General features: G+C 39.3%; 2 protein-coding genes and 1 long non-coding RNA gene across 19 annotated transcripts; all 3 read left to right on the forward strand.

Annotated features, from left to right (window-relative positions):
• The first annotated feature begins 2,472 nt into the window (after nucleotides 1-2,472).
• Nucleotides 2,473-5,897, forward strand: LOC143884548 (clathrin coat assembly protein AP180-like). The gene is made up of 2 exons (XM_077388175.1): nucleotides 2,473-3,563; nucleotides 4,884-5,897. Exons 1-2 carry the CDS (start codon nucleotides 2,542-2,544, stop codon nucleotides 5,620-5,622), a joined length of 1,761 nt encoding a protein of 586 aa, XP_077244290.1. The 5' UTR covers nucleotides 2,473-2,541; the 3' UTR covers nucleotides 5,623-5,897.
• Nucleotides 5,898-12,617: 6,720 nt separating this feature from the next.
• Nucleotides 12,618-16,249, forward strand: LOC143884554 (uncharacterized). The gene is made up of 3 exons (XR_013252973.1): nucleotides 12,618-12,816; nucleotides 13,585-13,671; nucleotides 16,215-16,249. It is a non-coding gene; the product is annotated as an uncharacterized LOC143884554 (long non-coding RNA).
• A 1,170-nt stretch (nucleotides 16,250-17,419) lies between these two features.
• LOC143884549 (putative 5-epi-aristolochene synthase 4) lies at nucleotides 17,420-51,318 on the forward strand. Of its 17 annotated transcripts, none has more exons than XR_013252967.1 (7): nucleotides 17,420-17,688; nucleotides 44,232-44,335; nucleotides 45,594-45,675; nucleotides 47,022-47,090; nucleotides 48,445-48,638; nucleotides 48,750-48,868; nucleotides 48,973-49,908. XR_013252967.1 is itself a non-coding variant. In XM_077388177.1 (6 exons), the coding sequence occupies exons 1-4, from the start codon at nucleotides 17,514-17,516 to the stop codon at nucleotides 48,782-48,784; spliced, it is 405 nt and encodes a 134-aa protein (XP_077244292.1). In that variant the 5' UTR covers nucleotides 17,420-17,513; the 3' UTR covers nucleotides 48,785-48,868; nucleotides 48,973-49,090; nucleotides 50,707-51,316. The 17 variants fall into 17 exon arrangements, 12 of the variants coding, with proteins under 12 accessions (XP_077244292.1, XP_077244293.1, XP_077244294.1 ...); XR_013252970.1 differs by having other exon boundaries at nucleotides 48,486-48,638; XR_013252971.1 differs by having other exon boundaries at nucleotides 48,518-48,638.
• Nucleotides 51,319-66,947: the final 15,629 nt, after the last annotated feature.

A 66,947-nucleotide genomic window follows, 5' to 3' on the forward strand; every position in this document is an offset into this window, starting at 1 on the left:
TCTTCAAGCATGACGTTTATCCCACTTTGCTAACAAGACTGGAAAACAAGCTAGTGAAAAAAGGTAGTGCAACACCCCCCTTCACTGTGATGTGTATACCTTTCGATGTAGTTTCCCCTTGCTGATTTTTCTATACCTTCTTATGTGTTCCTTTCTGTTTCTTCTGCTGCTAGGTATCTCCTTATATGCTCGCTTGGTTTTTTTCTCCTCTTTGCAGCGTATTATCATTAGAAAAAATAAAATAAAAAATGGGTCAATTACCAATATAAAACTAGCGAGCCTCCGTGGACCTGAAGAAGTTTTAGAACAAGGTTGCCTCCTAATTGGACCAGAATAGACTTGAATCACTTGTGTGGTTCATGGCACCCGCCTCTGGTCTTGTGGATGCTAGTCAAGTCAATGGATCCATCCATGTTCTTGTGGGGCTCTTACGAAAGAAATAACTATCTACAATATTTTTAGGGCTGTGATAAATTCACTCCCGCGTCAAATTCAAAAGCAATCTCTGTTAAAAGTGGGGTGTATTATTCTTTCGAGGGGGTGAATTTATCACCACCCTATTTTTAGAGGGAAATGATATTTCCTCTCTCCTTATCCACCATCTCTGCCCACTTGTTTTTTCCTATGACAAGTCTTACAAGTAACAATATAGATTTAACTGGTTTTGAGTATGGCATTATATGAGAATTTATATGATGGCCGAAGCCCCGTCAAGGTGGTACAATTACCACCTTTGATATTTGATCCAACAGCAGCATCTTAAAATGTGCGCTGCTGTTGGATTAAATATCAAGGGCGGTACCGTTTTGATGGTACTTGACGGTCGGGCACCATATAAAAACTCGGCATTATATATAGTAAATGGTCTTTTCTCCCTTTAAATTATTCATGTTACTCCTCTCATTTTAATATTTCAAAGCTGAAGAAACTAAAATAATGATGCGCGCTCACAGGCATACGCATGCACACATTGCCCTCTTATCTATCATTCCACCAATTATTTTAATGGAATATTATTTACATGGAATATTCATATTGGATTGAATAGATGAAGCTCACTCTTTTACACGGTATTTAAAATGGTGGAATTGTGGGGTCCACCATTTTACACCTCATGTTTTGATGGGGCCAAATCGATGCTTAGGATGGAGTCTACCATTTTTTATCTCATGTCTTGATGGATGGGTGCCACGATCACCCAAACCCATGCATAACCCATGCATAGGGTGGGAATACTATTTTACACCTCAAAGTTTTGATGGGTTGGATCCCACAAACTCTACCCAAACGTATTCATAGGGCGGGGTCCACTATTTACACTTCAAATTTTGAGGCAATGGGTCCCACAATCTCCACTCAAACCCATGAATTATCAGGGCCTACAACTTTACACCTCATGTTTTGATTCGGTGAGGCCCACCATTTTAAAGCTAGAAACCTAGAGCTGTAGAAAACAAAGGATGAAGACTTACATAGCAGGGGAGGGAGACCAAAAGGACAAACAAAAATTTGAAAAAGAAGATAGAAGGTTAACAGGAGTATATAACAAGGCCGACTGGAAAGCCTGGTTGCTCATTATTCCAATCTCATTAAAGTATTTCAGTTTTTTCATTTTCCAAAAGAAGGCCTTAACCATACTACCTGTGCTAGAGTCAACACGCTATTATAAGTCCATAACTACTAGAAGATGCGACCAATAAAAAAAAAAGGTTTTGCTAACGAGTGCCGTTACTGTTAAGGTGCATTGGAGATGATATTTTCCACACGTTTTGACAAAGAAATCTTAAAATAGATGTAAAAGTCTAAAAATACGTATAAAATGATTGGAAAATATCATTTCCAAGTTTTGTTCATTTCGAACAAAACTTGGCTTCAAAACAGTTTGGAGGAAGTTCCTCCGGTGCCCTCTAATAGCAAGGGGTGTGGAAATATCAAATCCATGATTTGATATTTCCACCCCTTGCTATTACGCTATTAGCAAAGGGCCTGAGGAACTTCCTCCGGTGCCCTCTAATAGCAAGGGGTGTGGAAATATCAAATCCCCCTTGCTATTACGCTATTAGCAAAGGGCCTGAGGAACTTCCTCCTAACTGTTCTAGAGCCAAGTTTTGTTCATTTCCAAGAGGCTAGGACACTAGACCGCTAGTTAGCAAAACCCAAAAAGAAAAAATTAGGCTACTTGAAGATGCAATGAAAACTGAAAGCGACCTCTCCACCTACCCAATTCCCTTTCATGGAAAACTAACCATTTACTTCCCATGTCTTCATAATTTTTTACTGATATTAACACTGCCATGTTTTAATAAATGCACAAACTCATCTTGTCTTTTCTCTTTTAATTGGCTTGTCAGAGCTTTTTTGATAGCCATAAATAAAAACCTTTGAGAAGTATCTAAATAATAAAAGACACAGTAGAATTAGAGCAATTATTAGAACATGGTATTGCAACACCCCCCTCTTTTCCTGTGATCCACATCATTCCAACACGCAACAGCTCTAGACCCGGTCAAAAACATCCAATTCCTCTTAATTCCTCCCTCTATGTATCATCTTCCACTCTCCATCCTCTTCCCGCAAGCCAGCCGAGGAAACCGCTTCCGAACACAAATTCAACAACCCTCCCATCTTTTCCCTCTCTCAAAAAAAAAAAAAAAAAAAAAAATTGAAGAAAAATTACACAATGTAGACATCTATTTCCCTCTCTCCACTCCTCTCTTTCTCCCTAACACCATGCCCAGCAAACTCAGAAAAGCCTTGGGCTTGGTCAAAGACCAAACAAGCATATCTCTAGCCAAAATATCCTTCCAAAACTCCTCAACCCTCTCTATAGCAATCCTCAAATCCACCTCCCATGAAGAACTCCCTGTCTCCGACCGCCACATAAACCAAGTCCTCCTCCTCACCTCCTCATCTCGCCTCTACGCTTCTTCCTCCGTCCATGCCCTCTCTCGCCGTATAACCCGGACCCACAATTGGATCGTAGCACTTAAATCCATATCGCTAATCTTCCGAATACTCCAACAAGGCCACCCATACTTCCCTAATGAAATCCTACGTTCAATTAAACGTGGCTCTAATCCTCTAAACCTTTCTAATTTTTCTTCTAATAATTGGGATTTCACATCATTTGTTCGGACCTTTGCTCTTTATGTTGAAGAGCGACTCGATTGTACTCTCATGGGGAAAATCAATATTGCCCCACGAACACCTGGTTCGGATCATCGTGGCCGTTCGTTTCAGAACAATGTTGGTAAGACCAAACCTAGTGTTTTGTTGGATAGGATTGTTTACTGGGAAAGGCTTTTGGACCGGGTTCTTGCGACTCGGCCTACGGGTGCGGCTAAAAACAACCGGCTGGTTCAGATTTCTCTGTATATGGTGGTGAGGGAGAGTTTTGATCTGTACCGTGATATTTCTGATGGTTTGGCACTTGTTTTGGAGAGTTATTTTCAGCTTCAATATAAGTACTGTGTAGAAGCTTTTCATGTGTGTTCTAAGGCTTCCAAGCAGTTTGATGAGTTGGGTTCTTTTTACAATCTCTGCAAGAGCCTAGGGGTCGGAAGGTAGGGTTTGATTGATATTTTTAAATTTTTTTTTTTTTTTGTATGCCAAAGAATTAAATTAATAGAGAAAAGAAGATGGAAAAACCAAAGAAAAGGGGTCCATCAAAGAAAAACAGAACCAAAAGGTTCAAGAGTTGAGGAAGGGCCAGACTGCCAGAGTATGGGGTTGTGCTCCAGGGATCACGCGTGTCCCAAGCCTCATCAATTGCCCAAATCCAGCTCATGTATTTATTTTCTTTTGCTTTTTTTCAGTTTGTCTTCGAGGGTATCATGACCTTAGTTGTTCTGCCTTTCTCCTTGGACATTGCTCTTGTTCTTGCTATTGGATCATCTTTCTTTATACAATATACTGTCATGGGTCAACCTAACCTGCGCCAACTTACCCGGATAAAAAAGCCACTCACAGGGAGGAAATCGAAGGTTTCCAACTCCGCCCTTGAGGCACCCTCTCTAGCTAGTCTATCAGCCTCACTATTCGCCGATCTTATTACATGATGAAACGAAATGGAATCACCCTTCACTTTGACCTGGGGTGAGCTCACTTCATCAATCCAACTTGCAAACCGCCAAGAGCTGGGGTGAGCTCACCTTCAACCATTTTATCACATTCAAGAGTCAACCTCCATTGTGATCTTATCAAGAACAGTACTGGTCTAACATCCTGTTACCTTGATGGACTACTCTTATCTCTGCCTCATTGGAGTCGGCAATTCCAACAGGGCTGAGAAAGCCCATATTGTGGCAAGCTATTGTCATCTCTTAGAAGGCCACCTATTCCAGCCGGACCCGGATTCCCCACACCACTGACACCAAAGTTCAACTTTAGGAATCTGCTGCTAGGGGGCTCTCCATTCAAAATATTTTATTTTTTAAAATATAAAAATGAATTTTTCCAAAGAGTTTTTTCTGAAATGGTGTAGCCATTGTAACCTTGGGACTTATTTTCCATGGTTACCACTTTCAAAAATTAAAGTCTTTTAAGTCAAAGCCTCGGCTTGCCCTGCCTTGCCTACGTCCCATTTCTAATACTCTTTCTATATTTTCTTTGGGCAGTGATATTTCCACCCCTATGATGGATCCCCCCCCCCCAAACAGATATCGTTTTTTTTTTTTTGACGGGCGAAAAAAAGAAAGAAAGGAAAGTGGTGGAGGAGCCACCGTTAGCTCCAATAGGTTTAAAAGTTAACGATTTCTTCTTTTGTTTTTTTTTTGGGAGCGCGGGGGAGGGGGGGATATCACTGCCCTTTTCTTTGTGTTTCTTACTTTGATTGTTTACGTCTCCACCATTTGATCATTCACCGTATGAATTTGTCCCAACAGGTCGGCCGAGTACCCGTCTGTGCAGAAGATATCAGAGAAACTCCTCGATACGCTGGACGAGTTCCTTAAACAGAACCAAGAAAAGCCTTCTTTACCCGCACCGAAGTCCAAAAATAAGCCCGGTCCCGAATTGCTCCATCTTCCAGCTCCAACTCCGGAAGACCCAGACCTTAAAAACCCCAATTCGCTCTCTCCTTCCCAAGAAGGAAATAGAGATCCAGCTCCAGAGTCACGCCCTATAGAAAAAGCAGATTTGATTGACTCCAAGGAAACAAACGCGACTGCATCCTCTAACATTTCAAGTCCAAATTTGGTATTGTTCAACGGCGAATCGCCTCCTCAACAACATCAAGAACAGAGTAAAACACAAGGGTGGGAAATTGTGTTGGTGGAGAGCGCGACAAACATGTCGAAGACCATGAGTCATGAACACAGTATGGGTGGAGGGTTTGACTCAGGGCTTCTCAATAACTTATATGGGCAGGCTTCTCTTTACCAACACCACCATTATTATCACCACAACTACAGTAATCCATTTCTACCTAGCAACAACTCCTTCTCCACATTTTCTATCTCAGCTCCATCTCCCCCTACTTTCTGCGCCAACAACCCTGACCAACGTTCTACTTTGCCAGCTGAAGAAGACCCATTCTCACCTGCCTATCAAGTTCCTTCGATGAGGCAACATCTCATGGTTCATCAGCAACAATATTGGTTGCAACATCAGACCCAGAAGTAGAATCACTTAACATGAAAGGGATGTTGTTTATATTGGTGATCGAATACATTTTTAATTATAAACATACACTCACCTTCATAGAGAGAAGAGAAGAGTCCATATAAGTTAGCAGAGGGAAGAGGCAAGGTTTGGGGGGTTGGGGCATAAGATCAAATAGTAATGTTTCTTATGATCTACCCTTTTTTCAATGTTCTTTGTAATTATTTTCTTTTCTTTTTTTGAGAAATTTTTGCGTATAAATTACAATTATCTGGAAAAGTTATTTAAGATAATAATTTGTCTCCATTTCTGTCACTAAATTCACTGGATGAAATACCATATTATCAACTTCTATAGTACAGAATTAGCAAATTGCAAACTGGCATGAAAAGTCAATTATACAATTTATTTCTAAATTCTTATGATTTGAGGAGGAATTGAATGGTTTTCCTAAGTACAACTTATAATGGTGCTATGTAACATAATATCCACTTGTATTTTTCTGTCAGATGACCAAACAAATCTTACAACAAGAGATCTTTGTGTCACATTTTTAATTGTGAGATGATATTTTCACCCCTCTGCAGCACTCATTTGCCCCCTTGTAGCGTGAACAGTGGGCAACTTTAACGCTTTTTGACGTCAAATCACGTTATAAAGGGGCGAATGCGTACTGCCAGGGGGTGAAAATATCATCACCCTTTTAATTTCGTACAAAAATGATTGTCCAAATCAATAGTCTTCATCAAACATTTAAAAGTGGAAAGGGGGATTAATTGACATATAAATAGCACTCATATTGTCACAAAAGAAAGTTGAACATAATCATCTGAGGCTTGCAGAATGAATGAGATCAAGTCCGTTCAGTTGTAGCATAAGCCATTGAGCGGTATTCAGTTTGTGGACTTGTGCGAACAACATTAATATCTTCATTAAGGCTCATGAAATTTAAATTTGAGGCTAAGAGAACACAATAACCACCAGTAGAACATGTGGTAGTAGAACAATCTAGCCTAGTGCACACCTGCAAAATTTGGGCAGCTGCCTCAATCCCTTAAGCCCAAGGGCATGGGACTATGGGAGGGACCTTGGTTGTAGTCAAGAAATCTAGCAGGGCCTTGACCATACGGGAGGCACGGAGGAAATCAAGAAATGGGTGCCAGATGTGAGGGATGATCATACTTCTCTGGTTGGGGATAGGAGTAGTCTCAAAGATTTGCCGGTTGGTTGGGTTCCAACATGTACTGCGTGGATGGACTGTGTTGAGGCTAAATATATGGGAATTAGATGTGACAGCCTTTTGTCATGGGGACGCATTCGGTATTAAAAAATGGATCCTCCCTCGTCTCGTTGCGTCTTCAAAAGTAGTCGGAACATCTAGCACTCAATCGACTAAGATGCGCTTACATCACCAACTTAAGGTGAGGCAGGGTATTACATTCTTCCCCTCTTAAAAGAATTTTGTCCTCGAAATTTCACATATCAGAACAGATTTCCCTTCGGAGTGAAAATTCTTAACCTGCTGAATGTTGCACCTCTCTAAACTTGTTCCTTCCTATGTATATTGCACACCAGATGTTCCTTACAATTGAGATAGTCTTAGAACGGTAACGGAACCAACTCCATTTCGTTTCCTCTCAAGAAAAGTGAGAGAGAACTTGCAAACTCATGAGATCTTATAATGTTGTGTGTCCTTGCAGGGGCGATGCCAGAAATTTTGCACAAAGGGGGGCAAAAATTATAGTAACTTTTTATCTATCTTAAAATTAAGATAGAAAAAATTTCTATCTAAAATTTTGCACAAGGGGCAAAAATTATAGTAAATTTTGCACAAAGAAAGGAGATAAAAAAGGTAACATTAAAATTTTAAACTTATTTTCTATCTTAGGGATGATTGGAAAGGGGGGCATATTTTTTAAAAAGGGGTAAGTATAAAAAAATATTAAAAAATAAAGGTATATTTTTTTTTTTCCCAAAAAATAAGGGGGGCAATTCCCCTTTCCTTACAAGTGACATCGCCCCTGTGTCCTTGGACGTGTCGCACTTTTGGATAAAAAGTTACTTGCGGATGGCCTGTTGCATCTGACAGCAGCCATACGGCTCATTTTTCAGCAGATTTTGTCTTCATTCACTCTAGCTGCTGTCAGATGCGACAGACCATCCGTGAAATGCCTTCTGCGATGGACGCTAGCAAATCCCTTTTTATGTATATCTAATTAGTGGAATGAAACCACAAGCCTTTTGGTTTGATTTGGATGTAAGATCTCTTGTGTACGGTTAGGAATAGGACGAAATTTTAAGATTGGTTATTAATTTAAGATTCTAACCGGTTCACTTTTGGGTTAGCAAGGTTATTTGGGACTGATCAAATTTAGAGAGGCATCATAGCATTGTAATACCCTGCCCCACCTTAGGTTGGTGATGCAAGCGCATCTTACTCGATCGAGTGCTAAATGTTCCATTTATAATCGAAGTTATCGGATCATCCAGATCGTCGGCTAGAAATCTCAAGTCCATTATCGGGCCTCTGAAATTTGGGACGTTACAGTTGGTATAAGAGACACTCCAAGGTTGTTTTGAAATGAGACTAAGCCTTCTTTTATAGAAAATAAAAGGTGATGGAAGGTACCCTTTCACATGAAAATAACCTCATTTAAAATTTGAATACTAAAACGTAATTTCAATATCCAACAACAGCTGGTGAATTCCTTGGTGTCATTTGACCAATAAATGATTCATAGTGGTCCGTTGATGCCTGTGAAAAAAATGATCAGACAACCATAGGGAGTTGGCAAGTAGAAATGTCAAGCTTTATGTATAATTTCTTTTATTGGTCTGAAAATGACATATAACTCTCAAATAAGCCCTTTAATAAGATTTCCAAATAGTATTTATGTCATTAACGATAGGGCAATGATAAATTCACACCCCCCTTAAGGATAATTCGCACCTCTTTAAACATTAGAAAGCGTTAAAAGTCTTTCACATGCCTTCCTTTAATTTAAAGGGGTGCGGATAAATAATCGCCCTTTTATAGTATGCAAATAATTTTATTTGTCTTTAAAATCATGTGCATATGAGATTATATGAAACAAATTTTGAGAGAAATGTTACCTTCAAGTGGTACTAGAACATGAAGTCAATCTCACACTTCCTCGATACATAATATGATAGTTGTTACACTTGATCTGTTGGGCCCACCATCTCAATCCGAAACAGTGCATATGCTGGAGGGCCACTATTCTATGCTACAAAGGGACAACTATTTTATGATGAATAGTTGGCTTTTGCAGGGGAGAGCACAGCAATACAGGCACACTCTCATTAACTTTGTCTTATTCATTTAATTCATCATAGGTGGCTGTTGTCTCTGTCTCTCTACAAAGGGCCACTATTTTATGGCAAATTTGCCTAGCAAATCTCAAGAAACAAAATTACCCAGCATTTATACCCCAAATGTTTGAGAATATTGTTTGTCAAAAGAGAGTAGAAAAAAAATGCATCTGAATTAATAATATATCAAATATAAATATGATAATATAATTATGGGCATTCCATTTAACTAGCTCAATACAAAATTCGTAGCCGAATTCGGTCAATGGCCATCAGTTCAGTAAAGGAACCGCCCCCAACTAAAGGAAATAGATATTACTACCGCCCCTACAACAAAGTAATGGAAAGCAAAATGCAAAAATAACGAAAGACTAAATAGAATTTCTATACTATGCATTTTTCCTCTTTAAACTTTGAGAGAGTGTTACTTGCTTAATCGGCCGTAACACAAATAAACAAAAACAAAAGAGAGAAGAGGAAGAAAGAGGTTGATTCAAGGCAACCAGACCTCCTTACAGCTCAATTCGAGAGGAGCCATGACTCTCCAAAACAAAGTTTCTTTTGTGCTGTAAATTTCTTCTTCTTTTTATTTCATCGAATTGCTACTACATAAATACAAGCAAGAGGGAGTGCCACATCACAAGCACAATTACTCACTAACAAGACACATCATAAATAACTAACTCCCACTAAGCTAAGCACATTAGCCATAATTAACAACCATTACACTAAAACACATACCCACTACTACGCACTAACTAACTCCACAAACATCATAAGAAATGCACAAGACAGAGAGGTAATCTACGAGTAGTTCCCTTTTTCTAATTCGAAGCTCTAAGCTGGAGAACAAGAGTTTGAAGAGACCATCTGGAACATGTTTATTGTGATGCAGAGATCTTCCTTCCACCATACAATCTACCTGCATTTTAAGTATTTGAGACTATTAAACTAAACATTAATTATCCTTAATAATATCAACCAAGTACAATTCCAAGCTTTATACTTGGTTCTGAAACGATCGACCACGATGATCCGAACCAGGTGCTCGGGGGCGACATTGAGCTTCCCCATGAGAGTACAATCGAGTTGCTCTTCAACATAAAGAGCAAAGGTCCGAACAAATGATGTGAATTCCCAATTATTAGAGGAAAAATTAGAAAGGTTTAGAGGATTAGAGCCACGTTTAATTGAACGGAGGATTTCATTAGGGAAGTAGGGGTGGCCTTGTTGGAGTATTCAGAAGATTAGCGATAAGTATTTAAGGGCTACGATCCAATTGTGGGTCCGGGTTATCCTTAAAATTCAACAAAGTATAATTTTCTTTTTTAGATTCTAGTGGTTGTGCGTACGTGTGTAAATATAAACCCTGCTTAGCTAGTTGTTTGGGTTTTAGACAAATAACTCATAATTAAACTTTTGCATGCACATAATTTTGACAAAAAAAATGAATAATGAAATGAAGACCGAGAGTGGAACCGGTTCGTACATTTTTCTTGGCCTTTTTCCATTTAAATGGAAAACCTATCCTTCCATGCCATGTGACATGTAGGGATTTGTTCGCTTGTACTATCGGTTTCATTTTCATTCTCCTTAATAAAAACACTCTCTCCATGCAGTTTGAGTTTCTCCTATTCATGCCAACAAATCCCATCTCCATGCAGTTTGGATTTATCGTGTATTGTTCATGCCATTGCGAACACCCTTCTTTCTGAAGTCATTAATATATAAATATTGATAGCAACCCGAGACAGTGGAACATAAAGAGAGAGGGAGAGAAAGACAGAGAGAGGGAGAGAAAGACAGAGAGAGATTTTTTTGGTTGGAAGATGATTGGTGATTGGAAAAAGTGGAGCTCGGCTGAGGACGCCCTGCTCACCAAACTCGTAGAGAAACAAGGTGCAAAAGATTGGTGTTTCATAAGTTCTTGAATTCAGAGTCGATCTAACAAGTCATGCAAACAGAGGTGGTACACCAAGCTCTATCCGGTACTTCAGTACGAACCATTCTCTTCTAAGAAAGACGAGATCATCATTTCGGCCCACGCAAGTTATGGAAGCAGGTGGCCACTATCGCTAGTTTCCTCCCTGGTCGGTCGGAAGTTGCTATCAAGAACCGTTGGAACTCTACACTGTATGGCGGCATCAGCGCTAAGTTGTCTTCAGCCAAATCTGTTTGGTCATCCAATCTCAATCAGAAACAATGGTATAGCACTGTCGGGTCATCCAATCTCAATAAGAGAAAGAACGTGGAAAATTCAAGCAATCTGTTAGGCCTAAAATCGGTAATAGGTACGGCAGTGACGTCAGAGCTGAGCTAGAGGATCCTAGGAGCTGAGGTGAACGAGATAAAGATGTGAGTCCTGCGCAAGGAGCAAACGAGGTCAGAAGACCAACCCGGAGTGTTACTCCGGACAGGCCCTTCGACACTCAAGTCAGTATGAGCAAGAGTGCAGAGCTAGTTTTAAGAGTGGTGGAGGAGAGGTTATTACCCTTTTTATGAGCTTTGGAAGCCCTTTTATAGAGGAAAAACTGGGGTAGTTGGGGAGTTATTACTCCAGGACAGGTGTCGGCCAGCTATAGGTTCGAGCTCACCTACTCTGCTGTAATTACCAAACTACCCATGCTGACGCGGGGTCTGCGGTAGGCCATCCTCGGGCGACGTGTCGACAGCTAATAGGCTGCTGTTTTTATACCCCATCAGTTGCCCCCCAGTTCTCCAAGTCATTATGGTGACTTGGGGAAGTGTGGTGAGTTACATCTCTGATTGGTGGGAGTCTGTCCGGCCTATGAATCAGTCCAGAAATTTGTCAGTCCGGCCTGGGAATCCGAAAATTTGTCAGTCCGGCCTGTGAGTCAGTCCAGACATTTGTCAGTCCGGCCTATGAATCAGTCCAGAAATTTGTCAGTCCGGCCTGTGAGTCAATCCGGAAAAGGCCTATGAATCAGTCCTTAAATTTGTCAGTCCGGCCTATGAATCAGTCCGGAAATTTATCAATCCGGCCTGGAAATCAGTCCGGAAATTTGTCAGTCCGGCCTGTGAGTCAGTCCGGAAATTTGTCAGTCTGGCCTGGGAATGAGTTGAGTTGCCTTGCCAAACAAGAATTTTCCTTAAAAAATTGGTCAACGTGAAAAAACCCGACCCGAACCGACCTGAGATTTATCATGGGTAGGGCCGGGTTTGGGAATCGTGGGTTTTCCGAAAAAAAACCCGACCCGACCCGATCCAAGATATTTCTCGAGTAGGGTTGGGTTCTCCAAAACCCGACCCGTCCGACCCGAGTTGCAGCCCTACTTAAACATATGCATTGGATGAGGTCCACCATTCTATCTCATATTTTGATGGGATGGATCCGACGGTCTCCATCCAAGTTCATGCATTAGGAGGGTAGGGCCCACTATTTTACACCTTATGTTTCGACGTAGTGGGGCTCATTATTTTACACCAAGACTGTTAGCATCTCATAAAATTATTATATGGAAACCAGCAGGGTACGTTTGTCATTTACAGAGTCATCCCGGTGGCCACCTCCATCGAGGACATTTATGTCATACAAGAGCAGGATAAGGGCAGATCTGTCGATAATATGACTACATGGTGAGGGGTGTTATCGTAATTTCAAAATTCTCATATTTCCCATAAATATACATTGGCGGCACTCCTCTTTTGAAGAATCTACGCTTACGCTTTCTTCTCTCTTAAGAAAGAGGTAAAACGCGGTTTTGGCCTCTGGTTTTTTCAGAGCTTTTTCCGCCCTTTGGTTTTAGTAGAAAAGCAATGGGAATTCGATAATGCCCTAATTTCACTGTAGCAGAGATTCAAAGCAGCATTGCAGAAGGAAAATGATCTTTGGATTTTCGTGGATTTTGGCTTTGATTTCAGGTCGGAGATCTCGCCTTTGGCTTTATTTTTCTTTTCATAGTGTTTTGATGAATGCGTGAAAAATATGGTAGAATCAGCGATTTTTTACTTGTTTTTTGTAGCTTTGGTTTGAGGTTGGAGAGGTTTTGTGATGCTCTTTCAAACGAGGGTTTTGTTGACTGTCATATATTAGGGCATTGATAAATACACCATCACCCCCCTCTCATTTACCGCATTCGCCCCCTTTTACCGTCTTGACTCTCTCTATCTCTTAAATTGCCGAGAAAACTGAAAAGCTAAGGTAAAAGGGGGTTTTCTGAACATGACGAAAAGAAATGTGATCAGTAAAGTTTTATGTTTTTAGGATTTTTGCTTCCTCGAATTTCAGATATTCATTTTTTCTTTTCTGATTCTCTTTTTAAACCTGTTTTTGAAAGACGAGGCCACATTCTTTTAACGAACTGAAAGGTCGTTGAGTAGGGTTTATGGTTTTTAGGGTTTTTGAATTAGGGTTTTTATTGCCGTTCGTTATCTAGCTGAGGTGATCGTTAATGGGATTTGATTCGGATATGCTCCCAACACACGGCCTTTTTCTTTTCATCTACTAAAATGCCTTCTCTAAAAACTCCGTCCATTTCATTATCTTCATCTCATATTTGTTTGAATGGTTTTCCTCTCGTATTTCTTTTTATCTTTGTGCTCTTATTCAACGTTTTGATGAATTCCCTTTTTTTCTTTTGCTTAGCATTTTCCCCAGTAGATGATTCGTTGAATGTCTGAAAATTTCAGAGAGTCGAGGATTTTGCTTGTTTATTTGATGAATGAATGAGAAATCTTGAACATTCGAGGTTCTACTTGGTTTTGCTTCAGTTTGAGGTAGGAATCTCTCTCTCTCTCTCTCTTTCTCTCTCTCTCTCTCTCTCTCCAGTGGAAGTTTTGATGAATTCTCAAAGGCTCAGAAATTCTACTTTTTTTAAGCCTGGGTTTAAGTTAAAAATCATCCTTCGCTTTTTTCTAGTGAGAGATTCGTTGGGTGTCTGAAAATTTCAAAGAATTATGGATGTTACATGGTTCCTTAGATTTCCGGTAGAATTTCCTTTTTCCTTTTTTTTTTTCACACTTTTCATTTCATGTTTTAGTAAATTTGTGAGGAATATCATCTCTCTCATATTGGTCGTTTGATCAATGTCTGAAAATTCTCAACATTTACTTGCCTTTTTCTTTCAGTTTCAGATAGGCACTCTTAACTTTTGCCTACTTTTTTTTATGTTCTCTCTGCTTTTTTATTGGTTTTGTTTTCAAGTCTTTGATTTCATCTTTACTTTTTTTTTTTAAGTTGGAACTTTGATGAATGTCTGGAATAATCTCCACATTTTACTTTTTTCTTGCTTCAGGTTCAGGTTGGTAGCCTTATCTTTTGCATTTCTAGTGGAAATTTCGATGGATGTCTGAACAATCGTGAAAATCATTTTAATTGTATATTTGTTTTAGTTTCAATTTGGTACACTTGCCTTTTGCACTTTTTTTCAGATCAAGGAGGGTTATGGAATCTACTTTTTCTTTTCTATGATTGACTATCCTTACATGCTACTTTTTTTTATTCAGATGTTTGGAACTTCGGATAAAATCTGTAAAATCTCAAGAAACCCAGGATTTCTTTATATATATTTTTTAAGTATCAGTGGTCTTCCCTTTTGCCTTCCTCAGGGGACATTTTATTGAATGTATAGAAAATCTTTAATCGATGGCTTTACTTCGTTTTTTGCTTAAAATCTCATCTTTTGTTATTCCTGTTTTTAGTTAAAGTTTTAGTATTCTGAAAGAGTGAAATGGAATTTTCATTTTAAAAAAAAAAGAGTGCTATGGAATTTTCTGCCCTTTCTTTTATTTCACTTTTGGGTTGGAACTTTCCTTTATTGTTCTTTTCGGGGCAATTCTTGCCCATGCTTGAAGTGGTTTCACAGAATTGAGAACTTTTAGGCTTTTCACTTAAGTGTTAATTTGGAAATTTTACCCTTCAATTTCTTCAGTGAATTTTTTTCATGAATGTTTGGAAGTTTCAAAGAATTCGACTTCGACATCCTTTTTCTGGAATTCTTGAATCAGTTCTATGCTCTTAATCTCATCCTCCTCATTGAGTGGATGCTTTCTTGTAAAGATGAATACCCTTGGAGACCATTCAAAAAAAGAAAGAAAAAGAAGACAAACCCTTGGAGATGGGAGGAACAACATCTAAGGGTATCCGAGATAGAGTAAGACCAGTTGGGGTGAGCATCAGTAGCCCAATTTTTTTTTGAAAGATTCAGATGGGCCCATCAGTAGCCCAATTCACGATGGATAATTTGATACAGGTTAGAAGATGGCCAATCTTGGGTTTCTTATCTTAAAATATCATGCTATTGCGTTTGCTCCAGATTTCCAAACAATCACGAAAATAGTGACGGATCACATAATTTTACCCTTTCCCTCATATTTCCTGGACTTCCAGCAGCTGAAAATGTTACTAATAGACTCAGGAAATACCCACTCCGCTTTGAAACAGTTTAAGTGTGCTTTCAGGAACAATTTTATTTATCTCTTAGAACGAGTCAGTCGAAGAAGCTAGTGATTGAGTCCGAAGAACCATTCAAGGATCTCTTCGAAAAGTACATGGCGAGATTCAATAACTACTTACTTTTCATTTTACAAGTCATTTTTTTGGCATACAAATTTTATTTTTTTTTGAACTAGAAAAGGAGGTGAAGACATGAAAATCGATTTTTTTTATTAACTATACATTTCTTATTGAATTTCAATCCTTCTTTGAAGGAAACCAGTCGTACTTAGTTTACCTATGATACATGTTTTTCTTTTTTTAAATGTAGAATTTTAAGGATCACATGTGTAAGTGTTACACTTAGTTATTAGCGTGAAGTTGGTTTGGATCTGTTTCTTATTTATATTCCCGTTGACTGAGGATGACTAGTGATTGATGTTCCTTCCAAATAAATATGTTGTGTTTCCTCCTTAATTTAGTAACTTGTTAATATTTTAAAATTTTCTGAGTTTTTTTTTAATGGTAAAATTTTTAGGAGTTGCGACTAGAAATTATCTCTGCAATTCTTGATTGCTTGATATTACTGGGAGATTGAAATCTTGATTACATATAGGCAATGTATTTATGCAAAATATTGACACATTCACAAGATTTTATGTTTGCTTCTTGTTCTTATCTTCTTTTGTGGTTTACTGGTTCTCTTTTAAGAAGCCTTTTAAAAACAAAGACTTAGCTGATTATATCGTTGCATGAATTCTTGTTCAAAGAATTTTGCAGCATAACTATATTCTTGCACATGTATTTGTTTTGTAGGACAACATACTTGAACAGACAAGTCATTTTTTGGCTGCATGATTTACTTCTTTTGTTCATTTATTACCAGGGAGTAGGGCTGGAAACAGCTGAAGTAGTTTGAGGAATATTTTTGTCCTTCATTTTTGTGAGTCTTCTTTCAGTTCTCCTTTTGTCACTCTAATGTGGTTATATAATTCATTGGCATGAATTTGATGCATTTATCTATGTTCCCATCAGATTTCTTCCTATACATTCTTTCGAATCTTACTATGTACTGCAATTTTAGGATCTTAATCCATGAACAGTTGGAAGTTTTGATTTGCATTATCTTACCCATAACCTCTTTAAACCGTCCACAGACATCTCCTCACCACCACACAAATCCGATTATTGGCAATCAATGCATTTCAGCCATGAAGAATTTTTAACTAATCATATTTTTTTTACTTTAATCCCCTTTTGTCCACCACATTTCTACAAATCATGAACAGAAACATTTTCTTAAGTTTCTACTTTTTTACATGACATTCGATTATAATTTAAAAATATTGAAAACGCTTATCAGCTCTTTATCCGTTGACAATTTTTTTTATGGTGGTACATTTATTTTCCCTCGATCACTTGCGTTCCAACATTAATATATCTTTTGCCTGCTTTCACCTATAAATCATTCAAGTCTTATTGTTAAAAGCATGTTCTACGCAAAACTAATTATTTCCAGTTGTTTTATTTTAATCATCTAACATTTCCATTCCCACTAAAAAACCCAATGTAATGTTCATCTCACATTAGTAAAATCTGATTCTAAGAGCCCCTAATTTTTATCTAATTCTCCTCCATCTACCCTTTGTCCTTGCCATCTCCTCTTGATTTCAGTTGTTTGATCCGGCTCCATCATCAAGATAAAAGTCAGAGGCCCATTTTTTAATTTGTTAATAAAAAACGGCCTTTGAAAGAGGCCTTATTGTCGTGTTTGCAAATAAGATTAAACTAAAATAGCCCTATTTGCAAACCATTCTGACATCGAAATAGACCCTTAGGATTTCCTGACGGGCGCTAATAAATGCCTTGTTGATCAAGGTTTAGGATCATCCTATCATGATGGGTCCCACATAGCAAATATTTGTGACCCTGTTATATCAATGAATCCAATTATATACATGTGACCTAGCTTCCATCTGTATGAAATATTATGTGGTTAAGAGCAACCTCAGTTTTTAATTACAAGTATTATAGATTAGGTATCTTTCTCTTTATCTCTCTTATATGGTCCTTTTCACTGTTAAGATGTTAGCTTCAGAACCTGATTACTACGCAAAAAGAGTAGAAGAACTAAAAAGAACAAGCCAAGGGGAAATTAACTAGAGGAAATGATCCAACGGATATCATGAATCTGATAGACAACCTTCAACGGCTGGGAATTGCTTATCATTTCGAAGAGGAGATCAATGATATTTTGGATCAGTTTTCTACTATAAAAGATGACAATAACGACGAAGACCTCTTCCTCACCTCTCTTCAGTTTAGATTGCTCAGACAACATGGCTACCCTGTATTGCCTGGTATGTGATAATTTTCCCTTCCATTTTATAATATTAACTACAGTAAAAAAGGTTAATTTTTAAGGGTTACATATTTAATCCTTGAAGGTGTTCTTCTAGTAGGTAATTAAGATTACTAGTATTAAGATTAGTTTTGTACTTGGATAAATGCCAAGAGCAAGTTTTCTAGTAGATAATTAAGATTACAAGTGTAAATATTAGCTTTGTCTTTAGATAAATCACTCTAATTGGATGGCATGGACTGTTTGATCAATGTGATTTTTGCTTCATAATGCATTCACAGGAACCACTTGATGGACCATACCATAGATCTTTTATGCTCTTTTTTAAACCTAGGGGTTGTGTGGTGGTAAGAAGAAAAATTTTCAAAGATTGGTAAACTTATTTTCCATGGGCAATACTTTCCAAATTAAAATTCCCCCCTGCTTTGAAGGAAAAATGCAAAACTACTTGACCCCTGCGGCCCTGCAATTTTTCCATGGAATATTACTTTCTATGGAAAACAGGTTTTCCATAATTTTTTCCCCAAAACCACCTTATAAAGATTCCCAAATAGCTCAAAAATCTCTCAAACTAAACTTAAATCTACCATCAAGCATTTCATGCACCTGACAAATTTATTATCAAGCATTTCATGCACTTACCGATCATTTCCTTGACATTTGCCTCGCCAAATTGTCCTCAATCAGGACTTTGTGACTATACTAACCACTATAACGGTTTTTGGTTATCAAACAAACGTATTCCACAAATTCTTGGACAAGAAGGGAAAATTCAAGGAGTCCTTGAGCAGAGACGCATGGGGGATGCTAAGTTTATATGAAGCTTCATCCTTGGGTGCAACCGGGGAAGATATTGTTGGGTATATAATATAACCCATATATGTTCTAATATAAGCCCAATAAGATAATGGACCGGTGTAGTGGGCCTACACGGGTTAGAGTCCATTAACTCGTCATTAACGCGAGTGTATCTCTATATATAGGGGCTGGAGGCAACAAACTTGGTATTCCAAACTAGATACCTAAGGTGTAATGCTTCAAGTAACCTTTGCTTGACCTAATTACCTCTAACAGATATACTATCACAAGCCATGGAATTCTCCAGAATTCACCTTAAAACATTAATACAAAGTTGTGATGGTCATCTTGCTAGAGAAATTAGTCATGCCCTAGAATGTCGTCTCGGATACAATGTAGCCTAAGATACTATGTCGCCTTCGGATACAATGTCGCCTCGGATACTATGTTGCCTTCAGCGACAATGTCGCTTCGGATACTATGTTGCCTTCGGATATAATGTCGCATCGGATACAATGTAGCCTTGGATATAAGGTCGCTTTGGATACTATGTCGCCTCGGATACAATATTGCCTTGGATATAAAGTCGCCTCGGCTACAATGTTGCCCATCGGCTACAATGTCGCCTTGGATACAATGTTGCATCATATATAAAGTCGCCAGAAAAAAAATGTTGCCTTCGGCTACAATGTCGCTTGGGATAATATGTTGCCTTTAGATAAAATGTCGCCTCGGATACTATTTTGCCTTCGGATACAATGTTGCCTCGGATATAAAGTCGTCTCGAATACAATGTTGCCCTTCGGAGACTATGTTGCCTTCGAACATAATGTCGCCTCGGATACAATGTAGCCTCAGATACTATTTTACTTTCGGATACAATGTCACCATCGGATACAATGTCGCCTCGGTTATAAAGTTGTCTCGGATACAATGTAGCCTCAGGTACTATGTTACCTTCGGCTACAATGTCGCTTCAGATACTATGTTGCCTTCGGATATAATGTCGCCTTGGATACTATTTTGCTTACGGATACAAGGTTGCTTCGGATACTATGCCGCCTTTGGATACAATGCCGCCCCGAATATAAAGTCGCATCGGATACTATGTTGCCTTCGGCTACAATGTCGCTTCGGACACTATGTTGCATTCGGATATAATGTTGCCTTGGATACATTGTAGCCTCGGATACAAGGTCGCTTCGGATAAAATGTTGCCTCAGATACAATGTTGCCCTTCGGCTATAATGTCGCTTCAGATACTATGTTGCCTTAGGATATAATGTCGCCTCCGATACTATTTTGCTTTCGGATACAAGGTCGCTTCGGATACTATGTCGCCTTCGGATACAATGTAACCATCGGATACAATGTCGCCTCGGTTATAAAGTTGTCTCGGATACAATGTAGCCTCGGGTACTATGTTACCTTCGGCTACAATGTCGCTTCAGATACTATGTTGCCTTCGGATACAAGGTTGCTTCGGATACTATGTCGCCTTTGGATACAATGCCGCCTCGAATATAAAGTCGCCTCGGATACTATGTTTCCTTCGGCTACAATGTCGCTTCGGACACTATGTTGCATTCGGATATAATGTCGCCTCGGATACTATTTTGCTTTCGGTTACAAGGTCGCTTCGAATACTATGTCGCTTCGGATAAAATGTTGCCTCAGATACAATGTTGCCCTTCGGCTATAATGTCGCTTCAGATACTATGCTGCCTTAGGATATAATGTCGCCTCCGATACTATTTTGCTTTCGGATACAAGGTCGCTTCGGATACTATGTCGCCTTCAGATACACGGTCGCCTCGGATACAATGTATCCTCGGATACTATATTGCCTTCGGCTACAATGTCGCTTCGCATACTATGTTGTCTTCGGATATAATGTCGCCTCGGATACAAGGTCGCTTCGGATACTATGTCGCCTCGGATATAAAGTTGCCTCGAATATAAAGTCGCCCCTGATACAATGTAGCCTCAGATACTATGTTGCCTTCGGCTACAATATCAGTTCGCATACTATGTTGCCTTCGGATATAATGTCGCCTCGGATACAATGTACACTTAGATACTATTTTGCTTTCGGAACCAAGGTCGCTTCGGATACTAAGTCACTATCAGATACAATGTCGCCTTGGTTACATTGTTGCCTCGGATATAAGGTCGCCACGGATACAATGTAGCCTCGGATACTATGTTGCCTTCGGCTACAATGTCGCATCGGATACTATGTTACCTTTGGATATAATGTCGCCTCGGATACAATGTAGCCTCATATACTATTTTCTTTCGGATACAAGGTCGTTTCGGGTACAATGTTGCCTCGGATACAATGTTGCCTTCGGTTACAATGTCGCTTCGGATATAAAGTCTCGTCGGATACAATGTAGCCTCTGATACTATTTTACTTTCGGATACAAGGTCGCTTCGGTTACTATGTCGCTTTCGGATACAATGTCGTCTGGGATATAAAGTCTCCTCGGATACAATGTTGCCCTTCGGCTACAATGTCGCTTCAAAAAGAATGTCACCTTTGGATACAATGTCGCCTCGGATACTGTGTTGCCTTCGGCTACAATGTCGCTTCGGATACTATGTTGCCTTCGGATATAATGTCACCTCGGATATAATATTGCCTCAGATACTATGTTGCTTTCGGATACTATGTCTCCTTTAAATATATTGTCTCAGATAAAATGTTGCCTCGGATATAAAGTCGCCTCGGGTACAATATTGCCCTACGGCTATAATGTCGCTTCAGATACTATGTTGCCTTCGGATATAATGTCGCATCAGATACAATGTAGCTTCAGATACTATTTTGCTTTCGGATACAAGGTCGCTTCGGATACTATGTTGCCTCGAATATAAAGTCGGCTTGGATATTATGTTTCCTCCGGCTACAATGTCGCTTCGGATACTATGTTATTTCGGATACAATGTCGCTTGAGATAAAATGTTGCCTCGAATATAATGTCGTCTCGGATACAATGTAGCCTTTGATATTAGGTTGCCTTCGGATATAATGTCGCATCAGATACTTTTTTGCTTTCGGATACGAGGTCGCTTCGGATACATGTCGCCTCGGATAAAATGTTGCCTCGGATATAAAGTTGCCTCAGATATAATGTTGCCCTTCGGCTATAATGTTGCTTCGGATTCTATGTTGCCTTCGGATATAATGTCGCGTCAGATACAATGTAGCCTCATATACTATTTTGCTTTCGGATAAAATGTCACTTCGAATACAACGTCACCATCGGATATAATGTCGCCTCGGATACAATGTTGCCTCGGATATAAAGTCGCCTCGGATACGATGTAGCCTCGGGTACTATGTTGCCTTAGGCTACAATGTCGCTTCGGATACTATTTTGCCTTCAGATATAATGTCGCCTCGGATACAATGTAGTCTTGTATACTATTTTGCTTTCGGATACAAGGACGCTTCGGATACAATGTCGCCTCGAATATAAAGTCGTCTTGGATACAATGTTTCCCTTCTGCTACAATGTTGCTTCGGATACAATGTCGCCTTGTATATAAAGTCCTCTCAGATACTATGTTTCATTCGGCTACAAAGTCGCTTCCAATACTATGTTGCCTCAAGATATAATGTCGGCTCGGATACTATTATGCCTTCGGATACAATGTCGCCTCAGTTATAAAGTCGCCTCGGATATAATGTTGCCCTTCAACTATAATGTCGCTTTGGATACTATGTTTCCTTCGGATATAATGTCGCCTCAGATACTATTTTGCTTTCGGATATAATGTCACCATCGAATACAATGTTGCATTGATTATAAAGTCGTCTCGGATACAATGTTGCCTTTGGTTACATTGTCACTTCGGATACTATGTTGCCTTCAAATATAATGTCGCGTCGGATGCAATGTAGCCTCAGATACTATTTTGCTTTCGGATACAAGGTCGCTTCGAATAATATGTCGCCTTCGGATACAATGTCGTCTCGAATATAAAGTCGCCTCGGATACAGTAATGCCATTCGGCTATTATGTCGCTTCGGATACTATGTTGCCTTCGGATTTAATGTCGCATCAGATAAATGTAGGTTCAGATACTATTTTGCTTTCGAATACAAGGTCACTTCGGATACAATGTCAACATCGGATGCAATGTCGCCTCGGATACAATTAAGCTTCGGGTACTATGTTGCCTTATGCTACAATGTCGCTTCGGATACGATGTTGCCTTCGGATAGAATGTCGCCTCGGATACAATGTAGCCTAAGATACTATTTTGCTTTCAGATACTATGTCGCCTCTTATATAAAGTCGCCTCGGATACTATGTTGCCTTCAGCGACAATGTCGCTTCGGATACTATGTTGCCTTCGGATATATTGTCGCATTGGATACAATGTAGCCTCGGATATAAGGTCGCTTCGGATACAATATTGCCTTGGATATAAAGTCGCCTAGGCTACAATGTTGCACATCGGCTACAATGTCGCCTTGGATACAATGTTGCATCGTATCTAAAGTCGCCTCTGATATTATGTTGCCTTCGGCTATAATGTCGCTTAGGATACTATGTTGCCTTTAGATAAAATGTCACCTCAGATATAATGTCGCCTCGGATATAATGATGCCCTTCGGAGACTATGTTTGTAACGACCCGATTTCCGTCGTGTCGCTACGAGCAAAAGAAAGTAAAAATCATGGAAATATTTTTTTTTTTTTTTTTTTTTTTTTTTATACAAGCATCAACGACGATCCCGATAGAATCTTATTACAAACTCTCTGATAACACAGTCCCTTATCCCATGGTTCCTTCATTTGCAAATGCTCCACCATCTAATGCCTCAACTCCTGTGGTGGAGGAATCAACGTCAAGCAGAGTGATAGTAACCTAGCAGGTATGATAGTTCAATCTAAACAGCAGATCAAGATCCATATTTATTCAAATAACATTCAAATACTTTTCCAACATAATAATTCATAGAGATTTTCTAAACCAGAATTCAATTCAAATAAACTAAACAAATACTTTTCCAATTATAGAGATTTTCTAAACCAGAATTCAATTCAAATAAACTGAACAAATACTTTTCCAATTATAGAGATTTTCTACACCAGAATTTAATTCAAATACACTGAACAAATACTTTTTCCAATATGATAGAAGGTCCAGCCCTGATACCATGATGTGAAATCCCGATCCTACCCATGTAGATATTGTCCGCTATTATCCGGTTCTGGGTCATGCCCTTTTGGGTCACTGCCCTTTTGGGTCCACGCCCTCCCCAGTTTTAAAACACGTCTACATAGTGAGGAGAAATTTTCCATATACAGCCCAGCAACCTTTCCTACCTTTCCTCGAGATTTTCAGAATCATTTCAAATAAATACAATTTAAACTGAATCCATTTCAACATATAATATAGAATAACTTAGAAACAATGTAAATCAAATACTTCACCATTCTTGTTGGATACATTGAAAGTCGTACGAGCAAAGTTAGGTATCACCTGCCTTGTAAAGACTTCGGATGTATATATATTGGGACGGCCTCTAAGTGAGGGTGTGAGGGGCATCATCCTGAAGATAAAATCATATTCACGTTCTGTTTTGGCATAGACACTCATTTTGAGGCGCTATACTGCTGTCTCATTTTTTTATATCAAACTTCCACCAAAGATATATATACCCCAATTTGAGGGTGGTTCCACCTTGCACGTGTATGCCTCCCTACCAAGTGGGCCCAAAAATTAACAGTTATCATCAAATTCATATTTTAAGGTAGTGTCCTTTCTATCCAGGTAATGTCCATCAATGTCCAAAATAATGTTCCCTGTGGACCCCATATTATTTGTTATCAAATTCATATTTCAAGATCATGGGGCCTAGCAGACACTATTCATATGGACCCCACATGTTACTATGCATGTGGACCCCATAGGTTACCATTCATGTGGGCCTCGCATGTTACTATTCATGTGGGCCCCGCATGTTACTATTCATGTGGGCCTCGCATGTTACTATTCATGTGGGCCCCGCATGTTATTATTCATGTGGGCCACCATTCTTTGGCTACTATGCTCAGCAGTTCGCCTTTCTTCGCCTTTCTTTCCTTACAGTTTACTTTACGGTTACTATGCGAGCATTTCACCGTTCAGTATATAGGTGGTAGAACCAACCATTACTTTATCCATATAGGTGGTAAAACCAACCATTACTTCAAATAAAATATAGGTAGGTGGTAGAACCAACCATGAAAGAGATCATTAAATAATTTAGGTGGTAGAACCAACCATGAAAGAGAGACTATTATAAAAGACTTACTTGGTAGTGGATTTTCTTTTTCCTTCTTCTCTCTCTCTTCCTCTTTCTCTTTCTTCTCTTCTCTTCCTCTCTCTCTCTCTCTCTCTTCTCTTCTCTTCTCTTCTCTTCTCCTTTTCTTCTCCTCCTCCTCCTCTATTTATAGACATTTTTTTGCATAGTACTTTTTGCATAGTAAAGACTATTTACTATTTTAAATTATTATTTCTGTCGGTCAATAGTATTTTTGCATAGTACTTTTGCATAGTAAAAACTATTTACTATTTTAAATTATTATTTTCGTCGGTTAACAGTATTTTGCATAGTTAATAATATTTTTTTATTATTAATTTTGTCGGTCAATAGTATTTTTGCATTTTTTTATTATTATTTTCGTCGGTGCGATGATATTTTCGTTTCCACTAGGGATGGGTCCCGCTGGTGGTAGGACCCGCTGGTCGTGGGGCCCGCTTGTGTGGGACCTACTTGTGTGAGACCTACTTGTGTGGGACCTACTTGTGTGGGGCCCACTGATGTGGGGCCCGCTGATGTGGGACCTGCGGGTGTGGGGCCCGCTGATGTGGGACCTACTGATGGTGGGACTCGTTTGTAAATAGTACTCGGTGGGTCCTACTGTGAATAATACTTTTAAATAGTGTATCTCAATAGTGAACTTGCATAGTATTTCTGCATAGTAATCTTGCATAGTGACTATTGTGAATAGTAATTGTGAATAGTGACTATTGGAAATTTTTAACATATATATATATTTATTCCGTTTTTGTTGACATCTGGGGTGGTGGCTTAGTGGTAGGAAGCCGTTCAATCTTAGCTTAGACTTGGGTTCGAATCGTGTACGCCCCATTATGCCAGATGTCCTCATGCCCGATTAACTTGGGGAAAATGAGTAATGGCCGATGATTACCCACCTATGAGGCCATTTTTATATTTATATATATATATATTTTACCGGTTCTTACAATGTTGCCTTCGAATATAATGTCGCCTCAGATACTATGTTGCTTTTGGATACAATGTCACAATCGGATACAATGTCGCCTCGGTTACGGTTATAAAGTTGTCTCGGATACAATGTAGCCTCAGGTACTATGTTACCTTCGGCTACAATGTCGCTTCAGATACTATGTTGCCTTTGGATATAATGTCGCCTTGGATACTATTTTGCTTACGGATACAAGGTTGCTTCGGATACTATGTCGCCTTCGGATACAAAGCCGCCCCGAATATAAAGTCGCCTCGGATACAATGTAGCTTCGGATACTATGTTGCCTTCGGCTACAATGTCGCTTCGGACACTATGTTGCATTCGGATATAATGTCGCCTCAGATACATTGTAGCCTCGGATACTATTTTGCTTTCGGATACAAGGTCGCTTCGAATACTATGTCGCTTTGGATAAAATGTAGCCTCGGATACAATGTTGCCCTTCGGCTATAATGTCGCTTTAGATGCTATGTTGCCTTGGGATATAATGTCGCCTCCGATACTATTTTGCTTTCGGATACAAGGTCGCTTCGGATACAATGTTGCCTCGAATATAAAGTCGTCTTGGATACAATTCCTCGGATACTATTATTGCCTTCGGCTACAATGTCGCTTCGCATACTATGTTGTCTTCGGATTTAATGTCGCCTCGGATACTATTTTGCTTTCGGATTCAAGGTCACTTTGGATACTATGTCGCCTTCGGATATAAAGTTGCCTCGAATATAAAGGCGCCCCAGATACAATGTAGCCTCGGATACTATGTAGCCTTCGACTACAATATCACTTCACATACTATGTTGCCTTTGGATATATGTCGCATCGGATACAATGTACCCTTAGATACTATTTTGCTTTCGAAACCAAGGTCGCTTCGGATACTATGTCACTATTAGATACAATGTCGCCTTGGATACATTGTTGCCTCGAATATAAAGTCGCCACGGATACTATGTTGCCTTCGGCTATAATGTTGCATCGGTTACTATGTTACCTTTGGATATAATGTCGCCTCGGATACAATGTAGCCTCAGATACTATTTTCTTTCGGATACAAGGTCGCTTCGGGTACAATGTTGCCTTCGGTTACAATGTCGCTTCGGATATAAAGTCTCGTCGGATACAATGTAACCTCGGATACTATTTTACTTTCGGATACAAGGTCGCTTCGGTTACTATGTCGCCTGGAATACAATGTCCCTCTGGAAAGAATGTCACCTTTGGATACAATGTCGCCTCGGATACTGTGTTGCCTTCGGCTACAATGTCGCTTCGGATATAATGTCGCCTCGGATACAATATTGCATCAGATACTATTTTGCTTTCGGATACTATGTCGCCTTTAGATATAATGTCCCAGATAAAATGTTGCCTCGGATATAAAGTCGCCTCGGGTACAATACTGCCCTACGGCTATAATGTCGCTTCTGATACTATGTTGCCTTCAGATATAATGTCGCCTCGGATACAATGTAGCCTCAGATACTATTTTGCTTTCGGATACAAGGTCGCTTCGGTTACAATGTTGCCTCGAATATAAAGTCGGCTCGAATATTATGTTGCCTCCGGCTACAATGTCGCTTCGGATGTAACGTCGCCTCGGATACTATTTTATTTCGGATACAAGGTCGCTTCGGATACAATGTCGCTTCGAATATAAAGTCGCCTCGAATATAAAGTCGCCTCAGATACAATGTTGCCTTCGGATATAATGTCGCCTCAGATACTTTTTTGCTTTCGGATACTATATCGCCTTCGGATACATGTCGCCTCAGATAAAATGTTGCCCTTCGGCTATAATGTTGCTTCGGATATAATGTCGCGTCAGATATAATGTAGCCTCATATACTATTTTGCTTTCGGATACAATGTCACTTCGAATACAACGTCACCATCGGATATAATGTCACCTCGGATACAATGTTGCCTTGGATATAAAGTCGCCTCGGATACGATGTAGCCTCGGGTACTATTTTGCCTTCAGATATAATGTCGCATCGGATACAATGTAGTCTTGTATACTATTTTGCTTTCGAGTACAAGGACGCTTTTGATACAATGCCGCCTCGAATATAAAGTCGTCTTGGATACAATGTTTCCCTTCTGCTATAATGTCGCTTCGGATACACTGTCACCTTGTATATGAAGTCCTCTCGGATACAATGTAGCTTCGGATACTATGTTTCATTCGGCTACAAAGTCGCTTCCGATACTATGTTGCCTCAAGATATAATGTCGGCTCGGATACAATGTCGCTTCAGTTATAAAGTCGCCTCGGATATAATGTCGCTTCGGATATAATGTCGCCTCGGATACGATGTAGCCTCAGATACTATTTTGCTTTCGGATATAATATCACCATCGACTACAATGTTGCCTCGATTATAAAGTAGTCTCGAATACAATATTGCCTCGAGTATTATGTTGCCTTCGGTTACAATGTCACTTCGGATACTATGTTGCCTTCGAATATATGTCGCGTTGGATGCAATGTAGTCTCGGATACTATTTTGCTTTTGAGTCGCTTCGAATAATGTCGCCTTTGAATACAATGTCGTCTCGAATATAACAATAATGCCATTCGGCTATTATGTCGCTTCGGATACTATGTTGCCTTCGGATTTAATGTCGCATCGGATAAATGTAGCTTCAGATACTATTTTGCTTTCGAATACAAGGTCACTTCGGATACAATGTCAACATCAGATGCAATGTCGCCTCGGATATAAAGTCGCATCGGATACAATGTAGCTTCGGGTACTATGTTGCCTTATGCTACAATGTCGCTTCGGATACTATGTTGCCTTCGGATAGAATGTCGCCTCGGATACAATGTAGCCTAAGATATTATTTTGCTTTCGGATACAAGGTCGCTTCGGATACTATGTCGCCTTCGGATACAATGTTGCCTTGGATACAATGTTGCCTCGAATATAAAGTCGCCTTGGATACAATGTTGCCTCGGATACTATGTTCCTTCGGATATAATATCGCCTCTGATACTATTTTGCTTTCGGATACAAGGTTGCTTCGAATACTATGTCACCTTAGAATACAATGTCGCCTCTGATAAAATGTTGCCTCGGATATAAAGTCGCCTCGGATACCATGTTGCCCTTCGTCTATATTGTCGCTTTACATACTATGTTGCCTTCGGATATAATGTCCCCTCGGGTACTATTTTGCTTCCGGAAACAAGGTCGCTTCGGATACACGGTCACCTCGGATTCAATATAGCCCCGGATATTATGTTGCCTTCGAATATATTGTCGCCTCGGATACTATTTTGCTTTCGGATACAAGGTTGCTTCGGATACTATTTCGACCTCGGATACAAGGTCGCCTCGAATATAAAGTCACCTCGGATACAATGTAGCCTTTGGCTATAATGTCGCTTCGCATATTATGTTGCCTTCGGATATAATGTCGCCTCAGATGCTATTTTGCTCTTGGATACAAGGTCGCTTCGAATACTATGTCGCCTTCAGATACAATGTTGCCTCTGATATAAAGTCGCTACGGATACAATGTAGCCTCGGCTACTATGTTGCCTTCAGCTACAATGTCGCATCGGATACTATGTTGCCTTCGAATATGTCGCCTCGGATACTATTTTATTTCGGGTAAAAGGTCGCTTCGAATACTATATCGCCTTCGGATACAATGTCTCCTCGGATAAAATGTTGCCTCGGATACAATGTTGCCTTCAGATATAATGTCGCCTCGGATACGATGTTGCCTTGGATGCTGTTTTGCTTTCTGATATAAGGTCGCTTCGAATACTATGTCGCCTTGGATAAAATGTTGCATCAGATATAAAGTCGCCTCAGATAGAATGTTGCCATTCGACTATTATGTCTCTTCGGATACTATGTTGCCTTCGGATATAATGTCGCATCAGATAAAATGTAGCCTTAGATACTGTTTTACAGTTTTACTTTCGAATACAATGTCATCATCGGATATAAGGTCGCCTCGGATACTATGTTGCCTTTGGCTACAATGTCGCTTCAGATACTATGTTGCCTTCAGATATAATGTCGCCTCTGATACAATGTAGCCCTGCATATTATTTTGCTTTCGGATGCAAGGTCGCTTCAGATATTATGTCGCCTTCCGATACAAAGTCGCCTCGGATACAATGTTGTCTCGGATATTATGTTCCCTTTGTCTATAATGTCGCTTCGCATATTTGTTGCCTTAGGATATAATGTCGCATCGGGTATAATGTAGCCTCAGATACTATTTTGCTTTCGGATATAAGGTCGCTTCGGATACTATGTCGCCTCAGATAGAATGTTGCCTCGGATATTAAGTCGCCTATGAAACAATGTTGCCTCGAATACTATGTTGCTTTCGGCTACAATGTTGCTTGATTCTATTTTACCTTCAGATATAATGTCGGCTCGGATACAATGTAGCTTAGGATACTATTTTGCTTTCGGATACTATGTCGCGATACAAGGTCGCCTTGGATACAATGTTGCTTCGAATATAAAGTCTCCTTGGGTACAATGTAGCCTCGAATACTATGATGCCTTCGGCTATAATGTCGCTTCGCATACTATGTTGCCTTCAGATATAATGTCACATCAGATACTATTTTGCTTTCGGATACTATGTCGCCTCAAATAGAATGCTGCCTCGGATATTAAGTCGCATATGAAACAATGTTGCCTAGAATACTATGTTGCCTTTGACCACAATGTCGCTTCGGATACTATGTTGCCTTCGAATATAATGTCGCCTCAGATACAATGTATCCTAGGATACTATTTTGCTTTTGAATATAAGGTCGCTTCGGATACATTGTTTCCTTAGATACAATGTTGCCTATGATATACATTGTTGCCTCGGATACAATGTAGCCTCGAATACTATGTTGCCTTCGGCTAGAATGTCGCTTCGGATACTATGTTACCTTCAGATATAATGTTGCCTCGGACACAATGTAGCATCGGATACTATTTTGCTTTCGGATACGTCGCCTCGGATATTAAGTCGCCTTGGATACAATGTTGTGCTCCGACTACAATGTCGCTTCGGATATAATGTCGTCTCGGATAATATTTTGCTTTCAGATACAAGGTTTCTTCTAAGACTAAGTCGCCTTTGAATACAATGTCGCTTCGGATATAAATACAATGTTGTCTCGAATATAATGTCACCTCGGATACAATGTCGCTTAGGATACTATGTTGCCTTCGGATATAATGTAGCCTCGTATATAAAGTCACCTCAGATATTATGTTGCCTTCGACTACAATGTCGCTTCGGATACTATGTTACCTTCGGATATAATGTCACCTCGGATAATATTTTGCTTTCAGATACAAGGTCGCTTCGGATACAATGTCGCCTCGGATACAATGTTAGCTCAAATATAAAGTCGCCTCGGATACAATGTTGCCCTTTGGCTACAATATCGCTACGGATACTATGTTGCCTTCGGATATAATGTCACATCGGATACATTGTAGCTTCGGATACTATTTTGCTTCTTGATACAAGGTCGCGTCAGATAATATGTCGCCTCAGATATTATGTTTCCTTCGGATATAATGTCGCCTCGGATACAAGGTCACTTCGTATACTGTCGCCTTCGGATACAATGTTGCCTCGGATATAAAGTCGCTCGGATACAATGTAGCCTCGGACGCTATGTTGTCTTTGGCTACAATGTCGCTTCAGATACTATGTTTCCTTCGGATATAATGTCGCCTCGGATTCAATGTAGCCTTGGATACTATTTTACTTTCGGATACTACCTCGCCTTCGCATACAATGTTGCCTCGGATATAAAGTCGCCAAGGATACAATGGTGCCCTTCTGCTACAATGTCGCTTCGGATACAATATAGGCTCATATACTATTTTTGTATCGGATACAATGTCGCCTCGGATATATTGTTTCCTTGCATATAAAGTCGCCTCGAGTACAATGTAGCCTCGGATACTATGTTGCCTTTGGCTACAATGTCAATCCGGATACTATGTTGCCTTCGGATACAATGTCGCCTTGGATACTATTTTGCTTTCAGATACAAGGTCGCTTCGGGTTCTGTCGCCTTCAGATACAATGTTGCCTCGGATACTATGTTGCCTTCGGGTACAATGTCGCTTCGGATACTATGTTGCCTTCGGATAATAAGTCGCCTCAGATACAATGTAGCCTTGGAAACAATTTTGCTTTCGGTAACAAGGCGCTTCAGAAACTATGTCGCCTACGGATACAATGTCGCCTTGGATACAGTGTCGCTTCGGATACTATGCTGCCTTGGATACAATGTAGGCTCAGAAACTATTTTGGTTTCGGATACAAAGTCGGTTCGGATACAATGTCGCCTCGGTTATAAAGTCGCCTCGAATACAATCAAGGGTTAAAATTTTGGTTTCGGTACCGGTTTGGACCGTGAAATTTCGAAATTTAGGTCGAAATCTGGTACTTGACCCGAAACTAATATTTTATTCAATATTAAATTTTGGCCGAAATTTCGGTGAAATATTAAATTAATATTAAAAAAACATTTTTTTGGTCAAATTTCGACCGAAATTCTGAAATTTTTCGGCCTAAATAAACGATCGTTTCGGTTTTGATGCATTTCGGTGTCGGTCGATTTCGGTCCGAAATCCAAAATTTTGGTCTGAAATTTTGGATTTCGGTCGAAATTTAAAACCATGAATACAATGTAGCCTTGGATTCTATGTTGCCTTCGGCTACAATGTCGCTTCGGATACTATGTAGCCTTAAGATATAATGTTGCATCAGATACAATGTAGCCTCGGGTACTAATTTGCTTTCGGATACACGGTCACTTCGGATACTATGTCGCCTCAGATAAAATGTTGCCTCGGATAGAATGTCGCCACGGATACAATGTCGCCTCAGATACTATGTTGCCTTCGGGTACAATGTCGATTCGGATACTATGTTCCCTTCGGGTACAATATCGCTTCGGATACTATGTTGCCTTCGGATATTAAGTCCCCTCAGATACAATGTAGCCTCGGATACTATTTATCTTTCGGATACATGGTCGCTTCGGATACTATGTTGCTCCGGATAAAATGTTGCCTCGGATACAATGTCGGCTCAGATACTTTGTTGCCTTCGAATAGAATGTCACCTCGGGTACAATGTTGCCTCAGATACTATTTTACTTTCGGATTCAATGTCGCCTTGGATATAAAGTCGCATCGGATACAATGTAGCCTCGAATACTATGTTGCTTTCGGCCAGAATGTCGTTTCGGATATTATGTTGCCTTCAGATATAATATTGCATCGGATACTATTTTTCTTTCGGATACAAGGTCGCTTCGGATACAAAGTCGCCTCGGATACAATGTCACTTTGGATATAATGTCGCCTCGGATACTATTTTATTTCGGATACAAGGTCGCTTCGCATACTATGTCGCCTTCGGATATAATGTTGCCTCGAATATAAAGTCTCCTCAGATACTATGTTTCCTTTGAATATAATGTCGCCTCGGATATTATTTTACTTTCGGATTCAATGTCGCCTCAGATAAAATGTTTTCTCGGATATAAAGTCGTCTCGGATACAATGTTGCCTCAGATACAATGTAAGCTCAGATACTATTTTGGTTTTGGATACAAGGCGCTTCGGAAACTATGTCGCCTCGGATACAATGTTGCCCTTCGGCTACAATGTCGCTTCAGATACTATGTTGCCGCGGATATAATGTAGGCTCAGGAACTATTTTGGTTTCGGATACAAAGTCGCTTCGGATACAATGTCGCCTCGGATGTAAAGTTGCATCGAATACAATGTAGCCTTGGATTCTATGTTGCCTTTGGCTACAATGTCGCTTCGGATACTATGTTGCCTTTAGATATAATATGGCCTCGGATACAATGTGGCCTCGGATACTATTTTGCTTTCGGATACAAGGTCGCTTTGGATACTATGTTGCCTCGGATATAAAGTCGTCTCGGATACAATGTTGCCTCGGATACTATGTTGCCTTCGGGTACGATGTCGCTTCGGATACTTTGTTGCTTTCGGATATTAAGTCGCCTCAGATACAATGTAGCCTCGGATACTATTTTGCTTTCGGATACTATGTCGCCTACGGATACAATGTTGTCTCGGATATAAAGTCACCTCGGATACTATGTTGCCTTCGGATATAATGTCGCATCGGATACAATGTAGCCTCGGATACTATTTTGCTTTCGGATTCAAGGTTGCTTCGGATACTATGTCACCTCGGATGCAATGTTGCCTCGGATATAAAGTTGCTCTTTTCAGGCGACGATGTTCATGCCGTCGACCTTGTCTCCAGGCGATGATGTCCCCATCGTTGGTTGGTTATCTTCCTCTTCTTATCTTCAGGCGACGATGTTCATGTCGTCGACGTTGTCACCAGACGATGGTTTCCCCATCGCTGGTTGGTTATCCTCTTCTTATCTTCTTATCTTTTCAGGTGACGATGTTCATGCCGTCGACCTAGTCTCCAGATGATAGTTTTCCCATCGTTGGTTGGTTATCCTCTTTCTCTCTATCCCTTCACTCCAGGCAACAATTTCTCCGTCGACCTTGTCTTCAATGGTTTCCCCATCAGTTGCTGCCGTCGACGTTGTCACCAGACGATGGTTTCTCCATCGCTGGTTGGTTATCCTCTTCCTATCGTCTTATCTTTTCAGGTGACGATGTTCATGCCGTCGACCTAGTTTCCAGATAATGGTTTCTCCATCGTTGGTTGGTTATCCTCTTTCTCTCTATCCCTTCTCTCTAGGCAACAGTTTCTCCGTCGACCTTGTCTTCGATGGTTTTCCCATCAGTTGTTATCCTCTTCACTTGGCGTTGTGCTGCTTCAGGAGGAGTTGTTACTTTTTTGTGGCCGCTGATCTCAACGACCGTACTCTCATGGTGGTCGTTATCTTTTGTTATGCTTTACTTATGTTGTATTCACCATACCAGCTTGAGGAGTGTTATACCAAGCTGGATGTGTGTATGAGCTTATTGTATTTTTTGTTATTTTTAGTTGTTTTTTGTAATCTCCTTTGTACCAAGTTGGAGTGTATATGCAATTCTGATTTCCGGCGGACGGCTACATCGGCCGTCCGCGGGGCACTACAGCCATCAATCTCCATCACAAGCTAGCCATCTGCCCGCAACTCTGATTCAGATTTTTCCTCCATTGTCCCTCTCGATTTGTTCTTTTTTCTTTTATATCCAAAATCATGTATGATGGCTTCTGCTGACATATCAGAATCTCGTATGGAGGATTTTCTTCCCAATGCCGTTGGCCATGTTTGGATTGTTTGTCTCATCACCATGTTTGGTCTTGCCACCATTGCCGGAGGCTATACCCGTCCTATTGCCTTTGTTAACTAACCAACTTCCCAACTAGCTTAAGCTGTTGGAGAAAGGCGTTATTTATCTTTTATACTTTAACACTCCCCCGCACGTGTGGCCCACTTGGCAAACACGTGGCACATGTGGTCCCACTTTGGGCCGACCATCGCATGTGGATTTTTGCTATCCGGGAGGTTTTAACTCGAGACCTTTGGCTCTGATACCATGTTAACTAACCAACTTCTCCAAAAGCTTAACCCGGAAAAGGAGGAAAAAGATAACATGAAGGGATAAGGCAAAAAGCCGAACAACACGAAAAGACATGAAAAACAAGACAACACTCCCTCAAGAAGACAAAGACAACACTAACAACACTCCCCCTCAAGAAAAGACAACAAAGTGGACAAGTCCTAAGAAAAGACACAAAGAACTAAATAAAAACACTCGCCCTCAAATTGAAGGTCAAATACCTTCAACTTGCAACGAAAAGAAGACAAATAAGGCACACACCGCTTTCGGACATTTGATCAAACACTTGGTGTGCGCCATAGAGAAGACGACAAAGGAAAGATGACAAACAAGGCACCACACCTCTCTTAGACATTTTATCAAATACTTGGTGCGCGCCTTGAAGAACTACATAAAAGACATAGAATGTAATAGAAAGAAAGAGATGATAAGAAGACGACAACAAGACAACAAGAGAAACTGTAGCGATTTACTGTAGCAGTACTATAACATAGAGATTTTTTTATTTGGGTATTGTAGCAGGTTACTGTAGCGATTTACTGTAGCGTTACTGTAGCAGGGAATGGAGAGGTTAGGGGAAAGGGAAGAGAGGCAGTGGGAGGAGGAGGAGGGAAGGACACGAGCGAGGAGAAGAATTGAGGGAGAAACTATAGAGAGAAAAACGAGATACGAGAGAAAGGGATGATGGCATGGAGGGAGATACTCTTCTTCTTTCCTTCTTGAAGGATCAGCCCATTGGCTCTGATACCATATTAGAAGTGAGATTAGGGTTAGAGAAGAGAGGAAGAAGAAGAGGAGTGAAGGTTGGAAAGACTCCACTAGGGAGCTCCTCATGAATATGATGTATATATAGGCCCAAACTAGGGCAACAACATACAATCACTACAATACCCCTAACTAATACAAGTAATGTCTAAACTAACCTAATACATTATTCAACAGCATCAATTTGCTTCGTAGTACAGATCTTAATAAGGTGGTCGTGGAAGGGGATTCACTCAATGTTATTAGGTGGCTAAAAGGATCTCGTTCTGCATCTTGGAGATTCATCACTCTTTTTTATCAGATCTAGGATCGAATTGGATCGTCCTTGATTTCCTTCATTCACGTTAGGTGATCAACAAATGGAGAGGCTGACAAGCTAGCTAGAGAGGGTGTCTCTAGGGATAGTATTGAGCTTTTTTATTTTCTTCCTCCCTAGTTGCTTTGTTTTCTGTAATTTTTTCCGGATCTTGGTCCTTTCTTTATTTTGTACTCTTCGGGACCTCCTCAGTCTCACTTTCAATGAATTTTCTCTTGCCATTCAAAAAAAAATTGAAATACTTAAAAGAACAGTTGAAATCCCGAAATACCAATTCATTCAAGTCTTATAAATCGCATAAACGTGCTATTTGCCAGATTTAGGATCTTAAAGGATTAGTAGGATCAATTCTTAGACGTTGAAACGGACGACTCCCCTGTAGGCTTGTTTTTGATTCCAGATGACTTGAAATGATTTAATTCAAGATCGTTGCAAACAATTTTAGAAATCATGTATTAGCAATTTATCTTTACTTTTCCGGTACCTATATCCTTTTACTTTCCACAGCTATAGCTTCTACCCAGATTAAGGAAGAGTTCATAGTTATTCATTTATATTTCTCACCGGCATCTGATATGTGGCTGTTTTGCTGTGTAGCTTGAGTCAGACGGTCTTTCAACCCTAAGTGTTGTCCATGCCCCCCCCCCCCCCCCCCCCCCCCCCCCCCCCCCCAATCCCAACCCCAACCCCAACCCCAACCCCGTCTTTTCTTTTTAGCATCATGCATTGCACCTAAAGAGTCATTTCCACATGTGCAAAGGCAGAGGAGCCCAAGGAAGAAGGTGTCGTTCCCCTCTTCTTCTCGATCACCTATAATCCAATCCCAGTGGACAGAAACGTTTTGGTCTTTGACCTCCCTCGAATTGAGTTTCCGAGTTCTTGCCTCGAGAGAGAGGTTGTCACGCCCGCACATACACTTACACAAGCGCGCGCGTGCTCATACACCCATCGTGTTTAGACCAACGCCAACACGTGCACTTGATAGCTACTTCTTCCTCGTGTTATTTCCTCTATGGATTATTGACGTAGAGCGGGTCCCAGCCAAAGTGTAATGGGCGTAGAGTAGTGTAGGTAGTCGAAGTTTTCATGAAATAAGAGGGTATGAAAAGAGGAAAGTGACTTTTAAAAATTAAAAAAAATGGATGAAAGCATGAGTTTCTTGGGAAGAAGTGAGAGAATGAAAGAAAAGAGTGGACATCTTTGTCCCAGGACACACCTCACTGCTAGGATAAGTGAGGGGCAGAGTGCCATTAGGTTAAAATAAAAGAGAAACAATAGTTGCAAGGGAGATATTTTTTGGTAAAAAAAAATCAGAGAGGAGAATTCGAAGGCTGCCGGGAATTTCTCGGAACCTGCTAGTCGTAGGGATTTCTACAGGGAGTTCAGGAAAGGTATTGCAAGTAGTTTTTCCTACAATTCTCTTTTGTTTCTTGTTGCAGGCAAGGTTATTCTCTTTGATTTGAAATTCAAGCCTCTATTTCTCACCGATAGAGAATTAGCTTGGATCTAATCCATTACTGTAGAGATTTCTGTCAACTAAGTTTTATCATTAGCCTTGTTGAATTTTCTTATTAGTGATGTTGGCTGTCTTCCAATTTGGGGATACTGTTCAATTAAAACACCTGGGTTAAAACCCTATTGTAATGAATGCCCCATGAGAATAGTTGCTGGGATTCATTTTCTCATATCATTGGAAATATATTAGTGTGAACCCACTCCAATATCTCACCGAAGTCCAGTCTGTGCAAGAAGAACAACCACTACATTCCTAGGAATTTCAGTAGTGTGGGACATGAATCAACTTGCAGTGAAAAGGGACCCTTACCCAACTGATTTTGAGAAATGAAGCCAACCAATGATGTTGAGATTGTTTGTGAAAATGCTAAATTGAGTAATTTCTTTCCAACCACCCTCACCTAAGAGGTAAGCGGAAGTTGGATATGTCAGTGGGCGAACTTCTATTGTCAAAGTTAAATTTGATTGTTTTCTTTCATGTTAGAGTTAAAAATTTTAGGGAAATTGAGGTTAGGCATGTCCACGCATTACCTACGACTAGCTGGACTCCAGTTTCATAAACTAGTGAGCAGGGTCCGATTTGAAATTTGTTCAGCTCTAAGTCATTAAATGGTGTCAGAGTTTTCCTTTCACACTGGGCATTGTTTCCGCCTATCCATTGGTTGTTTGATAGCTTACTCTCTTCTTTCAGCTCTGCGTCAATTATCTTTAGGTGCCTCTCACTTTGGTTTTTGTTTTGGACCTAGTTCAGTATTTTTGGTCTTGTGCACTTGTAAACCATTTGGTACTATTATATTGGTCTACATAAGCAAGTACTGTGTGGGACGTATGCAGAGGCATCAGCTAAAGCTCGGAACGAGTGCAATAACAGCAGGTGGAATGTATCATGAGTTCTTGTTCAATTGTTTATGGACCGTTAGTGGATGACATTGTTGTGTGGCATTAACTTTGTCTGGAAATTTATTGATATTGATTTTTTGCGCTGTTTGTGTGGGCTGATATACTTGTTTTAGGACTGCTCCAGACTGGATTCTTGAATATTTCTGGTTGTCGTGTTTTGGGATAGAGATTTTTGTGGTAGCTGCTAGTGTCCGGTTTGCACATTACATCTCAGCTTGGTTTGTGGCGACTTTTGTCCTCTACAATCCTGGAGTAATTGCTACTTAGGTTATCATGAATCCCTCTCCAAGAACTCAATTTTCGAGATCAAGTTATGCAGTGATATGGAGTTCCAGATTCTAAGATCTCAGTTGAAGTACTTCAGTCTTTTGATCATTACATGTTTCGAGATGATATTTTGAACTGAAGTAAGGATCTCAGCATCTTCCAAGTGTTGGTTCTGCTCATTATGGGTTCAAAATCTCTGGAGCAGCACACCCTGCTCGTAACTCCTCTGAACATACTCCAATTATCTGTCATTTGCCACCCTCTAACAAAGCCATATGCACAACTACCAAATGGTTTCAGGCTGCGGGAATTAAATTTGTTTGCTCCAAACCGTGAGTGCATGGTCACAAACAACATTACAACTCTATGCGGTTTGCAACAAATTCACTTTAGAAAGAACCTCAAGAGTGGTCCAAAGTTTGTGTTTGATCACTACTGTTGGGAGAGTTCTAACTTGTGCATTGTGTTTGTTGGACTGCAGAAGGTGGCAAGAGAATTGATCCTTATTTGAGAATTACCTTTCTAAAATCTTAACAATGAATGTGAACTGCTCTTTTGTGATTTGAATCGCACATTTGGCTAATGATCTTTCATCAAGCTTCTTTGTCACAGGTCCCAAACTTTAGTGGGCAGCAGGTTTGTGAATACCAAGGACAGAGATTGAAATTCAGTTATGACAGCAAATGGTGGATGTACAATCAGCAAACCATGTTAAGCCAACAGTTTTGCCCAAAAGCAACTAGTTCCTCGGTTAAGTACCGGGCTGTAGCTCCCTTCAATTCAAATTGGGCACTGACAGAGGAGTGATCATAGCTCCAATATGAAAATTCAGAGGTCAATTTCAGGACTGAAAGCTGCTGCCATAGAATTGGGTAGAATTAGTATATGTGTTCTTATAGATTTCTCATGCAAGATGCAGGACAATACCTAGAATAGGGAAGATCCTACACTCCTAATGGGATTAAGACTTTAGGAAAATTTAGGGCTTACGTGGAAAATTAAAAGAGCACTTAACAACTAACCTAGGGTCAAATTAACACGTGATTATTTTACAGGCAGCAGCAAAACGGGGTCAAATTAGCTCAATTTAGGCCAAAAGGGCGTTTTGGTAATTTGGACAGATTTGGAACTTGAAGGAAACTGCTGTCCAAATCTTAGGTTAAGGTTTAGAAAGTAAAAGAAAGGTTAATCTAAGGTTTAGGCTTGATTTGATGGTAAGTTTAGGCTATGGATCTTTAAAAGGGGTTTTCGGGCTTGAAAATTGTGCAAATTTTCAGTAAGGCTCAAAAATAATTTATAGCTATGGTTCTTGGGTGTTTAGGCTGAGGTTTAATCATAAAAACAATCCTTCAAAGTTTCGAAACGAGATCTTGAAGAACGAGAGAGATCTATGGATTTTGGTTTTTTTGTATTTTATGGTTCAAGAACAAAAAAAATAAGAAAATTTGATTTACTAACCTTCTTTGTGCTTATTTGATTGAAGAAATAGAAGATAATAAAGGAGAGAAGATGAGAGAAGATGGTTCCAAACCACCAAGAGGAGAAGAGAAGAAGTCCAAGCTACAATAGCTTTCACAAAAGAAAATCTAAATTCTATTCAATATTCAAAAGTTTCCTAACATTGCTTTCATAAGATGTATTTATAAGAAAAAGAAACCCTAGAAGATAACCTAAAGTTGAACTAATCTACACCATTTATCTAATCTAAAGCAAAGCTAAATAAAGATAAAAACTTACCAAAAATAGTAATCCCGTAATTGACCTATACCACCTCCTAATAACACTCATAACTTGCTCAAAACACATCCAAATCATGTGATTTTGGGCCCATTAGATAGGTAATTGAAAAACCTTTCTAATAATACCAAAAACACACCAAACGGGTGAGATTTGATGCCTAAAAAGTAGGCTACAAATAAAATGACGAAAATAATAGTTAAAATATAAAAACTTGTTCAACGCCAACGACTGGAACAATCTTTATGATTTTCATCCGCATCAGTATCTGTTTCAAAGCTAGAGTAAATCGCATGCTATTGGAGCCTCGATATTACAACAAATGGGCATTGATTTTTTGGCAACGAAAACAGGTTGTAAATGGGAACTGAACTTAGTGTCTTGATTCCACCTCCAGGCTACATCACAGGAGCACCAAATGTTGCAGGTACAAATTTCTAAAGCTACTTCAAATGTGTCTGATAGTTGACTGTCAGTTACAGTTGGAAATTGCAGCCAAGAACATTTCGGGGATGAACTGAAACCTACAAGGTTATCAGAAGCTTTGAATTTCCCCCATTTATTGGTATCTACTAGAATCCTTCCACTACAGGAAATTGAAAAGCCACTTTGACATGTCTTGTAGACAACTCTTTGAAATGCAGAAAGAGATGCTGGTTGGAATTCAAAGATGGAATCGAAGAATGGATCAGTTAGATTCACAATTGCAAAAGTTGATTAAGCTTGTGTTTCAAGAGAGTGAGCAGGATGGTACCCTCCCTATGCAAGAAGAGTTCGAATTGAAGTTGCCAAGGAGGGTTGTCTCACAGCATAGTTTCCAACCATATGACCAAAGGAGATGGGAAGTGGACCGTGGGGCCAATGTAGAACAGCTAGTGAGGTTGAAAAACCGGAATTTCATACCTTCTCTACCAAAAGTATTGATTCCAAATGCTAGCAATGATGAAAAGGTAGTTGAGGTCATAGTAGAGCAGACTGTGAGTTCCGCTCAGTCACATTTACATAATGAGGCCACTAGTGATGAGGATGAGAAGGGGAATCTAGCTATCCATGAGGAGATCTCAACGGGGTTTGAAGAACCATCTTTACCAAAATCAGTTGGGCAACCAAAGGAGAGTTTGGGAGCAAATGTGGAATTCATTGATGTTATTGAACAAGCCAAGGCAACAATTAAAACATTAATCGATTACAGAGGAGGCAGAATTTGGGCTTGATGTTGATTTCATCGGGGTGGAGGCCATTCTTGGTGATGGCCGTAGTAGGATTATCCTACTAAGCCACTAGAGGTGGGCACAAACATTAGAGCATCGGGCAAACATATCTCATGAATTTCAGGAAATGAACCAATGTGATACACCAACAGGAGTAACATGGTTGTATGAGGCGAAGTTGAGAGGTGAGAAAAAGGAGGGTGCTAAGGAGCCTCGGGTGAAGGGACTTTCGATGGAGAATTTCATCTTTGATCCTGGCGTCAGCATCACTATTCTCTTTGGCCGAATAGAGACGGATAGCATCCTTGTTTGCCCAATGACCTGAGTCTATGCCCCTTCTATCAAGATGGGCCGAGCTTGAGGACAAGCTCTTTTCCAAAGAGGGGGTGTCGGATGTAGAGCGGGTCCTGGCCAAAGTGTAATGGGTGTAGAGTAGTGTAGGTAGTCGAAATTTTCATGAAATAAGAGGGTATGAAAAGAGGAAAGTGACTTTTTTTTTTTTTTTGAAAGTATGAAAACATTCATGAAATAAGAGGGGTATGAAAAGAGGAAAGTGACTTTAAAAAAAAAAAAAGGATGGAAACATGAGTTTCTTGGGAATAAGTGAGAGAATGGAAGAAAAGAGTGGACATCTTTGTCCCATGACACACCTCACTGCTAGGATAAGTGAGGGACAGTTTGGTCTTTTGAGTGCCATTAGTGTAAAATAAAAGACAAACAATAGTTGAATTCAAGGGAGATATGATTGGAAATTCAAGCCTCTATTTCCCACCGATAGAGAATTTCTCTTGGATCTAATCCATTACTGTAGAGATTTTTGTCAACTCAGTTTTATCATTAGCCTTATTGAATTTTCTTATTAGTGATTGGTTGTCTTCCAATATGGGGATACTGTTCCATTAAAACACCTGGGTTAAAACCCTATTGTAATGAATGCCCCATGAGAATAGTTGCTAGGATTCATTTTCTCATTTCATTGGAAATATATTAGTGTGAACCCACTCCAATATCTCACCGAAGTCCTGTTCGTGCAACAACCACTACATTCCTAGGAATTTTAGTAGTGTGGGACATGAATCAACTTGTAGTGAAAAGGGACCCTTACCCAACTGATTTTGAGAAATGAAGCCAACCAATGATGTTGAGATTGTTTGTGAAAATGCTAAATTGAGTAATTTCTTCCAACCACCCTCACCTGAGAGGTAAGCGGAAGTTGGATATATCAGTGGGCGAACTTCTATTGTCAAAGTTAAATTTGATTGTTTTCTTTCATGTTAGAATTAAAAATTTAAGGGAAATTGAGGTTAGGCCTATCAGCCCATTACCTATGACTAGCTGGCTCCAGTTTCATAAACTAGTGAGCAGGGTCCGATTTGAAATTTGTTCAGCTCTAAGTCATTAAATGGCGTCAGAGTTTTCCTTTGGTACTTGGCATTGTTTCTGCCTTTCTATTGGTTGTTTGATAGCTTACTCTCTTCTTTCAGCTCTGCGTCAATTATCTTTAGGTGCCTCTCACTTTGGTTTTTGTTTTGGACCTAGTTCAGTATTTTTGGTCTTGTGCACTTGTAAACCATTTGGTACTATTATATTGGTCTACATAAGCAAGTACTGTATGGGACGTATGCAGAGGCATCAGCTAAAGCTCGGAACGAGTGCAATAACAGCAGGTGGAATGTATCATGAGTTCTTGTTCAATTGTTTGTGGACCGTTAGTGGATGACATTGTTGTGTGGCATTAACTTTGTCTGGAAATTTATTGATATTGATTTTTTGCGCTGTTTGTGTTGGCTGATATACTTGTTTTAGGACTGCTCTGGACTAGATTCTTGAATATTGTTGTGGTAGCTGCTAGTGTCTGGTTTGCACATTACATCTCAGCTTGGTTTGTGGAGACTTTTGTCCTCTACAATCCTGGAGTAATTGCTACTAAGGTTATCATGAATCTCGCTCCAAGAACTCAATTTTCAAGATCAAGTTACGCAGTGATATGGAGTTCCAGATTCTAAGATCTTAGTTGAAGTACTTCAGTCTTTTGATCATTACTTCAGAAAAATACTCAAAAACTTGTTTACTAAGTTGAGGAAACAATGACTGGGTTGAAAGGATGCTATATTTCTTCTCCCTCTCTGTTACAACAACTCGGTGTTTGTGGAAGGACAGGCTTTTCAAATTCATGGAGAAAGCTCTCAATACGTGCTCAAGAGGGTTCATACACCTCTCCTCCAGATTACATCTTACTCAAACACCTCTCTCAAGAACACACGGTATCTCTCTATCTGTTGCTCTTGCTATGAAAACCGAGGGTTGAATTTTCTAACAAATGCAAAACCATCACGGTCGACTGTGGGAGGACAATGGCAACTAGCCTGCAAGGGGTGATGTGCCGGCCAATAGAAGATCGACTGAAAATATATCTTATATTTTAGCTCGATTTTTCTGGCCAGACTCTTCCCGAATTGGCCAAGCAAGCACCTGCCCGGCGCTGGTAGATCCCATATTAAGAAATCGGTAGATATTATTGTGAAAGTTTAACCACATATCAGGGCCATTTTGGCCATTTTCCTACTCTCTATTCAACTTTTCGGTTAGGACATAACAAAACTTGGCTCCGCATCGTTGCAGAGGAACTTCCTTCGAAATGCTCTAATAACAAGTGAAGCAAGGCGTGTGGAAATATCAATTAAAAGAACAGAACCTGTAATGCGGAGCCAAGTTATGTTCTGTTAAGATCAGGAAGAAAATGCAGAATAAAGAGATGAGTTGCCACTGCCAAAACATCATTCAAAAGAAGTCTTATATCCTTTCTATCCTAAAAGCCTAAAGCACCGAAAGTTCATCAACCATATTTAGCGAAAAATCTCTACCCCTGTGTTCTAAAATTATCCCCTTGTGTCCTCTTTCTAAGGGGTATTTTCGCCATGAGAAAAACCCAAAAATCTCGCCATCTGTAAACGGAAACCTCGCAGATGTCGTATATGTCCCTTCCTTGTGATACGTGTCCCTTCTCCTCCTTCAACCTTAATACGTGTCCATTCATTTCAACCGCCCATAGTTTCAAAGCCCCCCGTCTCTCTTTGCAGGGGCAGCAAACAAGAGAGGAGTCGGCCATTGTAGCTCACTGCTCGCTCTCTCTCTCTCTAGATTCAAAGGTTTTTTTGTTCTCTTTGATTTCCTCATTCCATTTTCTGTGTCTCTCCTCCTTTTACTTTTTTCTTCTTGTGAATGAGTTCATCTTGATCTTTCTCTTTGCTACTAGATACACTTACCCCCTCCCGTCGCATTTTAGTAGGGTTTCTGTGCCTTCGTTGAAATAACAACCCTTACATCGTCTCTATTTCTTACAGCCCAGATTTAGGGTTTTTTTCTTGAACTAAAATGTTCTTCTCTAAATGCAAATGCATTCATTTTTTTTCTCATTATGTCAGATTTGATTAGAGATGTTGTGGTAGATGTCACTTCTTCATTATGTTGTTTCCACATTATCTCATGACATTGATATTTATATGTATGTTTTGGCAACAGAGCTTACTGATATAGTGGGGGACTTGTGGAGATAGATGGTAAGAGCCTTCATCAACTCCTCCTTCCTCAAGCTTTGTGCCAGGTACTGCTCTGATTCTTCTTCCCTCTCTCTTTCTCTCCTCTTGTTCTCTTCAGCCTAGGGTTTGTTCATATTACCAATATGATTAATTTTTCTACGCTTGGGTTGTCTTCTCTTCCCACATGTCCCTTTTTTATTATAAGAAAAGCATTTCTACTAGAAATTGGGTTTTTCTTTTCATTGTTTTTTTAAACTGATTTTTCACTCTTCACATAGGCTGATAGGCCCTGTTTCGATTGCAAGAAATTGGGTTATTTTCCTCTTCCCATATGGCCTATTTCCATTGCAAGGAAAACTTTATGATGGAAATGTTACGAGTATGATTAATTTTTTCTAGGGATGGGTTTTCTTCTCTTCCCACAGGCCCCTTTCGATTGCACTGGCATGAAAATTAATTCTGGAAATGCTATTGGTCGATGGTAGTGATGCCCCTTGTCATTTACTTCAGATGATTTCCCACAGAAAAGTCTACAACACGTCTTAATCATAAGTAACACTACTGAGTTGTTGGAATAATATTCTAAAAGGGCAACAAATACTTGTTTATATGGGGTGTGGAAAGTGTGAACTAAAAAAACAAATGTAGCTAATAAGCTTATTCACAATCTGGAATTACTTTTCTGTTGTTTTCTTGATTCTCCTTTTTTTTTTCTATTTTCTATTACAATCAAAGTGAATTTTAATAAATTTATAATTTTGGATAGTTTCTACTCTCATAAGAGGGTACGAGTGTTGTTTCTTCTTTTATTGGGGTTGTTCTGTTAATTCTTCTTTTATTTGGTCTAATACTCTAATAGAATGATTAGCTTTGAAGCTTAGAATGTTGGACTGGTTTATTTGATCTATTAGTGTAACGGGTTTTGAATTTATGAAGGGCGGATTGTTTTTTATTTATTCTATCACTGTGGAGAACAACACCAATTTGATTTATTGGTTTGTGAGTTTTCAATTTGAGCAGGTTGGCTTGGTTTATTTTATCTAATGGGGAAATTTAACAGAGGAGTCAAAAAATGCTTATGGAGTTGTTTATGATTTTTAAATTCTTGTCTCAGTTTTTATGTTAAAAATAGTAGCAAGCACATAGCCTAAATTCTATTTGGATGTCGTTGAAGGGAATTTAGAGGAAAGAAGGGGACATGAAAAAATCTACATTTCTCAATCTATGCCTTTTAATGGTTGTGGTTAGCACCTTCTTAGTTGCATATTTCTACTGTATATTTTTTATTAGTAAAGAAATTTTTAAATTCTTTGTTATTCACTTATTATGCCAATCTCTATAGCGAAATTCAATGAATCAGGGTTTGGAACTTTGATCTATGTTGATAAATGATGATCATTACCTTTTCTAGGATCGCGATGGCTTTGTCATGGGAGAGGGAACAAGCTTGCTCCTTTTGGAAGAACGGGAACATGTGAAGGTAATAGTTTTGGTGGTTTATAATCACCCTAAAATTTATTCCAAATCTTCTGTTTATCTTACTTTGCCTCATCTCCCCAAAAGCTTTTTTTTGAATAAAAAGTTTATTCATGGAACGTGGTTAAATGGTCGTGCCAAGGGAGTTGAAATATATGCGGAGTTCCTTGGAGGGAGTATGACATGTGATGCTTATCATTTGATTGTTTATTCAATTGATGTTTGTTTTACCTCACTTGCATCTAAGTCTTTCTTGGCCTTCTTCTGATCTCCGTGGGCAAAGTCTCTAATTCATAATTCTATTGTTCTTCACATTTCTATTTACATTTTTGTCTCTAATTCATTGTTTTTCACATTTCTGTTTACATTTCAACCGCCGTAAGTACTAACATCAATATAGATTTTGAAACTTGGTACAGTAGACAGCAAAAAACTCACCCTTTGACGATTCAGATCCCAATTATTTTTCATTTTATTTATCCGCATAGATTTTTCATTATTTTGAAACAGAAAAAAGGCATTAGAGTGAAAATTGTTCAAGTTCTCAAGTTTAAGAGATCCCTTTTCCCTATCAGCATTGCTTCTTCATTGCTTTTTAATAAATCTCTCACTCCATTTAAAAAAATATAATTTACAGAAACCGGTATCTACTAAAAGAAATTGTTGGATTCAAATATGAAGTGTCTGGCCCATTTTCAAAAATGGTGCAATCATTTTTAAAGGTAACATTTGATTCTTTATCCACAAACATGGTTTGAGAAACCAGTATCTACTAAAAGAAATTGTTGGATTCAAATAGAAGTGTCTCACCCACTTTCAAAAATGGGTGCAATCATTTTTAAAGGTAACGTTTGATTCTTTAACCACAAACATGGTTTTAGACTTTTAGATGCCCCTGCTTATGGTCATTGGTCAAACTGTTGCAATGTTACAGCCCCTGAAGATGACCCAAACTATCATTAAAAAGGTCATAATCTCAGCTCACAAACAATCTATCTAATTACTTCCAAACCTTGAATTAAATGCGCTAGCTTTTAGTTTTCTATTAAAAATTTGAGTATTTGAAGGAATTGTCCTACGAATTTTCTTAACAATCCTTTATGTCCTGTGGTGATAAGTTTCATCACCATCTAATCAAGGTCAGATAAGGATGGGGATTGGCAACCTGCAGTGGCATGTTGTTTGATTTTTTAAGCAGTGATGGGAAGCAGGCCCAATGATGATCAGGTTTTGATCCAATGTTGGTGTTTCTTACCACGCTCCCTTTCAATGTAAATCCAACAGTGTTTACTTGAGCAGCAATTCTCTTTTTGTTATCGAAGAAAAAGGTTGAATAAAGTGATCATGTCTTTACGCAGCTTTAGATCTACTTATTTATTTGAATGTTCAAGGACCTTAGTGGAATGCTATTCTTGCTTCGGGGTAGAGCAGTGGGTGCAGTCCAACGAAGCAATATTGGAAGGGGAAAAGGGATTCAGAGTTCTACCAACAGGTCTTTCTGCCTTGCAAGAATCCCCTGCGCTTTATTGAGTTCCTTGAAAACATTTACATGGTATGCTTTTTATTTAATGTTTTAGGTGATTAGCTCTTATGAATTGTTTTAAACCCTCCTCCTAGATTATCTTATTCATGAGTTTACTACCTTATTTTATGCGTAGTGCAGGATGTATATGCAATAATTCACCAAAAGGTCTTTAAAGCCTTCTGTAGTGCAAGTTGTATATGCAATAATTCACCGAAAGAAGGTCTCGCTTTAATGAGCTCCTTGAAAACATTTAGATGGTATGCTTTTATGTTTTAGGTGATTAGTTCCCTTGAATTATTTCCAAGATTATCTTATTTATCCATGAGAACGGAGCAGATTTGAACAATTATCTTATTTGTAGGTTTTGAATTTCTTCAAAAACCGGATGGATGCACAATGAATGGATGGTGAATGGTTGGTGAAGAAAGTCCTCCAAATCATAATCATTTATTGCGATCTTGGCATGCGAAGGGATGAAGGTGGAATGGAATTGATCATTTTTAATCCTAAAAAATGAGTCTTCTTTTTATAACTTAAAAGTTCATTTTAATTCAATTAACTACATGAAAATCAATCACTTATGTTTAGGATTTGAACAAATGTTTACCCAGTTACAATTCACACACCGAGAAGAACATGACATGATCTACCTACCACTGCGTTTTCTCCTTTCCGACTGCCGCTTTCTTACTGTAACATTGATTCCTCTCTAGCCGCCGCCTTCCTGACGATCTATCTACCATGCATTGCATTCTGCCAGCCATTCCATTCATACATGCAACATTCGTCGAGATAGCGAAATCAACAACCGCTGACCACTTAAACAATAAGTCACACCATTCATTTTCTTAAATCTTTCAAGAAATGAACTGAATCAATGATAAATTTAAAATCTGTTCGAAGTGGTTGATCCGATGTAAAAATTAATGGTGAAATTTAGGTTTGACTCCGTTAAAATTGGGGTCAACTCGGTGAAAGTTGGGTTTGTGTCAAAAAATTTCGAGTGGTGTCGGAAAATGCCGGATGGTATCAGGAAAGAGTCGACTCAACCCAAGTTTTCCTGGACATGACCCGAAGTTAATTTGGGGTATTTTAATTATACATCTATGATTCACAGTTTTTTTCCAATTACTTGCCAATTATGGAAGGAAAAGTTTTTATAGACCATATACAATTTTAATTGCTGAATTTATCCTCTAATTTATTAAAAAGTCATGATTTTTTCACTACAAAATTCAATCTTAATGTCTCATATTAAAAATAATCATTATGTCATGTCCCTTTCAATTGATTTCATTTGTGACTTTCAATTGATTTCATTTGTGAGATTACCTTATAAATACCTTGAAAGTCAACTACAAAACTTGGGACCGTTTGGTTTTGTAGCGATGAAAGCAGACTAGCCTGAGAAAAGTGGGTTTTGTTTTTTGAAATGTTATACAGATGGAGCTTTGTGTTCCAATATCTGAAAACAAAAAATGTCTGTTCATGAACTTCAGAAAAAAGAAAGATGGAAAACCCACAAGATCACCTTGGCTGTAGTTTTGTTGGGGACTTTTCTGAATTTCTCTTAGTGAGTGATCTGTATAGTGATAGTAGTCTGAAATACATATTATGTAAGTCCTTTGAGAATTGGAGAATCGGATGAATATGGTTTTTTCAGAACTAGGAAGTTAATTATGGAATGTACTGACAAAACTGGAAAGCTATACTGTACATGACAAACAAGTGGGAGATCTTTTTGTATCATCTTGACGATGAGTGAGTGGGCTTGACTGTAGTTTCTAAAATGTTTCTCCCCGCAACAACTTATGTTAGTATCATTATTCATTATTTGATTGGATGATATTGCTTAAGCTCTTGATTATTTGCTTCAGGGTGCTCCTATGGAGATCATGCTGCAATATCTTCATATAGTTGTCATGTTTTAGTAATTCATTAGTTTTTAACATTATGTTGTTTTAATGATCTTGTCTGCTTCTTGCATTGATGGCAAATTCTAAGATTCCCTATTTTTAGTAGTGTTGTACGTGGTAGCGAATGTGGTTTGCTAAAAATGTTCTACTCACATTGCCTGTCTGCTATTCTGAACTAGATATGTGTACATGCAAAGTTTATGGGGATTCCTCTATTAGGTGATGAAGTGTATGGAGGAACAAAGAACATGGCTTTGTCACTGTTATTGGCCAAGACTCCATTGAGTTATCACAGCCACCTCTCACTCTTGCTCTCAAAATTATGAAGGCCTTGCCTCCATGCCTTGTCTCTTGGGTAAAGTCTTGTTCCCTCTAAATTTCTCTTAGGCTTTGTTTCTTTTGACGTAAAATGAGCGTAAAACAAATTAATTCTACACCCATTCTCACTTTGATTTATAGATGATCAACACAACATGGGTTGATCTTACATTTGCCAATGGAGATACAATCTTGGAAAATGAGTTTTACAGTATTAAAATTTTAGATGCACAAACATACACCATGTAACTCTCTTGCCTTGCTGAATTACCTTTTTTTTTCAAATGATACACTTATGGGGAGAAATTTCACAGAAAAGTCCTGCTTTGGTTGAAATAAAACAGCCAAAGCTACTTCAACTTCATGTTAAAGATATAAATGAGAAATTTCGCAGTTGTACTTAACCTTGTTGTAAAATATCTTGGTCGCACGTGCATCTTTTACTAGTTCTACAAAAACAAAGTCTTCTAGTTTGACAATCTACAGATCTCTATTCTTAAAGGTGACTGCCCAGGCCGCCTAGGCGCTGGGCGCAGAAAAAATGCACCGCCCAGGCCCTGGGCGTTTAAAATAGCCGGTCTCACCACCTGGGCGTTATTAGGCGGGCCACCCAGGAGATGAGGCGGCCGCCCAAGGCTTGGGCGTTTTTGACTTTTTGTTATTATTTAATGTTTAGTGCTTATGCATAAAATGGTTTGGATTGTTATGTATTCAAGTATTTGTATTTTATATTAAAAAATGCAAGATATTATGAAAATATATTAATATCTAAAAAAATTGAAAAATGTCTCAAAACGCTTGGGCGCCAAGAGGTCAGTCAGCCGTCCAGCGCTTTTTAGAACATTGCTACAAATACTGTGTTCTCATGTGAGTGAATTTTGCAAATCAAGCCATGCCAACAATTTTAGTGAAAAAAGTTGCCTTTTGAAAAAGACAAAAATACCCCTGTATGCTCAATGAGATATTGTGATAAGGTGCGTCCCACCAACTCAACTTTTATTACCTCACGTGTGGTTACGAAAACCTTCACATTTAGGAGTTTTCATACGCAACAGTCCAATAAGACTATCTAATCCAACGGCTCAAAAAAAAGATCCACAACTCAACAATAAGAAATATTTTTCTGGGGACTCATTCTTGTTGTGTCCAATTAGAGTCTCCAAGAACACGTGATGTACCCAATTCAAGTCCCTTGGAAAACCCACAATGTGGAGAGAGAGAGAGAGAGAGCATGTGATTTTCCTGGTTCAATTAGATAATCCAAATCAAGTGCACAATACTCTTCTTACCTTACATTATTTGTTTGGTAAGCTGAGGTTTGTCGGGGCTATTCTTACCTTTTACTGTTTTTGTTTGGTAAGCTGAGGTTTGTCGGGGCTACTCTTCTTACCTTATGTAAGAGGTAAACATTTCTTGTTGGGAAGTTGTTTTGTTTGCTAAAATAAGCGCTAGGATACCTCTACAAAATATATAGGAAAACACTCCTAAAGTGGGATGGGCGGCGATAAATTCACCCCCTTTAAAATAGAAACCGTTAAAGTTTTAATGCTTTCAAGTTAACGCTAGCACCACCACCCTTAAAGATATCCTAACGATTTCTGTTCGGGATTGATATATTTGCCCTTTTTATCACCATGAACACCCTCTCAGTGTTTGTGGCAATCAGGGGCATTGAATTCATGTGACATAAGAACAACAGCCCCTCTTTAGTCACACTGACACGGGTGTTCCTGGTGATCAAAAGGGGCGGATATATCATTTCCCTTATGTTAAAGTGGTGAATCACTGCCAAAAAAAGGGTTGGAGAAGAGAATTCCCAATCATTTTATGCGTACTTTCGTACTTTTATAATAAGTAAAAACCACTAAAGAAAAGAAAATACACAAAAGATTGTCGTGGAATGACTTTCTCTATATGATGTAGCTATATATAAAGAATTACATGTAGTCAAATCCCTTTGATGATGGAATTGAATGGTATATAAAAAAGGAAGTCAAATCTATACACTTGCCTGTATAGCCTAGTCTACAATGGAAACATATAAAAAAGAAATTTACACCTATACACTTGCTTAAGTATAGAGTGCACCTGCCTTTGTGTCAATCTTGTACAAAAAATAATAGAATAAAAGAGGCAAGTACAAGGGAAATTGTTTCCTCTAATACTCCCCCTCAAGTTGGAGCATGGATGTCAATCATGCCCAACTTGCCAATGAGGTGTTGAAAGTGCAATTTGCCTAATGGCTTGGTGAATAAATCAGCAGGTTGTTCTTTTGTTGGGAGATATGATGTTTTAAGAAGACTACTCTGAATTTTTTTCTCGAATCAAATGACAGTCTAATTTAATATGTTTTGTTCTTTCATGAAAGACCGGATTGGCTACAATGTGAAGTGCAGCTTGATTATCACAGAAAAGCGTGATAGGTTGCAAATGCTTAATGCCGAGGTCGTTCAAAAGATACTTGAGCCAAGTTAACTCACAACTGCCCTATGCCATTAATCTATATTCGGCTTCTGCAGTGGGCACAGATACAGTGCTTTGCTTTTTGGTCTTCCATGAGATTGGAGAATGTCTAAGAAAGGTACAATAACCACTAGTAGATCTCCGCGTCTTGGGACAACGAGCCCAATCTGAGTCACAATAACCAAATAATGTAAGCGAGCTAGTAGTTGACGATAACAAGCCTTTTTCAGGAGAACATTTAAGGTATCTTAATAGACGATGTGCAGCATCAAGATGTGGTTTCCTGGGGTCATGCATGAACTGGCTTAGTATATGGACCAAATAAAGAATATCGGGTCTCGTGATAGTAAGGACCCGTCCAATCAGTCGCCTATAAGAGGTTGGATCAACAAGAGGATCGCCATCAAAAGAAGATAGCTTGAGATGTTGTTCGATTGGAAAGTCGGCAACACGAGAGCCTAACATTCTCGAATCGCATAAAACGTCAAGGGTATATTTCCTCTTAGTAAGAAAAATACCTTGTTTGGAGCGAGCAACTTCTTTGCCAAGAAAATACTTGAGTGGTCTAAGATCTTTAATGTAGAATTGCTGATTAAGATGATCTTTAAGATGGGATATTGTAGTTCTATCATTACCTGTGATGAGAACATCATCCACGTAAACAAGAACGTGAAAAGAAGAAGACCCATTGTGTTTGGAAAATAGTGAGTAATCTGCATTAGATTGGGAAAAGCCGGCCGCAAGTAAGGAGGTCGAAAATTTGGCAAACCATTGGCGAGATGCTTGCTTGAGGCCATACAAGGCTTTGTTAAGTTTGCAAACTCTTTTCTCCCCCTGTTTAGCAAAGCCGGGAGGAATACGCATATATACATTCTCTTCGAGATCACCATGAAGGAACGCATTATGAACGTCCATTTGGTAAATAGGCCATTATTTGATAGAAGCAATGGCGAGGAGGCAGCGAACAGTCACCAATTTAGCTACAGGAGCGAATGTCTCATGATAGTCCAAACCTTTAGTTTGGGAATATCCTTTAGCAACCAAGCGTGCTTTATATCTTTCTTTAGACCCATCAGACTTGCTTTAATTTTGTACACCCATTTGCATCCAATGGGATGAATTCTAGTAGGTAAGGTAGTGATGGTCCAAGTATTGTTCGTCTCGAGAGCCTTGATTTCACTAGCCATAGTATATTTCCATTGAGGTAATTTTATGGCTTCTGAGAAAGAAGTAGGTTCTTTATCTTGAGAGATGGAGACAATGAAAGCACGGTGAGCTGAAGAAAGCTTATGATATGACATAAAATTATGAAGGGGAAAAGTAGTACCCGTCTTTTGAGAAGATGTTGGATGAAGGAGAGTAGTGGAGCAATGAAAATCTTGGAGATAAGGAGGGTTATGGATGCGGGTTGAACGACGAGGAGGATTACTAGGTTGTGAAAATGAAGTGGGAGGAGAAGGAGATGGGTCGGGTTGGGTTGGGGACTGAATAGGAAGAGAGTGGTTGGTGGGAGTAGAAGAACTAGGTAAAGGGGAGATGGGTAGGGTTGGTGACGATGTATCAAGAATAGGTAAAGGTAGAAAGGTTGGTGAGGTAGGTTGGTGATGGATAGCATCTTGATAAGGAAAAATATTCTCATGAAAAGTGACATCTCGACTAACAAATATTTGTTTTTCTTCTATGTCAAAGACACGATAACCTTTTTGAGAGAGGATAACCAATAAATATGCATGGTCTAGCCCTTTTATCAAATTTATGAAGAATACGATGGTTATGGGCATAACAAAGGCATCCAAAAACTCGTAGATGATCATAACCATGTGGTTTATTCAGGAGTAACTCGTGAGGGCTTTTGTTAGACAAGTTTGGTGTAGGCATTATGTTTATGAGCTAAGACGCAGTACGAATGCATCCTCCCAAGAATTGGAGTGGGAGATGGGCATGAAATCGTAATGCACTGGCAACATTAAGAAGATGCGAGTGTTTACGTTCTGCTACACCATTTTGTTGAGGTGTGCCAACACAACTAGTTTGGTGAATTACTCCTGCTAAGAATGCATTCTCCCCAGAATTGGAGTGGGAGATGGGCTTGAAATCGTAATGCACGGGCAACATTAAGAAGATGTGGGTGTTTACGTTCTGCTACACCATTTTGTTGATGTGCCAACACAACTAGTTTGGTGAATTACTCCTTTGTCAGAAATTCTTTTTTGCATGTCCATGGAGAGAAACTCGGTGCCATTGTCAGAGCGAAAATGTTTGATCTGACTGTGATACTGAGTTTGAATCATGATAAAAAAAAAAAAAAAAACGCTTAATATATGTGTTGGCATCCGATTTACATTGGAGTAAATAAACCCATGTGCATTTGGAATAGTCATCAACTAGAGTAAGAAAGTAGCGTGCACCAGAAAAGGGATGGAGTTCGATATCCTCCCCAAATGTCACAATGAACAAGTTCAAATATAGAAGAAGAACAAGTATTGCTCAATGAAAATGGTAATCTAGTATGTTTAGCACGATAACAAATATCGCAAACATGATTATTAGAGTCCATGTGAATGGGAAAAGTCTTAGATAACAACTGCAATCTAGAAAATGAAGGATGACCTAAACGCCAACGCCAAACATCAAAATTAGAGAACTTAGAAAAAGAGGTAATTCTAGTTGGTGGAACTTCGAAATGGTATAATCCTCCATATGCTCTACCAGATCCAATCATCTTCTTCGAGGACCTGGGCTGAAAGAAACAAGAATCAAGTGAAAAGATGGCATCACAATTCAATGACTTTGTTAAAGAAGAAACCAATAGCAAATTGTGTTTAAATGAAGGAACATAAAGAACATCTTTAAGAATGAGAGATTCAAATAAAATGATAGTACCAACATGAGAAACATAAACATGTGTGCCATCAGGAAGAATTACAGGCGGTGAAGAAGAAACGGGTTTTAAGTGAGAAAATATCTCTTTAGAGTATGCCATATGATGTGTGGCACCTGTATCTATTATCCAATTTTGACAAGAAAAAGATGTAGAATAAAATCCATAAATATTACCTGCAAGGTTTGCTTGGTGGGAGTTAGAGCCACTGTTTAGAAGGCTCAAGAGATGGCGATACTCATCTTGAGTAATTAAAGGAGCTTGCACATTAACATGCAATGCAACATTAGCATTAGTTGGAGCTGATGTAGAAACATGTTGAGCCTGTCGGCGAGCACTAGACTGTAACCTATTGTTGGAGTTATTGCTACGTTTACCATTTTACTTTGTGGAGGAAAGTCATGTCTCAAGAAACACCTATCAATATTGTGGTTGTCTCTTCCACAATGATCACAATGCATCTTCTGAAAATCCTTCCCTTTATCGGTTGAAGAAAAGCGATAATACTATCAAGGCAGTAGCATCTGGGGTATGTGGAATATGCAGTTCTCCTTGTTTTTCTTCTTGAATGAGAAGACCATAAGTTTTAGATAAAGTAGGAAAAGGATCCATAAGCAGAACTTGACTTCTAATGGCTCAGTAAGTAGATTCAGCTCCATCAAGAAATACATGACTTCAAACAATGTTTTAATTCAAGGATGACTTTTACGGATCCACAAGTGCAAGCAGGGAATGTATTATAAGAATCGAACTCATCAAGAAGAGATTTCAATTTGGTGTAGTAAGCGGCAATAGGGCTGCACAAAAAACCGGCCAAACCGATAAACCGAACCGAACCGGGCATTTTGGTTTGGTTTGGTTTGGTTTTTCTCGGCATTGGTTCGGTCACGGTTTAGAATTTTACTAAACCGAACCCATCGGTTCGGTTCACGGTTTTAGAGTTTTAATCCGAAAATTAACCGAATCGAACCGAGAAACGAAGGAAAAGATGAACTGATTTTGTGTCATTATCAAATCTAAGGTGAGTTATTTCATTTGCAAAGAGAAGATGGGTGATTTAAACAAGGGAGGTGTGTCTATATCAATTCCCTGTATTTAAAAATAAAGAATACATTCACCCCTTCCCCTTAGACCACCCCGTAGAAGTCTAAAAAGAATAGTCCTAAATACTTAGAGGGACTGTCCGAGAGAAGAAAGAGGGGGGGGGGGGGGGGGGGGGGGGGGGGGGGGGGGGGTGAAGAATATACAAGGCCCCTCGATTAGGGCTAGAGAGGGAGGGATCTCTTCATTTTTGTTTCGTGAGACACACACACACAGAGCTTGTTGATCTCGTTGCACACCGTTGATGGTTGATTTGGATAGATAAACCTTTATATATATATATATATATATATATATATATATATATATATATATATATATAGATAAACGTATTTAACTACTTAATTTGGATTTGTACCGGATAAACTGTGAACCGAACCGGTTTGGTTTCAGTTCGGTTATCCCTCCCCCCCCCCCCCCCCCCCCCCCCCGATCGGTTTGGTTACGGTTTGGATTTTCTCCAAACCGATGTGATTGGTTCGGTTCAAAAAAACTCCCTAAACCGAACCGGACCGAATCATGTGCATCCCTAAGCGGCAATGGAGCTAGACTCTTGATGATGATTCGTAAGAGAACGAAGATTTGGAAAATACGAAGTGTATTTTTCAAGGAGAAACAATCATGGAGTTCAGTCCATACTTCGTGAACAGCATGCATAACATTATTTGCAATGGTTTCATCAAGAGAGGTTAATATCCAAGAATACACCATCTGATTGCAACGTCACCAATTAGCGAAGTTGCTATCAGTAGGATTAGGTTTAAGCAAAGTGCCATCAACAAATTCAAGTTTATTTTTGGCCTCTAGAGGCATGCTCATGACTCGAGACCAATGTGCAAAATTTTCCCCTTTTAAAACTTGAGAAACTAGAACATTTCACGGATGATCAGAATGATGCAAAAAATAAGGGGAAGAAGAATAATCGATACTTGCCTATATAGCCTAGTCTACAATGGAAACATATAAAAAAGAAATTTACACCTCTACAATGGATCATTCTACTGCACAGGCCATACCGTTCTTTTAATAAAGTGGGGAGTGCCGTCACCAAAATACAGTAGTGCTGATAACATTTCCCTAATATAATTGTGGGCATTCCATTTAACTCAATACAAAATTGGTAGCCTAATTCAGTCAATGACCATTAGTTCAGTGAAAGAACCACCCCCAACAAAAGGAAATAGATATTACTACCGCCCCCTACACTAAAGTAAATTAATGGAAAGAAAATGCAAAAACAACTAAACAATAAATAGAGTTTCTATACTCTGCATTTTTTATCTTTATTCTTTGAGAGAGGAGATCTATGAGGAGTAGTTCTCTTATTCTAATTCGAAGCTATAACTCGGAGAATAGGAGCTTGAAGAGACAATCTAGAACCTGTGTAGAATGTCTTGCAGAGATCTTCCTCTTTCTGGCACATGAAAATCTACCTGCATTTTAAATATTTAAGACTATTAAACTAAACATTAATTATCCCTAATAATATCAACCATGTACAAAGAATTCCTTAATAAATTCGACCCTTCCAACAACAAAAATAAATAATGTTTGAGGAGTATGTTGAATCTGACCTTGCAGCGGAGTGAACAGTACATATCAGGGTGAAAGACAATCTCGTCACAAATGGGGCAAAGGTTGCTCATAGCAAAGGTAAATGGGTCGACTGTCGATGGGTGTGTTCGTTGTGGCTTTCGATTCAAGAGCACTAGTTCGTGAATTGGATCATGACGGCTAAGGTGTTGAGTGTAGGTCTGCAACACATGCACTCAAATTGATGATATATTACCAATGGACCCATTAATATTGGGATTTGCTAAGCTCCATCGCGAAAGGGTTTTCGTGGCTGTTGTCTCCATTCACAGAGTGGATGGCCTGAATTGCGACAGACCATCCGCGAAAAGCCTTATGCAATCGAGGCTAGCAATTCCTATATATATATATATATATATATATATATATATGAGGAAAATGATTGTAAGCTCGAGCCTACCAACCTTGAAGTATGCTCGAGTGCCCAATCACATGGGTCTAACATTTTTTTGTGGTGATCCAAAGCATTTATTGGCAAGACTCTATCATAGATAGGGTGTGTACCAAAAATCAGCTCCATTGAATCATCCTAACCCCTCCAAAGTGGAGGGCAAAAATGGGCAGCTTTGTGGACAAACAGTGTCTGTCCATTTTGACCTCTACAAATGGATGGGTTAGGATGATCCTATAGAGCTGATTTTTTGTACACACCCCATCTATATAAGGACCTTTCAAATGAATGCTTTGGATCATCCTAAAAATGTGGGCCCACATGTGATAGGGCACTCGAGCGTACCATAATAAGGTTGGTACACTCGAGCATAGTGAGAGAGTCAAGGGTTTCTACACAATATCTGTCAATTTTCACCCCTACAAATGGACACCTTATGATGATCCAATAAAGCTGATTTTGGTATACACACCATCCATGATGGGGCCTTTCAAATGAATGCTTAGGATCACCCAAACAATGTAGCTCCACCCTTGTTTCCTACACTCAAGCGTAGATAAGCTATCGGTCAAAGTGTTGCTACTCGGTCATGTAGCTAAGCTTATCTACTCGGTCAGAGACACTTTCCTCATATATATATATATATTTATCGGAAAAGTGTTGCTACTCGGTCATGTAGCTAAGCTTATCTACTCGGTCAGATTAAATACCGTGGGGGCGCAATTGTTTGGGTAATCCAAACCATTCATTTGATAGCCCCTTACCTAGATAGGGTGTCCACAAAAAATCAGACCCATAGGATGATCCTAACCCATCCAAATGAGTATATTTTTTTGTGGACACCCTATCTAGATAAGGGGCTATCAAATGAATGGTTTGGATCACCCAAACAATGTGGGCCCCACTGTATTTAACACGATCGAGTAGATAAGCTTAGCTACAAAACCAAATAGCAACATTTTTCCGTATGTGTGTGTGTGTGTGTGTATAGCAGAAGAGAAAATAAGAAAATTATTTGAATTTCTCCCAAAATTCTAATAGAATTACATCACTTTTTTTGACTTTTTTGAAGAAAGGCACTCATTCAACCCACATATTTTCAATCCTACGCCCTCATTTATGCTTTTTAACAAAGGCACCCATTAAAGCCACATAATTTCAATCCTACCACCCTCTTTTATGCTTTTTTAATAAAAACAATGGACAAAATCAACATAGTAACGTTTTTGCTTTGCAAAATTACGGATTGGGAGCATATGTTGCACAATACTACGGATTTTTGTGAACATATTACATAATACTACGGCTTCAAGACACCTTTCGAAATATTGACAAATTCCGGGCACTTTAAGTGGAACAACATATTATGGAAACCTCTATATATTGGAGGGCTAGGATCAGCTTATGGAAATGATTTTACCGGCACAACATATTTCTGTTGTGTTCTATCACATGGACGGTTTGGATCAACCTATGATGTGGTCCGTATAGTTCTTTGTCGGCCCGTGCATCGCACGAGGTTTTATATATATATATATATATATATATATATATATCTTTTATTTGCATAATTCCCATACCATGATATAAGAGCAGTCTATGTGGCTCTCGAGATCGGCAATTCGAACTGCGGGACAACCATTAGATTCAAATACCTGTAATAAAAAAAGTTTAGATTATGCAGCTACATAAATACAAATATTGAATTTAAAAATTAATTAATATAGACCTTTGAGTCTATATGAGCAAAATTCTCTCACAAATAAATGTATTATGGATTAAAAATAAAACAAATTACATATGTTGTAATTTTAAATAATGAATGAGAAGAGAATAGAAAGTGAACTTCGACATATTCATGAGGATAAGGATGAGAATGACGGCAGTGATAGCAGAAGCTTCGACGGCAATACAAACAAAACATGTTTTTGTAGTTCCTCTGCTCCCTCCTGTGAGTCTAACATGTCTCAACAAGGAATGAAGCAACCGTTGAAGCCAAGCAGGTATAGACTGTCTTGCCATCTTCCTCACAGAGGACCAACTAAGATACTCTAGAATTTATAGGTGGTAGAAAGAGACAGAAATAGAAGGAGAAAGGAAAAAAATAAACAAAAATGAGGAATTAAAATCAGTAATATATAGATATTAAAGAAAGCTTCCAGTTTTGCATGAATGAGGTTGTCAAAATGGCACTTTCTATATTAGTTCTTTTGAAAAATTATCTTGAAATCATAATTTGTCATCTAGAATCCCCAATAATATCAAAATATTGCCACCCCAAATGGATAAATCGACTCCCTATGTGTCTATCTCTCTCCTCTTTCTCTCTCTAACCTAGAGGAGAGAGAAAGACACATGGGGAGTCGATTTATCAATCCCCTTACTTTTATCACTTAGGTATTTTAGTTAAAATGCTAATTGAGTTTCCAGTTTTGGGCGAGTGATGATCCTTGTAATAGTATTTTCTAAATTAATATCTCTATCTATCTATAAATCTTTACATATTCCTTTGTAACACTTTACTTTCTTTCCCTCCTTCAAGCCATAAATAATTCCTACCAAAATAGATTTAGTGCTATAAATAAATTCTACCAAAACGGATCCTCTCAAAAAAAAATTAAAAATGATTTCCGTTTTTGGATTTATTTCTTTTCCACTCCATTGGGGTAGGAGATCAATTGGTATGTTATTAATAGTCCACAAACATGTTAACTACAAACACTGTCTTTTTCCATTTTAGCACTTGTTTTCCCTTTTCTCATCTCTTCTCATTTTTTCTTTGGAAAATTCTTTGTTAATGGGATGGGATGGGACACCATGTGTTTTAAGGGATGGGGCTACCGGTTTGCACCTCAAGGTTTGTATGGGATGGGGCCTACCATTTTAGGTTTTGATAGGGTGGATCCACCCTCTCTACCCAAACCTATGCATTAGGGAGGGGCCCACCATTTTTTCCTTTTGAAATATATACTTTCCATTGTGATTCATTTCATTTTCAAGTTGGTTCTCATATCTATAAGCTCTGCCAAACCCGACACCAAGTAAACCGAAAAGGTAAGAGAATATCCTCCAAATTGAGAAGACACTGGGCTAAATGAAATATTCTTAAAATCTATTTTAGATAGAGAAAAAAAATGGAATCTTGCAATGTAAGCTATTTTTGGCACACTTTTGAAGGAGAGATTTGCTAGTATTAAAGTTTCCATCATCTATGATTTTCTTGCTATTCAAACATGGCGTCAATGGAATATGTTTACTAGTATATATTAAATTAGGAGATTTGGTAGGTGATTTTGCAGGCACACTTTTGTAGGAGAGAACAGCCACATAGGCTCACTTTTTAGCAAATTTTGTCTTATTGATTATATTCATCGAGGTGGTTGTTTTCTCCTACAAAAGTGAGCCGTGATTTCTAGGAAAGTTCCTAGCAACTCTACCAAGGAAAGATAAACGGTTTATCTTTTTAGATATTGATCTTTTTATCGAGTCAATACATGCACATGCCTCGCCAACCACATCTTGACGTGCTTTCCGCTGCTTGAAGAATTCTCCTAGCAAAGGCATTTTCTTTCCTTCTAGTGGCACTCTCCAACTCACAGCCTATTGTGATGCTGATTGGGCGAGCTGTCCCCACCCGTCGCTCTACTACCGGGTTCCGTATCTTCCTTGGTGACAGCCCAATCTCTTGGAGGACAAAAGAAACTTGTTGTTTCACTCTCATCCGCTCAAGCAGAGTATCGCTCAATGACCTTCATCACCTGTGAATTATCTTGGCTGCGCTATTTGTTGCGTGACTTGGATGTCCCTCATCCCCAGCCATCTCCTCTTCACTATAACAACCAAGCTGCATTAAACATCGCAGCCAATCCTGTGTATCACAAACGGACAAAACACATGGAAATTGATTGTCATTTCATTCTTGAAAAATACAACGGGACAGCTCCAAACAAATTTCACTCCTTCTCTGCAACGGGCAAATGTCTTCACTAAACCTCTTGGCAAGGACCATTTTCATCGCCGCAAGCAAGGCATGATCTATATCCATGCTATTAGCTCATGTGTCTAGCTTTGTAAAGTTACTGTTTACATTGTAAATTGATTCTATAATCAATCCCCCAATCCAAGAGATTTGATTGTAACGTCTAAATTATATATATAGCTGTATATATATACTTAGAAAAAAAAAATAATGATATGAAGATTGAGACTGGAACCGCTTCACACTTTTTTTTTTTTTTTTTTTGGCTTTTTCCATTTTAATGGGAAACCTACCCCTCCATGCCAAGTGACATATAGGGATTTGTTCAGTTGTACTGTCAGTTTCATTTTCATTCTCCCTAGTAAAAGCACTCTCTCCATGCAGTTTGAGTTTCTCCTAATCATGCCAACAAATCCGTTCTCCGTACAGTTTGGATTTATCGTGTATTGTTCATGCCAACAAACCCTTCCTTCTCAAGGCATTAATATATACATATTGATAGCAACTTGAGATAGTGGAACATAAAGAGAGAGAGAGAGAGAGAGAGAGAGAGAGAGAGAGAGAGAGAGAGAGAGAGAGAGAGAGAGAGAGAGAGAGAGAGAGAGAGAGAGGAGATTTTTTTTGGTTGGAAGATGATCGGAAAATGTGGAGCCCGACTTAGGATGCCCAGCTCACCAAACTCATAGAGAAACACGGTGCAAAAGATTGGTGTTTCATAAGTTCTTGAATTCTGGGTCGATCTAACAAGTCGTGCGAACAGAGGTGGTACACCAAGCTCTGTCCGGTACTTTAGTACAAACCATTCTCTTCTAAGGAAGACAAGATCATCATGTCGGCCCACGCAAGTTACGGAAGCAGGTGGGCCATCATCGCTAGTTTCCTCCCTGATCAGTCCGAAGTTGCTATCAAGAACCGTTGGAACTCTACACTGTATGGCCGCATCGTCACTAAGTTGTCTGCAGCCAAATTTGTTTGGTCATCCAATCTCAATCAGAAACATTCGTATAGCACTGTCGCGTCGTCCAATCTCAATAAGAGAAAGAACATGGTCAATTCAAGCAATCCAAGTACGGAGTTGACTCTGTTTCTACGTGGGCTACACTAACCTGATAATTTTCTTTGTTTGATTCTAGTGGTTGTGCGTGTGTAAATATAAACCCTGCTTGGCTAGTTGTTCGGGTCTTTAGAGAAATAACTCATAATTAAACTTCTGCATGCACATAATTTTGACAAAAAAATGATATGAAGACCGAGTGTGGAATCGCTTCACACATTTTTTTTGGCTTTTTTTCCATTTAAATGGAAAACCCATCCCTCCATGTCATGTGGCATGTAGGGATCTGTTCACTTGTACTATCGGTTTCATTTTCATTCTCCTTAGTGAAAGTACTCTCTTCATGCTGATTGAGTTTCTCATATTCATGCCAACAAATCCCCTCTCCATGCAGTTGGGATATATTGTGTATTGTTCATGCCAACAAACCCTTCTTTCTCAAGGCATTAATATATAAATATTGACAGCAACCTGAGACAGTGGAACGCACGTGCGCGCGCATACACACAGAGGTGATATTTTTGGTCGGAAGATGATCAGTGATCGGAAAAAGTGGAGCCCGGCCGAGGACGCCCAGCTCACCAAACTCGTAGAGCAACACGGTGCAAAAGATTGGTGTTGTATGAGTTCTAGAATTCCTGGTCGATCTAAAAAGTCGTGTGAACAGAGGTGGTACACCAAGCTTCGTCGGGTACTTCAGTACGAACCATTCTCTGAAGACAAGATCATGATGTCAGCCCACACAGGTTACAGAAGCAAGTGGGCCACCATCGCTAGTTTCTTCCCCGGTCGGTTCGAAGTTGCTATCAAGAACCGTTGGAACTCTACACTGTATCGCCACTTAATAGCTAAGTTGTCTGTAGCCAAATCTGTTCGGTCATCCAATCTCAATGAGAAACATTGACATAGCACTATCGAGTCATCCAATCTCAATCAGAGAAAGAACGTGGTAAATTCAAGTGATCCGAGTACGGAGTTGTTGAATCCGTCTCTACCGGGGCTACACTAAATTAATACTTTTCTTTGTTTGATTCTAGATGTTGTGTGTGTAAATATAAACCCTACTTGGCTAGTTATTTGGATCTTCAGAAAAATAACTCATAATTAAACTTCTGCATGCACATAATTTTGACAAAAAAAATGATACGAAGACCGTGAGAGTGGAAAACCTACCTCTCCATGCCATGTAGGGCAGGCCCCATCTAGTTTTAATTTCATGGTATTCATCCAATAATTGAGTGACACGTGGAATGATATATGGTGTTTTGCCCTAGAGTGAGGTGGGGAAGGGCTAAGGTCTCTATCAAGCCTTCACATTCCCACCTAATTGAAAATTTGAAAGGTTTCATTTAAATGAAAGGTGGGCCGTATGAGATGAAATATGTCCCCTTCCCCAACTTTTTTAAAGCTTCTTTGTGTGTGGGGTTTGGGATAAGCTTTCAGAGAAAAACATAATATATTTTGTAACATGATTGGGCGCATGAGACAGATAATCACGCCGCAAAATCATTGCGACGTGAAATTAGTGCGATAAATTGCCGAGAAGACGTTGCGTGGGAAGATGCGGATTCAACGGCCAGGATCGCGGCTACGCGGAGGAGATCTGTCGTTTTACGAAGGACGGTCTGGAGCGGGGAGTACAACGAGTTAACTGCCGAGTAAAGTGGTCCCGGCATGGTCTGAGGTAAGGACACGTGTACAGACTAATTTCAATGCGGACAAAGCGAGGCAAAGTCCGGAAACTGACAGAATCCTGACCGTCCAGTCGTGATTTCCCCGCCCAATCTTAGGCCCTACAAGCGAATAGAAATTTATATAGATCAAGACTTTTCTCTTCCCACTTTGCCCATCTTCTGAAGTTTTATTCGGCTCTCGTTATTAGTGTTGAATTGCCACTAATTTTTCACCCAGACTACAATGACCTTGTTTTGTATTCAACGCCATTTGATATCCACATTCCCTTGTTTTAATAGATTCCAGATTTTGCCTAACGATTTAAGCTCACTCTCCTTGTGTTTTTGTGCGAAGCCACAGAACAAAAACCACTTTTTTTTTGGGAGATGTTATCAGCACTACTGTATTTTGATGACGGCACTCCTCACTTTATTAAAAGTACGGTATGACCCGCACCATAGGATGATCCAAACCGTTAATTAGACGGGCCACATCCTAAATATGTCGTGCCCCAAAAATCATTTCCAGAGGTTGATCCTAGCCCACCAATCTATAGAGGGTTAGGATCAACCTCCATCATTCAGATCGGAGGATTAGGATCAACCTATGGAAATGATTTTTGAGGCATAAACTATTTAGGATGTGGCCCATCTAATGGACAGTTTGGATCATCCTACGGTGCGGGTCATACTCTTAATAAAGTGAGGAGTGCCCTCATCAAAATACAGCAGTGCCGATAACATTTCCATTTTTTTTCCCGCAAAAACCTGTTTATGTTTTGATAGCAGCTCTCTTAAACTTCCTAATTTGCCTTTAAAAGCTATTACAGTTCTCAAGATGCCCTCAACAACCAATAATAAATGGTAATTTCTAGACAATTTCGCGGATGACTTTTGCATTAGAGAACAGCCACCTCAGATGAATTAAATGAATAAGACAATCTGCTGAAAAGTGTGCCAATGTGGC

This window comes from Tasmannia lanceolata, unplaced genomic scaffold (genome assembly GCF_043159265.1).
Source record: "Tasmannia lanceolata isolate RefF3 unplaced genomic scaffold, GAP_Taslan_0.1 ptg000008l, whole genome shotgun sequence".
Taxonomy (NCBI): Eukaryota; Viridiplantae; Streptophyta; class Magnoliopsida; order Canellales; family Winteraceae; genus Tasmannia; species Tasmannia lanceolata.

Excerpts from the sequence above, each read along its gene's own strand:
- LOC143884548 (XM_077388175.1), top strand. The coding sequence starts at position 2,542 with ATGTATCATCTTCCACTCTCCATCCTCTTCCCGCAAGCCAGCCGAGGA. Across the intron at positions 3,564-4,883 it reads AAGAGCCTAGGGGTCGGAAG|GTCGGCCGAGTACCCGTCTG; the intron begins GTAGGGTTTGAT and ends TTGTCCCAACAG.
- LOC143884549 (XM_077388177.1), top strand. The coding sequence starts at position 17,514 with ATGAATCTGATAGACAACCTTCAACGGCTGGGAATTGCTTATCATTTC. Across the intron at positions 47,091-48,517 it reads AAGAACGGGAACATGTGAAG|TGGGTGCAGTCCAACGAAGC; the intron begins GTAATAGTTTTG and ends GGGGTAGAGCAG. Across the intron at positions 48,639-48,744 it reads TCCTTGAAAACATTTACATG|TGCAGGATGTATATGCAATA; the intron begins GTATGCTTTTTA and ends TTTTATGCGTAG.